The sequence below is a fragment of the Rhipicephalus microplus genome, unplaced genomic scaffold (assembly GCF_043290135.1).
Source record: "Rhipicephalus microplus isolate Deutch F79 unplaced genomic scaffold, USDA_Rmic scaffold_59, whole genome shotgun sequence".
Taxonomy (NCBI): Eukaryota; Metazoa; Arthropoda; class Arachnida; order Ixodida; family Ixodidae; genus Rhipicephalus; species Rhipicephalus microplus.
The window spans coordinates 1,040,266-1,108,748 of record NW_027464632.1 but is presented as its reverse complement, the minus strand read 5'-3'; the positions used below and the strand labels follow the sequence as shown (position 1 = coordinate 1,108,748).

The 68,483-nt window shown below is 52.0% G+C and overlaps 7 non-coding genes across 7 annotated transcripts; all 7 read left to right on the top strand.

Moving 5' to 3' along the window:
- The first annotated feature begins 35,022 nt into the window (after positions 1 to 35,022).
- TRNAT-GGU (transfer RNA threonine (anticodon GGU)) lies at positions 35,023 to 35,096 on the top strand. The gene has a single exon. It is a non-coding gene; the product is annotated as a tRNA-Thr (tRNA).
- Positions 35,097 to 47,932: 12,836 nt separating this feature from the next.
- On the top strand, positions 47,933 to 48,006 carry TRNAN-GUU (transfer RNA asparagine (anticodon GUU)). Its single transcript has one exon. It is a non-coding gene; the product is annotated as a tRNA-Asn (tRNA).
- A 4,031-nt stretch (positions 48,007 to 52,037) lies between these two features.
- TRNAN-GUU (transfer RNA asparagine (anticodon GUU)) lies at positions 52,038 to 52,111 on the top strand. Its single transcript has one exon. It is a non-coding gene; the product is annotated as a tRNA-Asn (tRNA).
- Positions 52,112 to 53,208: 1,097 nt separating this feature from the next.
- Positions 53,209 to 53,285, top strand: TRNAN-GUU (transfer RNA asparagine (anticodon GUU)). The gene has a single exon. It is a non-coding gene; the product is annotated as a tRNA-Asn (tRNA).
- Positions 53,286 to 53,802: 517 nt separating this feature from the next.
- On the top strand, positions 53,803 to 53,876 carry TRNAN-GUU (transfer RNA asparagine (anticodon GUU)). Its single transcript has one exon. It is a non-coding gene; the product is annotated as a tRNA-Asn (tRNA).
- A 1,096-nt stretch (positions 53,877 to 54,972) lies between these two features.
- Positions 54,973 to 55,049, top strand: TRNAN-GUU (transfer RNA asparagine (anticodon GUU)). The gene has a single exon. It is a non-coding gene; the product is annotated as a tRNA-Asn (tRNA).
- A 3,013-nt stretch (positions 55,050 to 58,062) lies between these two features.
- Positions 58,063 to 58,136, top strand: TRNAN-GUU (transfer RNA asparagine (anticodon GUU)). Its single transcript has one exon. It is a non-coding gene; the product is annotated as a tRNA-Asn (tRNA).
- The last annotated feature ends 10,347 nt before the right edge of the window (positions 58,137 to 68,483 follow it).

The window sequence follows — 68,483 nt, the reverse complement described above, 5'->3', positions numbered from 1 at the left end:
CGACGCTTCTTTTTCTTTGGGCTGATAGCTCTGAAGAAATGTCCTGGCGGTGGTGAGAGTGTAGCACGACTGTCTCCGTGGCGCAGTTGGCTCGCGCGATTTGCAGTTAACCGAAAAGTTGGAGGTTCGAGCCCACCCGGTGGTGGTGCGGCACTTTTTTTTCTTTGGGCTGATAGCTTTGAAGATATGTTCTGATGGGGGTGAGAGTATAGCAGGACTGCCTCCGTGGCGCAATTTGCTAGCGCGATCGGCTGTTAAGCGAAAGGTTGGAGGTTCGAGCCCTCCTGGGAGTGGTGTGTTGCTTTTTTCTTTGCGCTGATAACTTTAGAGACATGTTCTCACGGTGGTGAGATCTGAGCACGACTGTCTCCGTGGCGCAATTGGCCAGCACGTTCGGCTTTTAACCGAAAAATTGGAGGTTTGAGCCCTACCGGGAGTGGTGTGTTGCTTTTTTCTTTGCGCTGATAGCTTTGAAGATATGTTCTAATGGTGGTCAGAGTGGAGCACGACTGTCTCCGTGGCCCAATTGGCTAGGGCGATCCGCTGTTAACGTAAAGGTTGGAGGTTCGAGCCCACCAGGTGGTGGTGCGGCGCTTTTTTTTCTTTGGGCTGATAGCTGTGAAGAAATGTTCTGACGGTGATGAGCGTGGAGCACGACTGTCTCCGTGGCGCCATTGGCTAGCGCGATCGGCTGTTAACCGAAAGGTTGGAGGTTCGAGCCCACCCGGTGGTGGTGCGGCGCTTTTTTTTCTTTGGGCTTATAGCTCCGAAGAAATGTTCTGACGCTGGTGAGAGTGGAGCACGACTGTCTCCGTGGCGCAATTGGCTAGCGCTATCGGCTGTTAACCGAAAGGTTGGAGGTTTGAGCCCTCCCGGGAGTGGTGTGTTGCTTTTTTTTTCTTTGGGCTGATAGCTTTAAAGATATGTTCTGATGGTGGCTAGAGTGGAGCAGGACTGTCTCCGTGGCGCAATTGGCTAGCGCGTTCGGCCGTTAACCGAAAGGTTGGAGGTTCGAGCACACCTGGTGGTGGTGCTGGCTTTTTTCTATGGGCTGATAGCTTTGAAGATATGTTCTGATGGTGGTGAGAGTGAAGCAGGACTGTCTCCGTGGCGCAATTGGCTAGCGCGATCGACTGTTAACCGAAAGGTTGGAGGTTCGAGCCCACCAGGTGGTGGTGCGGCGCTTTTTTTTGGGCTGATAGCTTTGAAGATATGTTCTGATTGTGGTGAGAGTGGAGCAGGACTGTCTCCGTTGCGCAATTGGCTAGCGCGATCGGCTGTTAACTGAAAGCTTGGAGTTTCGAGCCCACCCGGTAGTGGTGCGGCGCTTTTTTTTCTTTGAGCTGATAGCTTTGAAGATATGTTCTGATGGTGGTGAGAGTAGAGCTGGACTGTCTCCGTGGCGCAATTGGCTAGCGCGATCGGCTGTTAACCGAAAAGTTGGAGTTTCGAGCCCACCCGGGGACGGTGTGTCGCTTTTTTTTCTTTGCGGTGATAGCTTTGAAGATATGTTCTGATGGTGGTGAAAGTGGAGCACGACTGTCTCCGTGGCGCAATTGGCTAGCGCGATCGGCTGTTAGCCGAAAGGTTGGAGGTTCGAGCCCACCCTGGGGTGGTGCGGCGCTTTTTTTCATTGGGCTGATAGCTTTGAAGATATGTTCTGATGGTGGTGAGAGTATAGCAGGACTGTCTCCGTGACGCAATTGGCTAGCGCAATCGGCTGTTAACCGAGAGGTATGAGGTTTGAGCCCACCCGGGGACGGTGTGTCGCTTTTTTTTCTTTTCGCTGACAGCTTTGAAAATATGTTCTGATGGTGGTGAGAGGGGAGCACGACTGTCTCCGTGGCGCAATTGGCTAGCGCGATCTGCTGTTGACCGAAAGGTTGCAGGTTCGAGCCCACCCGGTTGTGGTGGGGCGCTTCTTTTTCTTTGGGCTGATAGCTGTGAAGAAACGTTCGGACGGTGGTGAGAGTGGAGCACGACTGTCTCCGTGGCGCAGTTGGCTAGCGCGATTTGCAGTTAACCAAAAAGTTGGAGGTTCGAGCCCACCCGGTGGTGGGGCGGCACTTGTTTTTCTTTGGGCTGATAGCTTTGAAGATATTTTCTGATGGTATTGAGAGTATAGCAGGACTGTCTCCGTGGCGCAATTTGCTGGCGCGATCGGCTGTTAAGCGAAAGGTTGGAGGTTCGAGCCCTCCCGGGAGTGGTGTGTTGCTTTTTTTTGCACTGATAACTTTGGAGACACGTTCTCACGGTGGTGAGATCTGAGCACGGCTGTCTCCGTGGCGCAATTGGCTAGCCCGTTCGGCTGTTAACCGAAGAATTGGAGGTTTGAGCCCTCCCAGGAGTGGTGTGTTGCTTTTTTCTTTGCGCTGATAGCTTTGAAAATATGTTCGAATGGTGGTGAGAGTGGAGCACGACTCTCTCCGTGGCGTAATTGGCTAGCGCGATCGGCTGTTAACCAAAAGGTTGGAGGTTCGAGCCCACCCGGTGGTGGTGTGGGCTTATTTTTCTATGGGCTGATAGCTTTGAAGATATGTTCTGATGGTGGTGAGAGTGAAGCAGGACTGTATCTGTGGCGCAATTGGCTAGCGCGATCGACTGTTAACCAAAAGGTTTGAGGTTCGAGCCCACCAGGTGGTGGTGCGGCGCTTTTTTTTGGGCTGATAGCTTTGAAGATATGTTCTGATGGTGGTGAGAGTGGAGCAGGACTGTCTCCGTGGCGCAATTGGCTAGCGCGATCGGCTGTTAACTGAAAGCTTGGAGTTTCGAGCCCACCCGGTAGTGGTGCGGCGCTTTTTTTTCTTTGAGCTGATAGCTTTGAAGATATGTTCTGATGGTGGTGAGAGTAGAGCTGGACTGTCTCCGTGGCCCAATTGGCTAGCGCGATCCGCTGTTAACGTAAAGGTTGGAGGTTCGAGCCCACCAGGTGGTGGTGCGGCGCTTTTTTTTCTTTGGGCTGATAGCACTGAAGAAATGTTCTGACGGTGATGAGCGTGGAGCAGGACTGTCTCCGTGGCGCCATTGGCTAGCGCGATCGGCTGTTAACCGAAAGGTTGGAGGTTCGAGCCCTCCCGGGAGTGGTGTGTTGCTTTTTTTTCTTTGGGCTGATAGCTTTGAAGATATGTTCTGATGGTGGTGAGAGTAGAGCAGGACTGTCTCCGTGGCGCAATTGGCTAGCGCGATCGGCTGTTAACCGAAAGCTTGGAGTTTAGAGCCCACCCGGTAGTATCGCGGCGCTTTTTTTTCTTTGAGCTGATAGCTTTGAAGATATGTTCTGATGGTGGTGTGAGTGAAGCAGGACTGTCTCCGTGGCGCAATTGGCTAGCGCGATCGGCTGTTAACCGAAAGGTTGGAGTTTCGAGCCCACCCGGGGACGGTTTGTCGCTTTTTTTTCTTTGCGCTGATAGCTTTGAAGATATGTTCTGATGGTGCTGAGAGTGGAGCATGACTGTCTCCGTGGCGCAATTGTCTAGCGCGATCGGCTGTTAACAGAAAGGATGGAGGTTCGAGCCCACCCGGGGGTGGTGCGCCGCTTTTTTTTCTTTGGGCTGATAGCGTTGAAGATATGTTCTGATGTTAGTGAGAGTAGAGCACGACTGTCTCCATGGCGCAGTTGGCGAGCGCGATCGGCTGTTAACCGAAAGGTTGGAGGTTCGAGCCCCACCCAGTGGTAGTGCGGCGCTTTTTTTTTCTTTGGGCTGATAGCTTTGAAGATATGTTCTGATGGTGGTGAGAGTGGAGCAGGACTGTCTCCGTTGCGCAATTGGCTAGCGTGATCGGCTGTTAACCGAAAGCTTGGAGTTTCGAGCCCCCTGGGGACGGTGTGTCGCGTTTTTTTGCGCTGATAGCTTTGAAGATATGTTCTGATGGTGGTGAAAGGGGAGCACGACTGTCTCTGTGGCGCAATTGGCTAGCGCGATCTGCTGTTGACTGAATGGTTGGAGGTTCGAGCCCACCTGGTGGTGGTGCGACGCTTCTTTTTCTTTGGGCTGATAGCTCTGAAGAAATGTCCTGGCGGTGGTGAGAGTGTAGCACGACTGTCTCCGTGGCGCAGTTGGCTAGCGCGATTTGCAGTTAACGGAAAAGTTGAAGGTTCGAGCCCACCCGGTGGTGGTGCGGCACTTTTTTTTCTTTGGGCTGATAGCTTTGAAGATATGTTCTGATGGGGGTGAGAGTATAGCAGGACTGCCTCCGTGGCGCAATTGGCTAGCGCGATCGGCTGTTAAGCGAAAGGTTGGAGGTTCGAGCCCTCCTGGGAGTGGTGTGTTGCTTTTTTCTTTGCGCTGATAACTTTAGAGACATGTTCTCACGGTGGTGAGATCTGAGCACGACTGTCTCCGTGGCGCAATTGGCCAGCACGTTCGGCTGTTAACCGAAAAATTTGAGGTTTGAGCCCTCCCGGGAGTGGTGTGTTGCTTTTTTCTTTGCGCTGATAGCTTTGAAGATATGTTCTAATGGTGGTGAGAGTGGAGCACGACTGTCTCCGTGGCCCAATTGGCTAGCGCGATCCGCTGATAACGTAAAGGTTGGAGGTTCGAGCCCACCAGGTGGTGGTGCGGCGCTTTTTTTTCTTTGGGCTGATAGCTCCGAAGAAATGTTCTGATGGTGGTGAGAGTGGAGCACGACTGTCTCCGTGGCGCAATTGGCTAGCGCTATCGGCTGTTAACTGAAAGGTTGGAGGTTCGAGCCCTCCCGGTAGTGGTGTGTTGCTTTTTTTTCTTTGGGCTGATAGCTTTAAAGATATGTTCTGATGGTGGCTAGAGTGGAGCAGGACTGTCTCCGTGGCGCAATTGGCTAGCGCGTTCGGCCGTTAACCGAAAGGTTGGAGGTTCGAGCACACCCGGTGGTGGTGCTGGCTTTTTTCTATGGGCTGATAGCTTTGAAGATATGTTCTGATGGTGGTGAGAGTGAAGCAGGACTGTATCTGTGGCGCAATTGGCTAGCGCGATCGACTGTTAACCAAAAGGTTTGAGGTTCGAGCCCACCAGGTGGTGGTGCGGCGCTTTTTTTTGGACTGATAGCCTTGAAGATATGTTCTGATGGTGGTGAGAGTGGAGCAGGACTGTCTCCGTGGCGCAATTGGCTAGCGCGATCGGCTGTTAACCGAAAAGTTGGAGTTTCGAGCCCACCCGGGGACGGTGTGTCGCTTTTTTTTCTTTGCGGTGACAGCTTTGAAGATATGTTCTGATGGTGGTGAAAGTGGAGCACGACTGTCTCCGTGGCGCAATTGGCTAGCGCGATCGGCTGTTAGCCGAAAGGTTGGAGGTTCGAGCCCACCCTGGGGTGGTGCGGCGCTTTTTTTCATTGGGCTGATAGCTTTGAAGATATGTTCTGATGGTGGTGAGAGTATAGCAGGACTGTCTCCGTGACGCAATTGGCTAGCGCGATCGGCTGTTAACCGAGAGGTATGAGGTTTGAGCCCACCCGGGGACGGTGTGTCGCTTTTTTTTCTTTTCGCTGACAGCTTTGAAAATATGTTCTGATGGTGGTGAGAGGGGAGCACGACTGTCTCCGTGGCGCAATTGGCTAGCGCGATCTGCTGTTGACCGAAAGGTTGCAGGTTCGAGCCCACCCGGTTGTGGTGGGGCGCTTCTTTTTCTTTGGGCTGATAGCTTTGAAGATATTTTCTGATGGTATTGAGAGTATAGCAGGACTGTCTCCGTGGCGCAATTTGCTAGCGCGATCGGCTGTTAAGCGAAATATTGGAGGTTCGAGCCCTCCCGGGAGTGGTGTGTTGCTTTTTTTTTGCACTGATAACTTTGGAGACATGTTCTCACGGTGGTGAGATCTGAGCACGGCTGTCTCCGTGGCGCAATTGGCTAGCCCGTTCGGCTGTTAACCGAAGAATTGGAGGTTTGAGCCCTCCCAGGAGTGGTGTGTTGCTTTTTTCTTTGCGCTGATAGCTTTGAAAATATGTTCGAATGGTGGTGAGAGTGGAGCACGACTCTCTCCGTGGCGTAGTTGGCTAGCGCGATCGGCTGTTAACCAAAAGGTTGGAGGTTCGAGCCCACCCGGTGGTGGTGTGGGCTTATTTTTCTATGGGCTGATAGCTTTGAAGATATGTTCTGATGGTGGTGAGAGTGAAGCAGGACTGTATCTGTGGCGCAATTGGCTAGCGCGATCGACTGTTAACCAAAAGGTTTGAGGTTCGAGCCCACCAGGTGGTGGTGCGGCGCTTTTTTTTGGGCTGATAGCTTTGAAGATATGTTCTGATGGTGGTGAGAGTGGAGCAGGACTGTCTCCGTTGCGCAATTGGCTAGCGTGATCGGCTGTTAACCGAAAGCTTGGAGTTTCGAGCCCCCTGGGGACGGTGTGTCGCGTTTTTTTGCGCTGATAGCTTTGAAGATATGTTCTGATGGTGGTGAAAAGGGAGCACGACTGTCTCTGTGGCCCAATTGGCTAGCGCGATCCGCTGTTAACGTATAGGTTGGAGTTTCGAGCCCACCAGGTGGTGGTGCGGCGCTTTTTTTTCTTTGGGCTGATAGCTGTGAAGAAATGTTCTGACGGTGATGAGCGTGGAGCACGCCTGTCTCCGTGGCGCCATTGGCTAGCGCGATCGGCTGTTAACCGAAAGGTTGGAGGTTCGAGCCCACCCGGTGGTGGTGAGGCGCTTTTTTTTCTTTGGGCTGATAGCTCCGAAGAAATGTTCTGATGGTGGTGAGAGTGGAGCACGACTGTCTCCGTGGCGCAATTGGCTAGCGCTATCGGCTGTTAACCGAAAGGTTGGAGGTTCGAGCCCTCCCGGTAGTGGTGTGTTGCTTTTTTTTCTTTGGGCTGATAGCTTTAAAGATATGTTCTGATGGTGGCTAGAGTGGAGCAGGACTGTCTCCGTGGCGCAATTGGCTAGCGCGTTCGGCCGTTAACCGAAAGGTTGGAGGTTCGAGCACACCCGGTGGTGGTGCTGGCTTTTTTCTATGGGCTGATAGCTTTGAAGATATGTTCTGATGGTGGTGAGAGTGAAGCAGGACTGTCTCCGTGGCGCAATTGGCTAGCGCGATCGACTGTTAACCGAAAGGTTGGAGGTTCGAGCCCACCAGGTGGTGGTGCGGCGCTTTTTTTTTTGGGCTGATAGCTTTGAAGATATGTTCTAATGGTGGTGAGAGTGGAGCCCGACTGTCTCCGTGACGCAAGTGGCTATCGCGATCGGCTGTTAACAGAAAGGATAAAGGTTCGAGCCCGGCCGGGGGTGGTGCGGCGCTTTTTTTTCTTTGGGCTGATAGCTTGAAGATATGTTCTGATGTTGGTGAGAGTGGAGCACGACTGTCTCAATGGCGCAATTGGCGAGCGCGATCGGCTGTTAACCGAAAGGTTGGAGGTTAGAGCCCACCCGGTGGTAGTGCGGCGCTTTTTTTAGATGCGGAGCATCTTATACTCGCGCCTTGTAGTGCGCCGTCCGCGCCGTCCGCACCGCTTCTCGAACATTCGACAGCTGACGCGCGCGCATGCGCCGTCGCGCCGTCGCCCACTCTTCCACCATCTGTGCATCCCTTCCTCCTCTACACACCGCGCGCGCTTCACTCCTCCACCATCTGTGCACCCTTCCTCCTCTACACACCGCGTTCGACATCTACAATTCTCCTGATTCTCCAGTGGACGCGCATGTGGCGTCGCGCTTCGAGAACATTCAACAGCTGACAGTGCATGCGCCGTCGTGCTGTATATATACTCAAGGTCGGCGCTCGCTCGCTCAGTTGCCGCTCGTCGGTTGGTTTGTACGGCGCGTCGACGTCCAAGGTCGCGGTGAAATGAATTCCAACGAATCCACAAACACAATGATCGACGTCCCTTCGACCAGCGCCGCCCTTTCGCATACGTGCGTACGTGTTCACTCATTTAACACCCCCTCCTACAACCACGTTAACCAATTTAGCCATCGACACAAGTAAGTCGCAATTTAACACCCCATTTCACAACCACGTTAACCAATTTAGCCATCGACCCAAGTAAGTCGCACTTTAACACCCCGTTAACCAATTATATGGTCCGCATCCTCCTCAGTGTTCCCCCGAGGGAAGCTGCGGGCAATTTTTTTTCTTTGGGTTGATAGCTTTGAAGATATGTTCTGATGGTGGTGAGAGTGGAGCATGACTGTCTCCGTGGCGCAATTGGCTAGAGTGATCGGCTGTTAACCGAAAGCTTGGAGTTTCGAGCCCACCCGGGGACGGTGTGTCGCTTTTTTTTCTTTGCGGTGATAGCTTTGAAGATATGTTTTGATGGTGGTGAAAGTGGAGCACGACTGTCTCCGTGGCGCAATTGGCTAGCGCGATCGGCTGTTAGCCGAAAGGTTGGAGGTTCGAGCCCACCCTGGGGTGGTGCGGCGCTTTTTTTCTTTGGGCTGTTAGCTTTGAAGATATGTTCTGATGGTGGTGAGAGTATAGCAGGACTGTCTCCGTGACGCAATCGGCTAGCGCGATCGGCAGTTAACCGAGAGGTATTAGGTTTGAGCCCACCCGGGGACGGTGTGTCGCTTTTTTTTCTTTTCGCTGACAGCTTTGAAAATATGTTCTGATGGTGGTGAGAGGGGAGCACGACTGTCTCCGTGGCGCAATTGCCTAGCGCGATCTGCTGTTGACCGAAAGGTTGCAGGTTCGAGCCCACCCGGTTGTGGTGGGGCGCTTCTTTTTCTTTGGGCTGATAGCTGTGAAGAAACGTTCGGACGGTGGTGAGAGTGGAGCACGACTGTCTCCGTGGCGCAGTTGGCTAGCGTGATTTGCAGTTAACCAAAAAGTTGGAGGTTCGAGCCCACCCGGTGGTGGTGCGGCACTTGTTTTTCTTTGGGCTGATAGCTTTGAAGATATTTTCTAATGGTATTGAGAGTATAGCAGGACTGTCTCCGTGGCGCAATTTGCTAGCGCGATCGGCTGTTAAGCGAAAGGTTGGAGGTTCGAGCCCTCCCGGGAGTGGTGTGTTGCTTTTTTTTTGCACTGATAACTTTGGAGACATGTTCTCACGGTGGTGAGATCTGAGCACGGCTGTCTCCGTGGCGCAATTGGCTAGCCCGTTCGGCTGTTAACCGAAGAATTGGAGGTTCAAGCCCTCCCAGGAGTGGTGTGTTGCTTTTTTCTTTGCGCTGATAGCTTTGAAAATATGTTAGAATGGTGGTGAGAGTGGAGCACGACTCTCTCCGTGGCGTAATTGGCTAGCGCGATCGGCTGTTAACCAAAAGGTTGGAGGTTCGAGCCCACCCGGTGGTGGTGTGGGCTTATTTTTCTATGGGCTGATAGCTTTGAAGATATGTTCTGATGGTGGTGAGAGTGAAGCAGGACTGTCTCTGTGGCGCAAATGGCTAGCGCGATCGACTGTTAACCAAAAGGTTTGAGGTTCGAGCCCACCCGGTGGTGGTGCGGCGCTTTTTTTCTTTGGGCTGATAGATTTGAAGATATGTTGTGATGGTGGTGAGAGTAGAGCTGGACTGTCTCCGTGGCGCAATTGGCTAGCGCGATCGGCTGTTAACCGAAAGCTTGGAGTTTCGAGCCCACCCGGTAGTATCGCGGCGCTTTTTTTTCTTTGAGCTGATAGCTTTGAAGATATGTTCTGATGGTGGTGTGAGCGGAGCAGGACTGTCTCCGTGACGCAATTGGCTAGCGCGATCGGCTGTTAACCGAAAGGTTGGAGTTTCGAGCCCACCCGGGGACGGTTTGTCGCTTTTTTTTTCTTTGCGCTGATAGCATTGAAGATATGTTCTGATGGTGGTGAGAGTGGAGCACGACTGTCTCCGTGGCGCAATTGGCTAGCGCGATCGGCTGTTAACAGAAAGGATGGAGGTTTGAGCCCACCCGGGGGTGGTGCGCCGCTTTTTTTTCTTTGGGCTGATAGCGTTGAAGATATGTTCTGATGTTAGTGAGAATGGAGCACGACTGTCTCCATGGCGCAATTGGCTAGCGCGATCAGCTGTTAACCGAAAGGTTGGAGGTTCGAGCCCACCCGGTGGTGGTGCGGCGCTTTTTTTCTTTGGGCTGATAGCTCCGAAGAAATGTTCTGACGGTGGTGAGAGTGGAGCACGACTGTCTCCGTTGCGCAATTGGCTAGCGCTAACGGCTGTTAACCGAAAGGTTGGAGGTTCGAGCCCTCCCGGGAGTGGTGTGTTGCTTTTTTTTCTTTGGGCTGATAGCTTTAAAGATATGTTCTGATGATGCTGAGAGTGGAGCAGGACTGTCTCCGTGGCGCAATTGGCTAGCGCGATCGGCTGGTAACTGAAGGCTTGGAGTTTCGAGCCCACCCGGTAGTGGTGCGGCGCTTTTTTTTCTTTGAGCTGATAGCTTTGAAGATATGTTCTGATGGTGGTGAGAGTAGAGCAGGACTGTCTCCGTGGCGCAGTTGGCTAGCGCGATCGGCTGTTAACCGAAAGGTTGGAGGTTAGAGCCCACCCGGTGGTAGTGCGGCGCTTTTTTTTTCTTTGGGCTGATAGCTTTGAAGATATGTTTTCTGATTGTGGTGAGAGTGAAGCATGACTGTCTCCGTGGCGCAATTGGCTAGCGTGATCGGCTGTTAATCGAAAGCTTGGAGTTTCGAGCCCACCCGGGGACGGTGTGTCGCTTTTTTTTGTTTGCGGTGATAGCTTTGAAGATATGTTCTGATGGTGGTGAAAGTGGAGCACGACTGTCTCCGTGGCGCAATTGGCTAGCGCGATCGGCTGTTAGCCGAAAAGTTGGAGGCTCGAGCCCCCCCGGGGGTGGTGCGGCGCTTTTTTTCTTTGGGCTGATAGCTTTGAAGATATGTTCTGATGGTGGTGAGAGTATAGCAGGACTGTCTCCGTGACGCAATTGGCTAGCGCGATCAGCTGTTAACCGAGAGGTTGGAGGTTTGAGCCCACCCGGGGACGGTGTGTCGCTTTTTTTTCTTTTCGCTGACAGCTTTGAAAATATGTTCTGTTGGTGGTGAGAGTGGAGCACGACTGTCTCCGTGGCGCAATTGGCTAGCGCGATCTGCTGTTGACCGAAAGGTTGCAGGTTCGAGCCCACCCGGTGGTGGTGGGGCGCTTCTTTTTCTTTGGGCTGATAGCTGTGAAGAAATGTTCGGACGGTGGTGAGAGTGGAGCACGACTGTCTCCGTGGCGCAGTTGGCTAGCGCGATTTGCAGTTAACCAAAAAGTTGGAGGTTCGAGCCCACCCGGTGGTGGGGCGGCACTTGTTTTTCTTTGGGCTGATAGCTTTGAAGATATTTTCTGATGGTATTGAGAGTATAGCAGGACTGTCTCCGTGGCGCAATTTGCTAGCGCGATCGGCTGTTAAGCGAAAGGTTGGAGGTTCGAGCCCTCCCGGGAGTGGTGTGTTGCTTTTTTTTGCACTGATAACTTTGGAGACACGTTCTCACGGTGGTGAGATCTGAGCACGGCTGTCTCCGTGGCGCAATTGGCTAGCCCGTTCGGCTGTTAACCGAAGAATTGGAGGTTTGAGCCCACCCGGTGGTGGTGTGGGCTTATTTTTCTATGGGCTGATAGCTTTGAAGATATGTTCTGATGGTGGTGAGAGTGAAGCAGGACTGTATCTGTGGCGCAATTGGCTAGCGCGATCGACTGTTAACCAAAAGGTTTGAGGTTCGAGCCCACCAGGTGGTGGTGCGGCGCTTTTTTTTGGGCTGATAGCTTTGAAGATATGTTCTGATGGTGGTGAGAGTGGAGCAGGACTGTCTCCGTGGCGCAATTGGCTAGCGCGATCGGCTGTTAACTGAAAGCTTGGAGTTTCGAGCCCACCCGGTAGTGGTGCGGCGCTTTTTTTTCTTTGAGCTGATAGCTTTGAAGATATGTTCTGATGGTGGTGAGAGTAGAGCTGGACTGTCTCCGTGGCCCAATTGGCTAGCGTGATCCGCTGTTAACGTAAAGGTTGGAGGTTCGAGCCCACCAGGTGGTGGTGCGGCGCTTTTTTTTCTTTGGGCTGATAGCACTGAAGAAATGTTCTGACGGTGATGAGCGTAGAGCAGGACTGTCTCCGTGGCGCCATTGGCTAGCGCGATCGGCTGTTAACCGAAAGGTTGGAGGTTCGAGCCCTCCCGGGAGTGGTGTGTTGCTTTTTTTTCTTTGGGCTGATAGCTTTGAAGATATGTTCTGATGGTGGTGAGAGTAGAGCAGGACTGTCTCCGTGGCGCAATTGGCTAGCGCGATCGGCTGTTAACCGAAAGCTTGGAGTTTAGAGCCCACCCGGTAGTATCGCGGCGCTTTTTTTTCTTTGCGCTGATAGCTTTGAAGATATGTTCTGATGGTGGTGTGAGTGGAGCAGGACTGTCTCCGTGGCGCGATTGGCTAGCGCGATCGGCTGTTAACCGAAAGGTTGGAGTTTCGAGCCCACCCGGGGACGGTTTGTCGCTTTTTTTTCTTTGCGCTGATAGCTTTGAAGATATGTTCTGATGGTGGTGAGAGTGGAGCATGACTGTCTCCGTGGCGCAATTGGCTAGCGCGATCGGCTGTTAACAGAAAGGATGGAGGTTCGAGCCCACCCGGGGGTGGTGCGCCGCTTTTTTTTCTTTGGGCTGATAGCGTTGAAGATATGTTCTGATGTTAGTGACAGTGGAGCACGACTGTCTCCATGGCGCAGTTGGCGAGCGCGATCGGCTGTTAACCGAAAGGTTGGAGGTTCGAGCCCCACCCGGTGGTAGTGCGGCGCTTTTTTTTCTTTGGGCTGATAGCTTTGAAGATATGTTCTGATGGTGGTGAGAGTGGAGCAGGACTGTCTCCGTTGCGCAATTGGCTAGCGTGATCGGCTGTTAACCGAAAGCTTGGAGTTTCGAGCCCCCTGGGGACGGTGTGTCGCGTTTTTTTGCGCTGATAGCTTTGAAGATATGTTCTGATGGTGGTGAAAGGGGAGCACGACTGTCTCTGTGGCGCAATTGGCTAGCGCGATCTGCTGTTGACTGAATGGTTGGAGGTTCTAGCCCACCTGGTGGTGGTGCGACGCTTCTTTTTCTTTGGGCTGATAGCTCTGAAGAAATGTCCTGGCGGTGGTGAGAGTGTAGCACGACTGTCTCCGTGGCGCAGTTGGCTAGCGCGATTTGCAGTTAACCGAAAAGTTGAAGGTTCGAGCCCACCCGGTGGTGGTGCGGCACTTTTTTTTCTTTGGGCTGATAGCTTTGAAGATATGTTCTGATGGGGGTGAGAGTATAGCAGGACTGCCTCCGTGGCGCAATTTGCTAGCGCGATCGGCTGTTAAGCGAAAGGTTGGAGGTTCGAGCCCTCCTGGGAGTGGTGTGTTGCTTTTTTCTTTGCGCTGATAACTTTAGAGACATGTTCTCATGGTGGTGAGATCTGAGCACGACTGTCTCCGTGGCGCAATTGGCCAGCACGTTCGGCTGTTAACCGAAAAATTTGAGGTTTGAGCCCTCCCGGGAGTGGTGTGTTGCTTTTTTCTTTGCGCTGATAGCTTTGAAGATATGTTCTAATGGTGGTGAGAGTGGAGCACGACTGTCTCCGTGGCCCAATTGGCTAGCGCGATCCGCTGTTAACGTAAAGGTTGGAGGTTCGAGCCCACCAGGTGCTGGTGCGGCGCTTTTTTTTCTTTGGGCTGATAGCTGTGAAGAAATGTTCTGACGGTGATGAGCGTGGAGCACGACTGTCTCCGTGGCGCCATTGGCTAGCGCGATCGGCTGTTAACCGAAAAGTTGGAGGTTCGAGCCCACCCGGTGGTTGTGCGGCGCTTTTTTTTCTTTGGGCTGATAGCTCCGAAGAAATGTTCTGATGGTGGTGAGAGTGGAGCACGACTGTCTCCGTGGCGCAATTGGCTAGCGCTATCGGCTGTTAACCGAAAGGTTGGAGGTTCGAGCCCTCCCGGTAGTGGTGTGTTGCTTTTTTTTCTTTGGGCTGATAGCTTTAAAGATATGTTCTGATGGTGGCTAGAGTGGAGCAGGACTGTCTCCGTGGCGCAATTGGCTAGCGCGTTCGGCCGTTAACCGAAAGGTTGGAGGTTCGAGCACACCCGGTGGTGGTGCTGGCTTTTTTCTATGGGCTGATAGCTTTGAAGATATGTTCTGATGGTGGTGAGAGTGAAGCAGGACTGTATCTGTGGCGCAATGGGCTAGCGCGATCGACTGTTAACCAAAAGGTTTGAGGTTCGAGCCCACCAGGTGGTGGTGCGGCGCTTTTTTTTTGGACTGATAGCTTTGAAGATATGTTCTGATGGTGGTGAGAGTGGAGCAGGACTGTCTCCGTGGCGCAATTGGCTAGCGCGATCGGCTGTTAACCGAAAAGTTGGAGTTTCGAGCCCACCCGGGGACGGTGTGTCGCTTTTTTTTCTTTGCGGTGATAGCTTTGAAGATATGTTCTGATGGTGGTGAAAGTGGAGCACGACTGTCTCCGTGGCGCAATTGGCTAGCGCGATCGGCTGTTAGCCGAAAGGTTGGAGGTTCGAGCCCACCCTGGGGTGGTGCGGCGCTTTTTTTCATTGGGCTGATAGCTTTGAAGATATGTTCTGATGGTGGTGAGAGTATAGCAGGACTGTCTCCGTGACGCAATTGGCTAGCGCGATCGGCTGTTAACCGAGAGGTATGAGGTTTGAGCCCACCCGGGGACGGTGTGTCGCTTTTTTTTCTTTTCGCTGACAGCTTTGAAAATATGTTCTGATGGTGGTGAGAGGGGAGCACGACTGTCTCCGTGGCGCAATTGGCTAGCGCGATCTGCTGTTGACCGAAAGGTTGCAGGTTCGAGCCCACCCGGTTGTGGTGGGGCGCTTCTTTTTCTTTGGGCTGATAGCTGTGAAGAAACGTTCGGACGGTGGTGAGAGTGGAGCACGACTGTCTCCGTGGCGCAGTTGGCTAGCGCGATTTGCAGTTAACCAAAAAGTTGGAGGTTCGAGCCCACCCGGTGGTGGTGCGGCACTTGTTTTTTTTTGGGCTGATAGCTTTGAAGATATTTTCTGATGGTATTGAGAGTATAGCAGGACTGTCTCCGTGGCGCAATTTGCTAGCGCGATCGGCTGTTAAGCGAAATATTGGAGGTTCGAGCCCTCCCGGGAGTGGTGTGTTGCTTTTCTTTTGCACTGATAACTTTGGAGACATGTTCTCACGGTGGTGAGATCTGAGCACGGCTGTCTCCGTGGCGCAATTGGCTAGCCCGTTCGGCTGTTAACCGAAGAATTGGAAGTTTGAGCCCTCCTAGGAGTGGTGTGTTGCTTTTTTCTTTGCGCTGATAGCTTTGAAAATATGTTCGAATGGTGGTGAGAGTGGAGCACGACTCTCTCCGTGGCGTAATTGGCTAGCGCGATCGGCTGTTAACCAAAAGGTTGGAGGTTCGAGCCCACCCGGTGGTGGTGTGGGCTTATTTTTCTATGGGCTGATAGCTTTGAAGATATGTTCTGATGGTGGTGAGAGTGAAGCAGGACTGTATCTGTGGCGCAATTGGCTAGCGCGATCGACTGTTAACCAAAAGGTTTGAGGTTCGAGCCCACCAGGTGGTGGTGCGGCGCTTTTTTTTTTGGGCTGATAGCTTTGAAGATATGTTCTGATGGTGGTGAGAGTGGAGCAGGACTGTCTCCGTGGCGCAATTGGCTAGCGCGATCGGCTGTTAACTGAAAGCTTGGAGTTTCGAGCCCACCCGGTAGTGGTGCGGCGCTTTTTTTCTTTGAGCTGATAGCTTTGAAGATATGTTCTGATGGTGGTGAGAGTAGAGCTGGACTGTCTCCGTGGCCCAATTGGCTAGCGCGATCCGCTGTTAACGCAAAGGTTGGAGGTTCGAGCCCACCAGGTGGTGGTGCGGCGCTTTTTTTTCTTTGGGCTGATAGCACTGAAGAAATGTTCTGACGGTGATGAGCGTGGAGCAGGACTGTCTCCGTGGCGCCATTGGCTAGCGCGATCGGCTGTTAACCGAAAGGATGGAGGTTCGAGCCCACCCGGGGGTGGTGCGCCGCTTTTTTTTCTTTGGGCTGATAGCGTTGAAGATATGTTCTGATGTTAGTGAGAGTGGAGCACGACTGTCTCCATGGCGCAGTTGGCGAGCGCGATCGGCTGTTAACCGAAAGGTTGGAGGTTCGAGCCCCACCCGGTGGTAGTGCGGCGCTTTTTTTTCTTTGGGCTGATAGCTTTGAAGATATGTTCTGATGGTGGTGAGAGTGGAGCAGGACTGTCTCCGTTGCGCAATTGGCTAGCGTGATCGGCTGTTAACCGAAAGCTTGGAGTTTCGAGCCCCCTGGGGACGGTGTGTCGCGTTTTTTTGCGCTGATAGCTTTGAAGATATGTTCTGATGGTGGTGAAAGGGGAGCACGACTGTCTCTGTGGCCCAATTGGCTAGCGCGATCCGCTGTTAACGTAAAGGTTGGAGGTTCGAGCCCACCAGGTGGTGGTGTGGCGCTTTTTTTTCTTTGGGCTGATAGCTGTGAAGAAATGTTCTGACGGTGATGAGCGTGGAGCACGACTGTCTCCGTGGCGCCATTGGCTAGCGCGATCGGCTGTTAACCGAAAGGTTGGAGGTTCGAGCCCACCCGGTGGTGGTGCGGCGCTTTTTTTTTCTTTGGGCTGATAGCTCCGAAGAAATGTTCTGATGGTGGTGAGAGTGGAGCACGACTGTCTCCGTGGCGCAATTGGCTAGCGCTATCGGCTGTTAACCGAAAGGTTGGAGGTTCGAGCCCTCCCGGTAGTGGTGTGTTGCTTTTTTTTCTTTGGGCTGATAGCTTTAAAGATATGTTCTGATGGTGGCTAGAGTGGAGCAGGACTGTCTCCGTGGCGCAATTGGCTAGCGCGTTCGGCCGTTAACCGAAAGGTTGGAGGTTCGAGCACACCCGGTGGTGGTGCTGGCTTTTTTCTATGGGCTGATAGCTTTGAAGATATGTTCTGATGGTGGTGAGAGTGAAGCAGGACTGTCTCCGTGGCGCAATTGGCTAGCGCGATCGACTGTTAACCGAAAGGTTGGAGGTTCGAGCCCACCAGGTGGTGGTGCGGCGCTTTTTTTTTTGGGCTGATAGCTTTGAAGATATGTTCTTATGGTGGTGAGAGTGGAGCATGACTGTCTCCGTGGCGCAATTGGCTAGAGTGATCGGCTGTTAACCGAAAGCTTGGAGTTTCGAGCCCACCCGGGGACGGTGTGTCGCTTTTTTTTCTTTGCGGTGATAGCTTTGAAGATATGTTCTGATGGTGGTGAAAGTGGAGCACGACTGTCTCCGTGGCGCAATTGGCTAGCGCGATCGGCTGTTAGCCGAAAGGTTGGAGGTTCGAGCCCACCCTGGGGTGGTGCGGCGCTTTTTTTCTTTGGGCTGTTAGCTTTGAAGATATGTTCTGATGGTGGTGAGAGTATAGCAGGACTGTCTCCGTGACGCAATCGGCTAGCGCGATCGGCAGTTAACCGAGAGGTATGAGGTTTGAGCCCACCCGGGGACGGTGTGTCGCTTTTTTTTTCTTTTCGCTGACAGCTTTGAAAATATGTTCTGATGGTGGTGAGAGGGGAGCACGACTGTCTCCGTGGCGCAATTGCCTAGCGCGATCTGCTGTTGACCGAAAGGTTGCAGGTTCGAGCCCACCCGGTTGTGGTGGGGCGCTTCTTTTTCTTTGGGCTGATAGCTGTGAAGAAACGTTCGGACGGTGGTGAGAGTGGAGCACGACTGTCTCCGTGGCGCAGTTGGCTAGCGCGATTTGCAGTTAACCAAAAAGTTGGAGGTTCGAGCCCACCCGGTGTTGGTGCGACACTTGTTTTTCTTTGGGCTGATAGCTTTGAAGATATTTTCTAATGGTATTGAGAGTATAGCAGGACTGTCTCCGTGGCGCAATTTGCTAGCGCGATCGGCTGTTAAGCGAAAGGTTGGAGGTTCGAGCCCTCCCGGGAGTGGTGTGTTGCTTTTTTTTTGCACTGATAACTTTGGATACATGTTCTCACGGTGGTGAGATCTGAGCACGGCTGTCTCCGTGGCGCAATTGGCTAGCCCGTTCGGCTGTTAACCGAAGAATTGGAGGTTCGAGCCTTCCCAGGAGTGGTGTGTTGCTTTTTTCTTTGCGCTGATAGCTTTGAAAATATGTTCGAATGGTGGTGAGAGTGGAGCACGACTCTCTCCGTTGCGTAATTGGCTAGCGCGATCGGCTGTTAACCAAAAGGTTGGAGGTTCGAGCCCACCCGTTGGTGGTGTGGGCTTATTTTTCTATGGGCTGATAGCTTTGAAGATATGTTCTGATGGTGGTGAGAGTGAAGCAGGACTGTCTCTGTGGCGCAATTGGCTAGCGCGATCGACTGTTAACCAAAAGGTTTGAGGTTCGAGCCCACCCGGTGGTGGTGCGGCGCTTTTTTTCTTTGGGCTGATAGATTTGAAGATATGTTGTGATGGTGGTGAGAGTAGAGCAGGACTGTCTCCGTGGCGCAATTGGCTAGCGCGATCGGCTGTTAACCGAAAGCTTGGAGTTTCGAGCCCACCCGGTAGTATCGCGGCGCTTTTTTTTCTTTGAGCTGATAGCTTTGAAGATATGTTCTGATGGTGGTGTGAGTGGAGCAGGACTGTCTCCGTGACGCAATTGGCTAGCGCGATCGGCTGTTAACCGAAAGGTTGGAGTTTCGAGCCCACCCGGGGACGGTTTGTCGCTTTTTTTTTCTTTGCGCTGATAGCTTTGAAGATATGTTCTGATGGTGGTGAGAGTGGAGCACGACTGTCTCCGTGGCGCAATTGGCTAGCGCGATCGGCTGTTAACAGAAAGGATGGAGGTTCGAGCCCACCCGGGGGTGGTGCGCCGCTTTTTTTTCTTTGGGCTGATAGCGTTGAAGATATGTTCTGATGTTAGTGAGAATGGAGCACGACTGTCTCCATGGCGCAATTGGCTAGCGCGATCAGCTGTTAACCGAAAGGTTGGAGGTTCGAGCCCACCCGGTGGTGGTGCGGCGCTTTTTTTCTTTGGGCTGATAGCTCCGAAGAAATGTTCTGACGGTGGTGAGAGTGGAGCACGACTGTCTCCGTTGCGCAATTGGCTAGCGCTATCGGCTGTTAACCGAAAGGTTGGAGGTTCGAGCCCTCCCGGGAGTGGTGTGTTGCTTTTTTTTCTTTGGGCTGATAGCTTTAAAGATATGTTCTGATGATGCTGAGAGTGGAGCAGGACTGTCTCCGTGGCGCAATTGGCTAGCGCGATCGGCTGGTAACTGAAGGCTTGGAGTTTCGAGCCCACCCGGTAGTGGTGCGGCGCTTTTTTTTCTTTGAGCTGATAGCTTTGAAGATATGTTCTGATGGTGGTGAGAGTAGAGCAGGACTGTCTCCGTGGCGCAATTGGCTAGCGCGATCAGCTGTTAACCGAAAGGTTGGAGGTTAGAGCCCACCCGGTGGTAGTGCGGCGCTTTTTTTTCTTTGGGCTGATAGCTTTGAAGATATGTTTTCTGATTGTGGTGAGAGTGAAGCATGACTGTCTCCGTGGCGCAATTGGCTAGCGTGATCGGCTGTTAATCGAAAGCTTGGAGTTTCGAGCCCACCCGGGGACGGTGTGTCGCTTTTTTTTGTTTGCGGTGATAGCTTTGAAGATATGTTCTGATGGTGGTGAAAGTGGAGCACGACTGTCTCCGTGGCGCAATTGGCGAGCGCGATCGGCTGTTAGCCGAAAGGTTGGAGGCTCGAGCCCCCCCGGGGGTGGTGCGGCGCTTTTTTTCTTTGGGCTGATAGCTTTGAAGATATGTTCTGATGGTGGTGAGAGTATAGCAGGACTGTCTCCGTGACGCAATTGGCTAGCGCGATCAGCTGTTAACCGAGAGGTTGGAGGTTTGAGCCCACCCGGGGACGGTGTGTCGCTTTTTTTTCTTTTCGCTGACAGCTTTGAAAATATGTTCTGTTGGTGGTGAGAGTGGAGCACGACTGTCTCCGTGGCGCAATTGGCTAGCGCGATCTGCTGTTGACCGAAAGGTTGCAGGTTCGAGCCCACCCGGTGGTGGTGGGGCGCTTCTTTTTCTTTGGGCTGATAGCTGTGAAGAAATGTTCGGACGGTGGTGAGAGTGGAGCACGACTGTCTCCGTGGCACAGTTGGCTAGCGCGATTTGCAGTTAACCAAACAGTTGGAGGATCGAGCCCACCCGGTGGTGGTGCGGCACTTTTTTTCTTTGGGCTGATAGCTTTGAAGATAGGTTCTGATGGTATTGAGAGTATAGTAGGACTGTCTCCGTGGCGCAATTTGCTAGCGCGATCGGCTGTTAAGCGAAAGGTTGGAGGTTCGAGCCCTCCCGGGAGTGATGTGTTGCTTTTTTTGCGCTGATAACTTTGGAGACATGTTCTCACGGTGGTGAGATCTGAGCACGACTGTCTCCGTGGCGCAATTGGCTAGCCCGTTCGGCTGTTAACCGAAGAATTGGAGGCTTGAGCCCTCCCGGGATTGGTGTGTTGCTTTTTTCTTTGCGCTGATAGCTTTGAAAATATGTTCGAATGGTGGTGAGAGTGGAGCACGACTCTCTCCGTGGCGCAATTGGCTAGCGCGATCGGCTGTTAACCAAAAGGTTGGAGGTTCGAGCCCACCCGGTGGTGGTGAGGGCTTATTTTTCTATGGGCTGATAGCTTTGAAGATATGTTCTGATGGTGGTGAGAGTGGAACAGGACTGTCTCCGTGGCGCAATTGGCTAGCGCGATCGACTCTTAACGAAAAGGTTTGAGGTTCGAGCCCACCCGGTGGTGAGGCGGCGCTTTTTTTCTTTGGGCTGATAGCTTTGAAGATATGTTCTGATGGTGGTGAGAGTAGAACTGGACTGTCTCCGTGGCGCAATTGGCTAGCGCGATCGGCTGTTAACCGAAAAGTTGGAGTTTCGAGCCCACCCGGGGACGGTGTGTCGCTTTTTTTTCTTTGCGCTGATTGCTTTGAAGATATGTTCTAATGGTGGTGAGAGTGGAGCACGACTGTCTCCGTGACGCAATTGGCTATCGCGATCGGCTGTTAACAGAAAGGATAAAGGTTCGAGCCCAGCCGGGGGTGGTGCGGTGCTTTTTTTCTTTGGGCTGATAGCTTGAAGATATGTTCTGATGTTGGTGAGAGTAGAGCACGACTGTCTCTATGGCGCAATTGGCGAGCGCGATCGGCTGTTAACCGAAAGGTTGGAGGTTAGAGCCCACCCGGTGGTAGTGCGGCGCTTTTTTTTCTTTGGGCTGATAGCTTTGAAGATATGTTCTGATGGTGGTGAGAGTAGAGCATGACTGTCTCCGTGGCGCAATTGGCTAGAGTGATCGGCTGTTAACCGAAAGCTTGGAGTTTCGAGCCCACCCGGGGACGGTGTGTCGCTTTTTTTTCTTTGCGGTGATAGCTTTGAAGATATGTTCTGATGGTGGTGAAAGTGGAGCACGACTGTCTCCGTGGCGAAATTCGCTAGCGTGATCGGCTGTTAGCCGAAAGGTTGGAGGTTCGAGCCCACCCTGGGGTGGTGCGGCGCTTTTTTTTTCTTTTCGCTGACAGCTTTGAAAATATGTTCTGATGGTGGTGAGAGTGGAGCACGACTGTCTCCGTGGCGCAATTGGCTAGCGCAATCTGCTGTTGACCGAAAGGTTGCAGGTTCGAGACCACCCGGTTGTGGTGGGGCGCTTCTGTTTCTTTGGGCTGATAGCTGTGAAGAAATGTTCGGACGTGGGTGAGAGTGGAGCACGACTGTCTCCGTGGCGCAGTTGGCTAGCGCGATTTGCAGTTAACCAAAAAGTTGGAGGTTCGAGCCCACCCGGTGGTGGTGCGGCACTTTTTTTTTCTTTGGGCTGATAGCTTTGAAGATATTTTCTGATGGTATTGAGAGTATCGCAGGACTGTCTCCGTGGCGCAATTTGCTAGCGCGATCGGCTGTTAAGCGAAAGGTTGGAGGTTCGAGCCCTTCCGGGAGTGGTGTGTTGCTTTTTTTTTTGCACTGATAACTTTGGAGACATGTTCTCACGGTGGTGAGATCTGAGCACGGCTGTCTCCGTGGCGCAATTGGCTAGCCCGTTCGTCTGTTAACCGAAGAATTGGATGTTTGAGCCCTCTCAGGAGTGGTGTGTTGCTTTTTTCTTTGCGCTGATAGCTTTGAAAATACGTTCGAATGGTGGTGAGAGTGGAGCACGACTCTCTCCGTGGCGTAATTGGCTAGCGCGATCGGCTGTTAACCAAAAGGTTGGAGGTTCGAGCCCACCCGGTGGTGGTGTGGGCTTATTTTTCTATGGGCTGATAGCTTTGAAGATATGTTCTGATGGTGGTGAGAGTGAAGCAGGACTGTCTCTGTGGCGCAATTGGAAAGCGCGATCGACTGTTAACGAAAAGGTTTGAGGTTCGAGCCCACCCGGTGGAGGTGCGGCGCTTTTTTTCTTTGGGCTGATAGCTTTGAAGATATGTTCTGATGGTGGTGAGAGTAGAGCAGGACTGTCTCCGTGGCGCAATTGGCTAGCGCGATCGGCTGTTAACCGAAAGCTTGGAGTTTCGAGCCCACCCGGTAGTATCGCGGCGCTTTTTTTTCTTTGAGCTGATAGCTTTGAAGATATGTTCTGATGGTGGTATTAGTGGAGCAGGACTGTCTCCGTGGCGCAATTGGCTAGCGCGATCGGCTGTTAACCGAAAGGTTGGAGTTTCGAGCCCACCCGGGGACGGTTTGTCGCTTTTTTTTCTTTGCGCTGATAGCTTTGAAGATATGCTCTGATGGTGGTGAGAGTGGAGCACGACTGTCTCCGTGGCGCAATTGGCTAGCGCGATCGGCTGTTAACAGAAAGGATGGAGGTTCGAGCCCACCCGGGGGTGGTGCGCCACTTTTTTTTCTTTGGGCTGATAGCGTTGAAGATATGTTCTGATGTTAGTGAGAGTGGAGCACGACTGTCTCCATGGCGCAATTGGCGAGCGCGATCGGCTGTTAACCGAAAGGTTGGACGTTCGAGCCCACCCGGTGGTAGTGCGGCGCTTTTTTTTCTTTGGGCTGATAGCTTTGAAGATATATTCTGATGGTGGTGAGAGTGGAGCAGGACTGTCTTCGTTGCGCAATTGGCTAGCGCGATCGGCTGTTAACCGAAAGCTTGGAGTTTCGAGCCCACTGGGGACGGTGTGTCGCTTTTTTTTGCGCTGATAGCTTTGAAGATATGTTCTGATGGTGGTGAAAGTGGAGCCTCACTGTCTCCGTGGCGCAATTGGCTAGCGCGATCGGCTGTTAACCGAAATGTTGGAGTTTCGAGTCCACCCGGGGACGGTGTGTCGCTTTTTTTTTCTTTGCGCTGATTGCTTTGAAGATTTGTTCTAATGGTGGTGAGAGTGGAGCACGACTGTCTCCGTGACGCAATTGGCTATCGCGATCGGCTGTTAACAGAAAGGATGGAGGTTCGAGCCCGGCCGGGGGTGGTGCGGCGCTTTTTTTTCTTTGGGCTGATAGCTTGAAGATATGTTCTGATGTTGGTGAGAGTGGAGCACGACTGTCTCCATGGCGCAATTGGCGAGCGCGATCGGCTGTTAACCGAAAGGTTGGAGGTTAGAGCCCACCCGGTGGTAGTGCGGCGCTTTTTTTTTCTTTGGGCTGATAGCTTTGAAGATATGTTCTGATGGTGGTGAGAGTGAAGCATGACTGTCTCCGTGGCGCAATTGGCTAGCGTGATCGGCTGTTAACCGAAAGCTTGAAGTTTCGAGCCCACCCGGGGACGGTGTGTCGCTTTTTTTTCTTTGCGGTGATAGCTTTGAAGATATGTTCTGATGGTGGTGAAAGTGGAGCACGACTGTCTCCGTGGCGCAATTGGCTAGCGCGATCTGCTGTTGACCGAAAGGTTGCAGGTTCGAACCCACCCGGTGGTGGTGGGTCGCTTCTTTTTCTTTGGGCTGATAGCTGTGAAGAAATGTTCGGACGGTGGTGAGAGTGGAGCACGACTGTCTCCGTGGCGCAGTTGGCTAGCGCGATTTGCAGTTAACCAAAAAGTTTGAGGTTCGAGCCCACCTGGTGGTGGTGCGGCACTTTTTTTCTTTGAGCTGATAGCTTTGAAGATATGTTCTGATGGTATTGAGAGTATAGCAGGACTGTCTCCGTGGCGCAATTTGCTAGCGCGATCGGCTGTTAAGCGAAAGGTTGGAGGTTCGAGCCCTCCCGGGAGTGGTGTGTGGCTTTTTTTTTGCGCTGATAACTTTGGAGACATGTTCTCACGGTGGTGAGATGTGAGCACGACTGTCTCCGTGGCGCAATTGGCTAGCCCGTTCAGCTGTTAACCGAATAATTGGAGGTTTGAGCCCTCCCGGGAGTGGTGTGTTGCTTTTTTCTTTGCGCTGATAGCTTTGAAAATATGTTCAAATGGTGGTGAGAGTGGAGCATGACTCTCTCCGTGGCGCAATTGGCTAGCGCGATCGGCTGTTAACCAAAAGGTTGGAGGTTCGAGCCCACCCGGTGGTGGTGAGGGCTTATTTTTCTAAGGGCTGCAAGCTTTGAAGATATGTTCTTATGGTGGTGAGAGTAGAGCAGGACTGTCTCCGTGGCGCAATTGGCTAGCGCGATCGGCTGTTAACCGAAAAGTTGGAGTTTCGAGCCCACCCGGGGACGGTGTGTCGCTTTTTTTTCTTTGCGCTGATTGCTTTGAAGATATGTTCTAATGGTGGTGAGAGTGGAGCACGACTGTCTCCGTGACGCAATTGGCTATCGCGATCGGCTGTTAACAGAAAGGATAAAGGTTCGAGCCCAGCCGGGGGTGGTGCGGTGCTTTTTTTCTTTGGGCTGATAGCTTGAAGATATGTTCTGATGTTGGTGAGAGTAGAGCACGACTGTCTCTATGGCGCAATTGGCGAGCGCGATCGGCTGTTAACCGAAAGGTTGGAGGTTAGAGCCCACCCGGTGGTAGTGCGGCGCTTTTTTTTCTTTGGGCTGATAGCTTTGAAGATATGTTCTGATGGTGGTGAGAGTAGAGCATGACTGTCTCCGTGGCGCAATTGGCTAGAGTGATCGGCTGTTAACCGAAAGCTTGGAGTTTCGAGCCCACCCGAGGACGGTGTGTCGCTTTTTTTTTCTTTGCGGTGATAGCTTTGAAGATATGTTCTGATGGTGGTGAAAGTGGAGCACGACTGTCTCCGTGGCGCAATTCGCTAGCGCGATCGGCTGTTAGCCGAAAGGTTGGAGGTTCGAGCCCACCCTGGCGTGGTGCGGCGCTTTTTTTTTCTTTTCGCTGACAGCTTTGAAAATATGTTCTGATGGTGGTGAGAGTGGAGCACGACTGTCTCCGTGGCGCAATTGGCTAGCGCAATCTGCTGTTGACCGAAAGGTTGCAGGTTCGAGACCACCCGGTTGTGGTGGGGCGCTTCTGTTTCTTTGGGCTGATAGCTGTGAAGAAATGTTCGGACGGTGGTGAGAGTGGAGCAAGACTGTCTCCGTGGCGCAGTGAGCTAGCGCGATTTGCAGTTAACCAAAAAGTTGGAGGTTCGAGCCCACCCGGTGGTGGTGCGGCACTTTTTTTTTCTTTGGGCTGATAGCTTTGAAGATATTTTCTGATGGTATTGAGAGTATAGCAGGACTGTCTCCGTGGCGCAATTTGCTAGCGCGATCGGCTGTTAAGCGAAAGGTTGGAGGTTCGAGCCCTTCCGGGAGTGGTGTGTTGCTTTTTTTTTGCACTGATAACTTTGGAGACATGTTCTCACGGTGGTGAGATCTGAGCACGGCTGTCTCCGTGGCGCAATTGGCTAGCCCGTTCGTCTGTTAACCGAAGAATTGGATGTTTGAGCCCTCTCAGGAGTGGTGTGTTGCTTTTTTCTTTGCGCTGATAGCTTTGAAAATACGTTCGAATGGTGGTGAGAGTGGAGCACGACTCTCTCCGTGGCGTAATTGGCTAGCGCGATCGGCTGTTAACCAAAAGGTTGGAGGTTCGAGCCCACCCGGTGGTGGTGTGGGCTTATTTTTCTATGGGCTGATAGCTTTGAAGATATGTTCTGATGGTGGTGAGAGTGAAGCAGGACTGTCTCTGTGGCACAATTGGAAAGCGCGATCGACTGTTAACCAAAAGGTTTGAGGTTCGAGCCCACCCGGTGGTGGTGCGGCGCTTTTTTTCTTTGGGCTGATAGCTTTGAAGATATGTTCTGATGGTGGTGAGAGTAGAGCAGGACTGTCTCCGTGGCGCAATTGGCTAGCGCGATCGGCTGTTAACCGAAAGCTTGGAGTTTCGAGCCCACCCGGTAGTATCGCGGCGCTTTTTTTTCTTTGAGCTGATAGCTTTGAAGATATGTTCTGATGGTGGTATTAGTGGAGCAGGACTGTCTCCGTGGCGCAATTGGCTAGCGCGATCGGCTGTTAACCGAAAGGTTGGAGTTTCGAGCCCACCCGGGGACGGTTTGTCGCTTTTTTTTCTTTGCGCTGATAGCTTTGAAGATATGCTCTGATGGTGGTGAGAGTGGAGCACGACTGTCTCCGTGGCGCAATTGGCTAGCGCGATCGGCTGTTAACAGAAAGGATGGAGGTTCGAGCCCACCCGGGGGTGGTGCGCCACTTTTTTTTCTTTGGGCTGATAGCGTTGAAGATATGTTCTGATGTTAGTGAGAGTGGAGCACGACTGTCTCCATGGCGCAATTGGCGAGCGCGATCGGCTGTTAACCGAAAGGTTGGACGTTCGAGCCCACCCGGTGGTAGTGCGGCGCTTTTTTTTCTTTGGGCTGATAGCTTTGAAGATATGTTCTGATGGTGGTGAGAGTGGAGCAGGACTGTCTTCGTTGCGCAATTGGCTAGCGCGATCGGCTGTTAACCGAAAGCTTGGAGTTTCGAGCCCACTGGGGACGGTGTGTCGCTTTTTTTTGCGCTGATAGCTTTGAAGATATGTTCTGATGGTTGTGAAAGTGGAGCCTCACTGTCTCCGTGGCGCAATTGGCTAGCGCGATCGGCTGTTAACCGAAATGTTGGAGTTTCGAGTCCACCCGGGGACGGTGTGTCGCTTTTTTTTTCTTTGCGCTGATTGCTTTGAAGATTTGTTCTAATGGTGGTGAGAGTGGAGCACGACTGTCTCCGTGACGCAATTGGCTATCGCGATCGCCTGTTAACAGAAAGGATGGAGGTTCGAGCCCGGCCGGGGGTGGTGCGGCGCTTTTTTTTGGGCTGATAGCTTGAAGATATGTTCTGATGTTGGTGAGAGTGGAGCACGACTGTCTCCATGGCGCAATTGGCGAGCGCGATCGGCTGTTAACCGAAAGGTTGGAGGTTAGAGCCCACCCGGTGGTAGTGCGGCGCTTTTTTTTTCTTTGGGCTGATAGCTTTGAAGATATGTTCTGATGGTGGTGAGAGTGAAGCATGACTGTCTCCGTGGCGCAATTGGCTAGCGTGATCGGCTGTTAACCGAAAGCTTGAAGTTTCGAGCCAACCCGGGGACGGTGTGTCGCTTTTTTTTCTTTGCGGTGATAGCTTTGAAGATATGTTCTGATGGTGGTGAAAGTGGAGCACGACTGTCTCCGTGGCGCAATTGGCTAGCGCGATCTGCTGTTGACCGAAAGGTTGCAGGTTCGAGCCCACCCGGTGGTGGTGATCGCTTCTTTTTCTTTGGGCTGATAGCTGTGAAGAAATGTTCGGACGGTGGTGAGAGTGGAGCACGACTGTCTCCGTGGCGCAGTTGGCTAGCGTGATCGGCTGTTAACCGAAAGCTTGGAGTTTCGAGCCCACTGGGGACGGTGTGTCGCTTTTTTTTGCGCTGATAGCTTTGAAGATATGTTCTGATGGTGGTGAAAGTGGAACCTCACTGTGTCCGTGGCGCAATTGGCTAGCGCGATCGGCTGTTAACCGAAATGTTGGAGTTTCGAGCCCACCCGGGGACGGTGTGTCGCTTTTTTTTTCTTTGCGCTGATTGCTTTGAAGATTTGTTCTAATGGTGGTGAGAGTGGAGCACGACTGTCTCCGTGACGCAATTGGCTATCGCGATCGGCTGTTAACAGAAAGGATGGAGGTTCGAGCCCGGCCAGGGTTGGTGCGGCGCTTTTTTTTCTTTGGGCTGATAGCTTGAAGATATGTTCTGATGTTGGTGAGAGTGGAGCACGACTGTCTCCATGGCGCAATTGGCGAGCGCGATCGGCTGTTAACCGAAAGGTTGGAGGTTAGAGCCCACCCGGTGGTAGTGCGGCGCTTTTTTTTCTTTGGGCTGATAGCTTTGAAGATATGTTCTGATGGTGGTGAGAGTGAAGCATGACTGTCTCCGTGGCGCAATTGGCTAGCGTGATCGGCTGTTAACCGAAAGCTTGAAGTTTCGAGCCCACCCGGGGACGGTGTGTCGCTTTTTTTTCTTTGCGCTGATAGCTTTGAAAATATGTTCAAATGGTGGTGAGAGTGGAGCATGACTCTCTCCGTGGCGCAATTGGCTAGCGCGATCGGCTGTTAACCAAAAGGTTGGAGGTTCGAGCCCACCCGGTGGTGGTGAGGGCTTATTTTTCTAAGGGCTGAAAGCTTTGAAGATATGTTCTTATGGTGGTGAGAGTAGAGCAGGACTGTCTCCGTGGCACAATTGGCTAGCGCGATCGGCTGTTAACCGAAAGCTTGGAGTTTCGAGCCCACCCGGTAGTATCGCGGCGCTTTTTTTTCTTTGAGCTGATAGCTTTGAAGATATGTTCTGATGGTGGTGTGAGTGGAGCAGGACTGTCTCCGTGGCGCAATTGGCTAGCGCGATCGGCTGTTAACCGAAAGGTTGGAGTTTCGAGCCCACCCGGGGACGGTGTGTCGCTTTTTTTTTCTTTGCGCTGATAGCTTTGAAGATATGTTCTGATGGCGGTGAGAGTGGAGCACGACTCTCTCCATGGCGAAATTGGCTAGCGCGATCGGCTGTTAACAGAAAGGATGGAGGTTCGAGCCCTCCCGGGAGTGGTGTGTTGCTTTTTTTTCTTTGGGCTGATAGCTTTAAAGATATGTTCTGATGGTGGCTAGAGTGGAGCAGGACTGTCTCCGTGGCGCAATTGGCTAGCGCGTTCGGCCGTTAACCGAAAGGTTGGAGGTTCGAGCACACCCGGTGGTGGTGCTGGCTTTTTCTATGGGCTGATAGCTTTGAAGATATGTTCTGATGGTGGTGAGAGTGAAGCAGGACTGTCTCCGTGGCGCAATTGGCGATCGCAATCGGCTGTTAACCGAATGGTTGGAGTTTCTAGCCCACCCGGGGACGGTGTGTCGCTTTTTTTTCTTTGCGGTGCTAGCTTTGAAGATATGTTCTGATGGTGGTGAAAGTGGAGCACGACTGTCTCCGTGGCGCAATTGGCTAGCGCGGTCGGCTGTTAGCCGAAAGGTTGGAGGTTCGAGCCCACCCGGGGGTGGTGCGGCGCTTTTTTTCTTTGGGCTGATAGCTTTGAAGATATGTTCTGACGGTGGTGAGAGTGTAGCAGGACTGTCTCCGTGCCGCAACTGACTTGCGCGATCGGCTGGTAACCGAGAGGTTGGAGGTTTGAGCCCACCCGGGGACGGTGTGTCGCTTTTTTTTTCGCTGATAGCTTTGAAGATATGTTCTGATGGTGGTGAGAGTGGAGCACGACTGTGTCCGTGGCGCAATTGGCTAGCGCGATCTGCTGTTGACCGATTGGTTGGAGGTTCGAGCTCACCCGGTTGTTGTGTGGCGCTTCTTTTTCTTTGGGCTGATAGCTGTGAAGAAATGTTTTGACGGTGGTGAGAGTGGAGCACGACTGTCTCCGTGGCGCAGTTGGCTAGCGCGATTTGCAGTTAGCCGAAAAGTTGGAGGTTCAAGCCCACCCGGTGGTTCGGCAGTTTTTTTTCTTTGCGCTGATAGCTTTGAAGATATGTTCTGATGGTGGTGAGAGTATAGCAGGACTGCCTCCATGGCGCAATTTGCTAGCGCGATCGGCTGTTAAACGAAAGGTTGGAGGTTCGAGCCCTCCTGGGAGTGGTGTGTTGCTTTTTTCTTTGCGCTGATAACTTTAGAGACATGTTCTCATGGTGGTGAGATCTGAGCACGACTGTCTCCGTGGCGCAATTGGCCAGCACGTTCGGCTGTTAACCGAAAAATTGGAGGTTTGAGCCCTCCCGGGAGTGGTGTGTTGCTTTTTTCTTTGCGCTGATAGCTTTGAAGATATGTTCTAATGGTGGTGAGAGTGGAGCACGACTGTCTCCGTGGCCCAATTCGCTAGCGCGATCCGCTGTTAACGTAAAGGTTGGAGGTTCGAGCCCACCAGGTGGTGGTGCGGCGCTTTTTTTTCTTTGGGCTGATAGCTCTGAAGAAATGTTCTGACGGTGGTGAGCGTGGAGCACGACTGTCTCCGTGGCGCCATTGGCTAGCGCGATCGGCTTTTAACCGAAAGGTTGGAGGTTCGAGCCCACCCGGTGGTGGTTCGGCGCTTTTTTTTCTTTGGGCTGATAGCTCCGAAGAAATGTTCTTACGGTGGTGAGAGTGGAGCACGACTGTCTCCGTGGCGCAATCGGCGAGCGCTATGGCTGTTAACCGAAAGGTTGGAGGTTCGAGTCTTTTTGGGAGTGGCGTGTTGCTTTTTTTTTCTTTGGGCTGATAGCTTTAAAGATATGTTCTGATGGTGGCTAGAGTGGAGCAGGACTGTCTCCGTGGCGCAATGGGCTAGCGCGTTCGGCCGTTAACCGAAAGGTTGGAGGTTCGAGCACACCCGGTGGTGGTGCTGGCTTTTTTCTATGGGCTGATAGCTTTGAAGATATGTTCTGATGGTGGTGAGAGTGCAGCAGGACTTTCTCCGTGGCGCAATTGGCTAGCGCGATCGACTGTTAACCAAAAGGTTGGAGGTTCGAGCCCACCCGGTGGTGGTGCGGCGCTTTTTTTCTTTGGGCTGATAGCTTTGAAGATATGTTCTGATGGTGGTGAGAGTGGAGCAGGACTGTCTGCGTGGCGTAATTGGCTAGCGTGGTCGGCTGTTAACTGAAAGCTTGGAGTTTCGAGCCAACCCGGTAGTGGTGCGGCGCTTTTTTTTCTTTAAGCTGATAGCTTTAAAGATATGTTCTGATGGTGGTGAGAGTAGAGCAGGACTGTCTCCGTGGCGCAATTTGCTAGCGCGATCGGCTGTTAACCGAAAAGTTTGAGTTTCGAGCCCACCCGGGGACGGTGTGTCGCTTTTTTGCGCTGATTGCTTTGAAGATATTTTCTAATGGTGGTGAGAGTGGAGCACGACTGTCTCCGTGACGCAATTGGCTATCGCGATCGGCTGTAAACCGAAAGGTTGGAGGTTAGAGCCCACCCGGTGGTAGTGCAGCACTTTTTTTTTCTTTGGGCTGATAGCTTTGAAGATATATTCTGATGGTGGTGAGAGTAGAGCACGACTGTCTCCATGGCGCAATTGGCGAGCGCGATCGGCTGTTAACCGAAAGGTTGGAGTTTCTAGCCCACCCGGGGACGGTGTGTCGCTTTTTTTTCTTTGCGGTGCTAGCTTTGAAGATATGTTCTGATGGTGGTGAAAGTGGAGCACGACTGTCTCCGTGGCGCAATTGGCTAGCGCGGTCGGCTGTTAGCCGAAAGGTTGGATGTTTGAGCCCACCCGGGGGTGGTGCGGCGCTTTTTTTCTTTGGGCTGATAGCTTTGAAGATATGTTCTGACGGTGGTGAGAGTGTAGCAGGACTGTCTCCGTGCCGCAACTGACTTGCGCGATCGGCTGGTAACCGAGAGTTTGGAGGTTTGAGCCCACCCGGGGACGGTGTGTCGCTTTTTTTTCGCTGATAGCTTTGAAGATATGTTCTGATGGTGGTGAGAGTGGAGCACGACTGTGTCCGTGGCGCAATTGGCTAGCGCGATCTGCTGTTGACCGATTGGTTGGAGGTTCGAGCTCACCCGGTGGTTGTGTGGCGCTTCTTTTTCTTTGGGCTGATAGCTGTGAAGAAATGTTTTGACGGTGGTGAGAGTGGAGCACGACTGTCTCCGTGGCGCAGTTGGCTAGCGCGATTTGCAGTTAGCCGAAAAGTTGGAGGTTCAAGCCCACCCGGTGGTTCGGCAGTTTTTTTTCTTTGCGCTGATAGCTTTGAAGATATGTTCTGATGGTGGTGAGAGTGGAGCACGACTGTCTCTGTGGCGCAATTGGCTAGCGCGATCGGCTGTTAACAGAAAGGATGGAGGTTCGAGCCAACCCGGGGGTGGTGCGCCGCTTTTTTTTCTTTGGGCTGATAGCGTTGAAGATATGTTCTGATGTTAGTGAGAGTGGAGCACGGCTGTCTCCATGGCGCAATTGGCGAGCGCGATCGGCTGTTAACCGAAAGGTTGCAGGTTCGAGCCCACCCGGTGGTAGTGCGGCGCTTTTTTTTCTTTGGGCTGATAGCTTTGAAGATATGTTGTGATGGTGGTGAGAGTGGAGCAGGACTGTCTCCGTTGCGCAATTGGCTAGCGTGATCGGCTGTTAACCGAAAGCTTGGAGTTTCGAGCCCACTGGGGACGGTGTGTCGCTTTTTTTTCTTTGGGCTGATAGCTTTGAAGATATGTTCTGATGGTGGTGAGAGTATAGCAGGACTGCCTCCGTGGCGCAATTTGCTAGCGCGATCGGCTGTTAAACGAAAGGTTGGAGGTTCGAGCCCTCCTGGGAGTGGTGTGTTGCTTTTTTCTTTGCGCTGATAACTTTAGAGACATGTTCTCATGGTGGTGAGATCTGAGCACGACTGTCTCCGTGGCGCAATTTGCCAGCACGTTCGGCTGTTAACCGAAAAATTGGAGGTTTGAGCCCTCCCGGGAGTGGTGTGTTGCTTTTTTCTGTGGCTGATAGCTCTGAAGAAATGTTCTGACGGTGGTGAGCGTGGAGCACGACTGTCTCCGTGGCGCCATTGGCTAGCGCGATCGGCTTTTAACCGAAAGGTTTGAGGTTCGAGCCCACCCGGTGGTGGTTCGGCGCTTTTTTTTCTTTGGGCTGATAGCTCCGAAGAAATGTTCTTACGGTGGTGAGAGTGGAGCACGACTGTCTCCGTGGCGCAATCGGCGAGCGCTATGGCTGTTAACCGAAAGGTTGGAGGTTCGAGCCCTGCCGGGAGTGGCGTGTTGCTTTTTTTTCTTTGGGCTGATAGCTTTAAAGATATGTTCTGATGGTGGCTAGAGTGGAGCAGGACTGTCTCCGTGGCGCAATGGGCTAGCGCGTTCGGCCGTTAACCGAAAGGTTGGAGGTTCGAGCACACCCGGTGGTGGTGCTGGCTTTTTTCTAGAGGGCTGATAGCTTTGCAGATATGTTCTGATGGTGGTGAGAGTGCAGCAGGACTTTCTCCGTGGCGCAATTGGCTAGCGCGATCGACTGTTAACCAAAAGGTTGGAGGTTCGAGCCCACCCGGTGGTGGTGCGGCGCTTTTTTTCTTTGGGCTGATAGCTTTGAAGATATGTTGTGATGGTGGTGAGAGTGGAGCAGGACTGTCTCCGTTGCGCAATTGGCTAGCGTGATCGGCTGTTAACCGAAAGCTTGGAGTTTCGAGCCCACTGGGGACGGTGTGTCGCTTTTTTTTCTTTTCGCTGATAGCTCTGAAGAAATGTCCTGGTGGTGGTGAGAGTGGAGCACGACTGTCTCCGTGACGCAGTTGGCTAGCGCGATTTGCAGTTAACCGAAAAGTTGGAGGTTCGAGCCCACCCGGTGGTGGTGCGGCACTTTTTTTTCTTTGGGCTGATAGCTTTGAAGATATGTTCTGATGGTGGTGAGAGTATAGCAGGACTGCCTCCGTGGCGCAATTTGCTAGCGCGATCGGCTGTTAAACGAAAGGTTGGAGGTTCGAGCCCTCCTGGGAGTGGTGTGTTGCTTTTTTCTTTGCGCTGATAACTTTAGAGACATGTTCTCACGGTGGTGAGATCTGAGCACGACTGTCTCCGTGGCGCAATTGGCCAGCACGTTCGGCTGTTAACCGAAAAATTGGAGGTTTGAGCCCTCCCGGGAGTGGTGTGTTGCTTTTTTCTTTGCGCTGATAGCTTTGAAGATATGTTCTAATGGTGGTGAGAGTGGAGCATGACTGTCTCCGTGGCCCAATTGGCTAGCGCGATCCGCTGTTAACGTAAAGGTTGGAGGTTCGAGCCCACCAGGTGGTGGTGCGGCGCTTTTTTTTCTTTGGGCTGATAGCTCTGAAGAAATGTTCTGACGGTGGTGAGCGTGGAGCACGACTGTCTCCGTGGCGCCATTGGCTAGCGCGATCGGCTTTTAACCGAAAGGTTGGAGGTTCGAGCCCACCCGGTGGTGGTTCGGCGCTTTTTTTTCTTTGGGCTGATAGCTCCGAAGAAATGTTCTTACGGTGGTGAGAGTGGAGCACGACTGTCTCCGTGGCGCAATCGGCTAGCGCTATCGGTATGTTAACCGAAAGGTTGGAGGTTCGAGCCCTTCCGGGAGTGGCGTGTTGCTTTTTTTTCTTTGGGCTGATAGCTTTAAAGATATGTTCTGATGGTGGCTAGAGTGGAGCAGGACTGTCTCCGTGGCGCAATGGGCTAGCGCGTTCGGCCGTTAACCGAAAGGTTGGAGGTTCGAGCACACCCGGTGGTGGTACTGGCTTTTTTCTATGGGCTGATAGCTTTGAAGATATGTTCTGATGGTGGTGAGAGTGCAGCAGGACTTTCTCCGTGGCGCAATTGGCTAGCGCGATCGACTGTTAACCGAAAGGTTGGAGGTTCGAGCCCACCCGGTGGTGGTGCGGCGCTTTTTTTCTTTGGGCTGATAGCTTTGAAGATATGTTCTGATGGTGGTGAGAGTGGAGCAGGACTGTCTCCGTGGCGCAATTGGCTAGCGTGGTCGGCTGTTAACTGAAAGCTTGGAGTTTCGAGCCAACCCGGTAGTGGTGCGGCGCTTTTTTTTCTTTGAGCTGATAGCTTTCAAGATATGTTCTGATGGTGGTGAGAGTAGAGCAGGACTGTCTCCGTGGCGCAATTTGCTAGCGCGATCGGCTGTTAACCGAAAAGTTGGAGTTTCGAGCCCACCCGGGGACGGTGTGTCGCTTTTTTTGCGCTGATTGCTTTGAAGATATTTTCTAATGGTGGTGAGAGTGGAGCACGACTGTCTCCGTGACGCAATTGGCTATCGCGATCGGCTGTAAACCGAAAGGTTGGAGGTTAGAGCCCACCCGGTGGTAGTGCAGCACTTTTTTTTTCTTTGGGCTGATAGCTTTGAAGATATGTTCTGATGGTGGTGAGAGTGGAGCATGACTGTCTCCGTGGCGCAATTGGCTAGCGTGATCGGCTGTTAACCGAAAGCTTGGAGTTTCGAGCCCACCCGGGGATGGTGTGTCGCTTTTTTTTTCTTTACGGTGATAGCTTTGAAGATATGTTCTGATGGTGGTGAGAGTGTAGCAGGACTGTCTCCGTGGCGCAATTGGCTTGCGCGATCGGCTGGTAACCGAGAGGTTGGAGGTTTGAGCCCACCCGGGGACGGTGTGTCGCTTTTTTTTTCGCTGATAGCTTTGAAGATATATTCTGATGGTGGTGAGATTGGAGCACGACTGTGTCCGTGGCGCAATTGGCTAGCGCGATCTGCTGTTGACCGATTGGTTGGAGGTTCGAGCCCACCCGGTGGCGGTGTGGCGCTTCTTATTCTTTGGGCTGATAGCTGTGAAGAAATGTTTTGACGGTGGTGAGAGTGGAGCACGACTGTCTCCGTTGCGCAATTGGCTAGCGTGATCGGCTGTTAACCGAAAGCTTGGAGTTTCGAGCCCACTGGGGACGGTGTGTCGCTTTTTTTGCGCTGATAGCTTTGAAGATATGTTCTGATGGTGGTGAAAGTGGAGCCTCACTGTCTCCTTGGCGCAATTGGCTAGCGCGATCGGCTGTTAGCCGAAAGGTTGGAGGTTCGATCCCACCCAGGGGTGGTGTGGCGCTTTTTTTCTTTGGGCTGATAGCTTTGAAGATATGTTCTGATGGTGGTGAGAGTGTAGCAGGACTGTCTCCGTGGCGCAATTGGCTAGTGCGATCGGCTGTTAACAGAAAGGATGGAGGTTCGAGCCCACCCGGGGGTGGTGCGCCGCTTTTTTTTCTTTGGGCTGATAGCGTTGAAGATATGTTCTGATGTTAGTGAGAGTGGAGCACGACTGTCTCCATGGCGCAATTGGCGAGCACGATCGGCTGTTAACCGAAAGGTTGGAGGTTCGAGCCCACCCGGTGGTAGTGCGGCGCTTTTTTTTCTTTGGGCTGATAGCTTTGAAGATATGTTCTGATGGTGGTGAGAGTGGAGCAGGACTGTCTCCGTTGCGCAATTGGCTAGCGTGAGTGGCTGTTAACCGAAAGCTTGGAGTTTCGAGCCCACTGGGGACGGTGTGTCGCTTTTTTTGCGCTGATAGCTTTGAAGATATGTTCTGAAGGTGGTGAAAGTGGAGCCTCACTGTCTCCGTGGCGCAATTGGCTAGCGCGATCGGCTGTTAGACGAAAGGTTGGAGGTTCGAGCCCACCCGGAGTGGTGCGGCGCTTTTTTTCTTTGGACTGATAGCTTTGAAGATATGTTCTGATGGTGGTGAGAGTATAGCAGGACTGTCTCCATGGCGCAATTGGCTAGCGCGATCGGCTGTTAACCGAGAGGTTGGAGGTTTGAGCCCACCCGGGGACGGTGTGTCGCTTTTTTTTTCTTTTCGCTGATAGCTTTGAAGATATGTTCTGATGGTGGTGAGAGTGGAGCACGACTGTCTCTCTGGCGCAATTGGCTAGCGCGATCTGCTGTTGACTGAAAGGTTGGAGGTTCGAGCCCACCTGGTGGTGGTGCGGCGCTTCTTTTTCTTTGGGCTGATAGCTCTGAAGAAATGTTCTGACGGTGGTGAGCGTGGAGCACGACTGTCTCCGTGGCGCCATTGGGTAGCGCGATCGGCTGTTAACCGAAAGGTTGGAGGTTCGAGCCCACCCGGTGGTGGTTCGGCGCTTTTTTTTCTTTGGGCTGATACCTCCGAAGAAATGTTCTGACGGTGGTGAGAGTGGAGCACGACTGTCTCCGTGGCGCAATTGGCTAGCGATATCGGCTGTTAACCGAAAGGTTGGAGGTTCGAGCCCTCCCGGGAGTGGTGTGTTGCTTTTTCTTCTTTGGGCTGATAGCTTTAAAGATATGTTCTGATGGTGGCTAGAGTGGAGCAGGACTGTCTCCGTGGCGCAATTGGCTAGCGCGTTCGGCCGTTAACCGAAAGGTTGGAGGTTCGAGCACACCCGGTGGTGGTGCTGGCTTTTTTCTATGGGCTGATAGCTTTGAAGATATGTTCTGATGGTGGTGAGAGTGAAGCAGGACTGTCTCCGTGGCGCAATTGGCTAGCGCGAGCGACTGTTAACCGAAAGGTTGGATGTTCGAGCCCACCCGGTGGTGGTGCGGCGCTTATTTCTTTGGGCTGATAGCTTTGAAGATATGTTCTGATGGTGGTGAGAGTGGAGCAGGACTGTCTCCGTGGCGCAATTGGCTAGCGCGATCGGCTGTTAACTGAAAGCTTGGAGTTTCGAGCCCACCCGGTAGTGGTGCGGCGCTTTTTTTTGAGCTGAAAGCTTTGAAGATATGTTCTGATGGTGGTGAGAGTAGAGCAGGACTGTCTCCGTGGCGCAATTTGCTAGCGCGATCGGCTGTTAACCGAAAAGTTGGAGTTTCGAGCCCACCCGGGGACGGTGTGTCGCTTTTTTTTCTTTGCGCTGATTGCTTTGAAGATATGTTCTAATGGTGGTGAGAGTGGAGCACGACTGTCTCCGTGACGCAATTGGCTATCGCGATCGGCTGTTAACAGAAAGAATGGAGGTTCGAGTCCGGCCGGGGGTGGTGCGGCGCTTTTTTTCTTTGGGCTGATAGCTTTGAAGATATGTTCTTATGTTGGTGAGAGTGGAGCACGACTGTCTCCATGGCGCAATTGGCGAGCGCGATCGGCTGTTAACCGAAAAGTTGGAGGTTAGAGCCCACCCGGTGGTAGTGCGGCGCTTTTTTTTTCTTTGGGCTGATAGCTTTGAAGATATGTTCTGATGGTGGTGAGAGTGGAGCATGACTGTCTCCGTGGCGCAATTGGCTAGCGTGATCGGCTGTTAACCGAAAGCTTGGAGTTTCGAGCCCACCCGGGGATGGTGTGTCGCTTTTTTTTCTTTGCGGTGATAGCTTTGAAGATATGTTCTGACGGTGGTGAAAGTGGAGCACGACTGTCTCCGTGGCGCAATAGGCTAGCGCGATCGGCTGTTAGCCGAAAGGTTGGAGGTTCGAGCCCACCCGGGGGTGGTGCGGCGCTTTTTTTCTTTGGGCTGATAGCTTTGAAGATATGTTCTGATGGTGGTGAGAGTGTAGCAGGACTGTCTCCGTGGCGCAATTGGCTTGCGCGATCGGCTGGTAACCGAGAGGTTGGAGGTTTGAGCCCACCCGGGAACGGTGTGTCGCTTTTTTTTCGCTGATAGCTTTGAAGATATGTTCTGATGGTGGTGAGAGTGGAGCACGACTGTGTCCGTGGCGCAATTGGCTAGCGCGATCTGCTGTTGACCGATTGGTTGGAGGTTCGAGCCCACCCGGTGGTGGTGCGGCGCTTCTTTTCCTTGGGCTGATAGCTGTGAAGAAATGTTTTGACGGTGGTGAGAGTGGAGCACGACTGTCTCCGTGGCGCAGTTGGCTAGCACGATTTGCAGTTAACCGAAAAGTTGGAGGTTCGAGCCCACCCGGTGGTGGTGCGGCACTTTTTTTTCTTTGGGCTGATAGCTTCGAAGATATGTTCTGATGGTGGTGAGAGTATAGCAGGACTGTCTCCGTGGCGCAATTTGCTAGCGCGATCGGCTGTTAAGCGAAAGGTTGGAGGTTCGAGCCCTCCCGGGAGTGGTGTGTTGCTTTTATCTTTGCGTAGATAACTTTAGAGACATGTTCTCACGGTGGTGAGATCTGAGCACGACTGTCTCCGTGGCGCCATTGGCTGGCACGTTCGGCTGTTAACCGAACAATTGGAGGTTTCAGCCCTCCCGGGAGTGGTGTGTTGCTTTTTTCTTTGCGCTGAAAGCTTTGAAGATATGTTCTGATGGTGGTGACAGTGGAGCACGACTGTCTCTGTTGCCCAATTGGCTAGCGCGGTCAGCTGTTAACCGAAAGGATGGAGGTTCGAGCCCACCCGGTGGTCGTACGGCGCTTTTTTTTATTTGCACTGATAGCTTTGGAGAAATGTTCTGACGGTGGGGAGATTGGAGCACGACTGTCTCCTTGGCGCAATTGGCTAGCACATTGGGCTGTTAACCGAAAAAATTGGAGTTTCGAGCCCTCCCGGGAGTGGTGTGTCGCTTTTTTCTTTGCGCTGATAGCTTTGAAAATATGTTCTGATGGTGGTGAGACAGGAGCATGACTGTCTCCGTGGCGCAATTGGCTAGCGCGATCTGCTGTTGACCGAAAGGTTGGAGGTTCGAGCCCACCCGGTGGTGGTGCAGCGCTTTTTTTCCTTGGGCTGATAGCTTTGAAGATATGTTCTCATGGTAGTGAGAGCGGAGCAGGACTGTCTCCGTGGCGCAATTGGCTAGCGCGATCGGGTGTTAACCGAAAGGTTGGAGGTTCGAGCCCTCCCGGGAGTGGTGTGTTGCTTTTTTCATTGCACTGATAGCTTTGAAGATATGTTCTGTTGGTGGTGAGAGTGGAGCACGACTCTCTCCATAGCGCAATTAGCTAGCGCGATCGGCTGTTAAACAAAAGGTTGGAGGTTCGAGCCCACCTGGTGGTGCGGCGCTTTTTTTCCTTGGGCTCATAGCTTTGAAGATATGTTCTCATGGTGGTGAGAGCGGAGCAGGACTGTCTCCGTGGCGCAATAGGCTAGCGCGATCGGCTGTTAGCCGAAAGGTTGGAGGTTCGAGCCCACCCGGGAACGGTGTGTCGCTTTGTTTTCGCTGATAGCTTTGAAGATATGTTCTGATGGTGGTGAGAGTGGAGCACGACTCTCTCCGTAGCGCAATTAGCTAGCGCGATCGGCTGTTAACCAAAAGGTTGGAGGTTCGAGCCCACCCGGTGGTGGTGCGGCGCTTTTTTTCCTTTGAGCTGATAGCTCTGAAGAAATGTTCTGACGGGGGTGAGAGTGGAGCACGACTGTCTCCGTGGCGCAATTGGATAGCGCGATCTGCTGTTGACCGATTGGTTGGAGGTTCGAGCCCACCCGGTGGTGGTGTGGCGCTTCTTTTTCTTTGGGCTGATAGCTGTGAAGAAATGTTTTGACGGTGGTGAGAGTGGAGCAGGACTGTCTCCGTTGCGCAATCGGCTAGGGTGATCGGCTGTTAACCGAAAGCTTGGAGTTTCGAGCCCACTGGGGACGGTGTGTCGCTTTTTTTTGCGCTGATAGCTTTGAAGATATGTTCTGATGGTGGTGAAAGTGGAGCCTCACTGTCTTTGTGGCGCAATTGGCTAGCGCGATCGGCTGTTAGACGAAAGGTTGGAGGTTCGAGCCCACCCGGAGTGGTGCGGCACTTTTTTTCCTTTGAGCTGATAGCTCTGAAGAAATGTTCTGACGGGGGTGAGAGTGGAGCACGACTGTCTCCGTGGCGCAATTGGATAGCGCGATCTGCTGTTGACCGATTGGTTGGAGGTTCGAGCCCACCCGGTGGTGGTGTGGCGCTTCTTTTTCTTTGGACTGATAGCTTTGAAGATATGTTCTGATGGTGGTGAGAGTATAGCAGGACTGTCTCCATGGCGCAATTGGCTAGCGCGATCGGCTGTTAACCGAGAGGTTGGAGGTTTGAGCCCACCCGGGGACGGTGTGTCGCTTTTTTTTTCTTTACGCTGATAGCTTTGAAGATATGTTCTGATGGTGGTGAGAGTGGAGCACGACTGTCTCTGTGGCGCAATTGGCTAGCGCGATCTGCTGTTGACTGAAAGGTTGGAGGTTCGAGCCCACCTGGTGGTGGTGCGGCGCTTCTTTTTCTTTGGGCTGATAGCTCTGAAGAAATGTTCTGACGGTGGTGAGCGTGGAGCACGACTGTCTCCGTGGCGCCATTGGCTAGCGCGATCGGCTGTTAAGCGAAAGGTTGGAGGTTCGAGCCCACCCGGTGGTGGTTCGGCGCTTTTTTTTCTTTGGGCTGATAGCTCCGAAGAAATGTTCTGACGGTGGTGAGAGTGGAGCACGACTGTCTCCGTGGCGCAATTGACTAGCGCTAACGGCTGTTAACCGAAAGGTTGGAGGTTCGAGCCCTCCCGGGAGTGGTGTGTTGCTTTTTTTTCTTTGGGCTGATAGCTTTAAAGATATGTTCTGATGGTGGCTAGAGTGGAGCAGGACTGTCTGCGTGGCGCAATTGGCTAGCGCGTTCGGCCGTTAACCGAAAGGTTGGAGGTTCGAGCATACACGGTGGTGGTGCTGGCTTTTTTCTATGGGCTGATAGCTTTGAAGATATGTTTTGATGGTGGTGAGAGTGAAGCAGGACTGTCTCCGTGGCGCAATTGGCTAGCGCGATCGACTGTTAACCGAAAGGTTGGAGGTTCGAGCCCACCCGGTCGTGGTGCGGCGCTTATTTTCTTTGGGCTGATAGCTTTGAAGATATGTTCTGATGGTGGTGAGAGTGGAGCAGGACTGTCTCCGTGGCGCAATTGGCTAGCGCAATCGGCTGTTAACTGAAAGCTTGGAGTTTCGAGCCCACCCGGTAGTGGTGCGGCGCTTTTTTTTGAGCTGAAAGCTTTGAAGATATGTTCTGATGGTGGTGAGAGTAGAGCAGGACTGTCTCCGTGGCGCAATTTGATAGCGCGATCGGCTGTTAACCGAAAAGTTGGAGTTTCGAGCCCACCCGGGGACGGTGTGTCGCTTTTTTTTCTTTGCGCTGATTGCTTTGAAGATATGTTCTAATGGTGGTGAGAGTGGAGCACGACTGTCTCCGTGACGCAATTGGCTATCGCGATCGGCTGTTAACACAAAGAATGGAGGTTCGAGTCCGGCCGGGGGTGGTGCGGCGCTTTTTTTTCTTTGGGCTGATAGCTTTGAAGATACGTTCTGATGTTGGTGAGAGTGGAGCACGACTGTCTGCATGGCGCAATTGGCGAGCGCGATCGGCTGTTAACCGAAAGGTTGGAGGTTAGAGCCCACCCGGTGGTAGTGCGGCGCTTTTTTTTTCTTTGGGCTGATAGCTTTGAAGATATGTTCTGATGGTGGTGAGAGTGGAGCATGACTGTCTCCGTGGCGCAATTGGCTAGCGTGATCGGCTGTTAACCTAAAGCTTGGAGGTTCGAGCCCACCCGGTGGTGGTGCGGCGCTTCTTTTTCTTTGGGCTGATAGCTGTGAAGAAATGTTTTGACGGTGGTGAGAGTGGAGCACGACTGTCCCCGTGGCGCAGTTGGCTAGCGCGATTTGCAGTTAACCGAAAAGTTGGAGGTTCGAGCCCACCCGGTGGTGGTGCGGCACTTTTTTTTCTTTGGGCTGATAGCTTCGAAGATATGTTCTGATGGTGGTGAGAGTATAGCAGGACTGTCTCCGTGGCGCAATTCGCTAGCGCGATCGGCTGTTAAGCGAAAGGTTGGAGGTTCGAGCCCTCCCGGGAGTGGTGTGTTGCTTTTTTCTTTGCGCCGATAACTTCAGAGACATGTTCTCACGGTGGTGAGATCTGAGCACGACTGTCTCCGTGGCGCCATTGGCTGGCATGTTCGGCTAATAACCGAACAATTGGAGGTTTCATCCCTCCCGGGAGTGGTGTGTTGCTTTTTTCTTTGCACTGATAGCTTTGAAGATATGTTCTGATGGTGGTGAGAGTGGAGCACGACTGTCTCTGTGGCCCAATTGGCTAGCGCGGTCAGCTGTTAACCGAAAGGATGAAGGTTCGAGCCCACCCGGTGTTCGTACGGCGCTTTTTTTTCTTTGCACTGATAGCTTTGGAGAAATGTTCTGACGGTGGGGAGATGTGAGCACGACTGTCTCCTTGGCGCAATTGGCTAGCACATTGGGCTGTTAACCGAAAAATTGGAGTTTCGAGCCCTCCCGGGAGTGGTGTGTCGCTTTTTTCTTTGCGCTGATAGCTTTGAAAATATGTTCTGATGGTGGTGAGACAGGAGCACGACTGTCTCCGTGGCGCAATTGGCTAGCGCGATCTGCTGTTGACCGAAAGGTTGGAGGTTCGAGCCCACTCGGAGGTGGTGCGGCACTTCTTTTTCTTTGGGCTGATATCTCTGAAGAAATGTTCTGATGGTGGTGAGAGTGGAGCACGACTGTTTCCGTGGCGCGATTGGCTAGCGCAATCGGCTGTTAACCGAAAGGTTGGAGGTTCGAGCGCTCCCGGGAGTGGTGTGTTGTTTTTTTCTTTGCGCTGATAGCTTTGAAGATATGTTCTGATGGTGGGGAAAGTAGAGCACGACTGTATCCGTGGCGCAATTGGCTAGCGCGATCGGCAGTTTACCGAAAGGTTGGAGGTTCGAGCCCACCCGGTGGTGGTGCAGCGCTTTTTTTCCTTGGGCTGATAGCTTTGAAGATATGTTCTCATGGTGGTGAGAGCGGAGCAGGACTGTCTCCGTGGCGCAATTGGCTAGCGCGATCGGGTGTTAACCGAAAGGTTGGAGGTTCGAGCCCTCCCGGGAGTGGTGTGTTGCTTTTTTCATTGCACTGATAGCTTTGAAGATATGTTCTGTTGGTGGTGAGAGTGGAGCACGACACTCTCCGTAGCGCAATTAGCTAGCGCGATCGGCTGTTAACCAAAAGGTTGGAGGTTCGAGCCCACCCGGTGGTGGTGCGGCGCTTTTTTTCCTTTGAGCTGATAGCTCTGAAGAAATGTTCTGACGGGGGTGAGAGTGGAGCACGACTGTCTCCGTGGCGCAATTGGCTAGCGCGATCGGCTGTTAACCGAAAGGTTGGAGGTTCGAGCACTCCCGGGAGTGGTGTGTTGCTTTTTTTTTCTTTGGGTTGATAGCTTTAAAGATATGTTCTGATGGTGGCTAGAGTGGAGAAGGACTGTCTCCGTGTCGCAATTGGCTTGCGCGTTCGGCCGTTAACCGAAAGGGTTGAGGTTCGAGCCCACCCGGTGGTGGTGCGGGCTTTTTTTCTATGGGCTGATAGCTTTGAAGATATGTTCTGATGGTGGTGAGAGTGATGCACGACTGTTTCCGTGGCGCAATTGGCTAGTGCGATCGACTGTTAACCGAAAGGTTGGAGGTTCGAGCCCACCCGGTGGTGGTGCGGCGCTTTTTTTCTTTGGGCTGATAGCTTTGAAGATATGTTCTGATGGTGGTGAGAGTGGAGCAGGACTGTCTCCGTGGCGCAATTGGCTAGCGCGATCGGCTGTTAACCGAAAGCTTGGAGTTTTGAGCCCACCTGGTAGTGGTGCGGCGCTTTTTTTTTCTTTGAGCTGATAGCTTTTAAGATATGTTCTGATGGTGGTGAGAGTGGAGCAGGACTGTCTCCGTGGCGCAATTTGCTAGCGCGATCGGCTGTTAACCGAAGAGTTGGAGTTTCGAGCCCACCCGGGGACGGTGTGTCGCTTTTTTTCTTTGCGCTGATAGCTTTGAAGATATGTTCTGATGGTGGTGAGAGTGGAGCACGACTGTCTCCGTGGCGCAATTGGCTAGCGCGATCGGCTGTTAACAGAAAGAATGGAGGTTCGAGCCCACCCGGGGGTGGTGCGGCCCTTTTTTTTCTTTAGGCTGATAGCTTTGAAGATATGTTCTGATGTTGGTGAGAGTGGAGCACGACCGTCTCCATGGCGTAATTGGTGAGCGCGATCGGCTGCTAACCGAAAGGTTGGAGGTTCGAGCCCACCCGGCGGTGGTGCGGCGTTTTTTTTCTTTGGGCTGATAGCTTTGAAGATATGTTCTGATGGTGGTGAGAGTGTAGCAGGACTGTCTCCGTGGCGCAATTGGCTAGCGCGATCGGCTGTTAACCGAGAGGTATGAGGTTTGAGCCCACCCGGGGACGGTGTGTCGCTTTTTTTCTTTTCGCTGATAGCTTTGAAGATATGTTCTGATGTTGGTGAGAGTGGAGCACGACTGTCTCCGTGGCGCAATTGGCTAGCGTGATCGGCTGTTAACCGAAAGCTTGGAGTTTCGAGCCCACCCGGGGAAGGTGTGTCGCTTTTTTTTCTTTGCTCTGATAGCTTTGAAGATATGTTCTGATGGTGATGAATGTGGAGCACGATTGTCTCCGTGGCAGAATTGGCTAGTGCGATCGACTGTTAACCGAAAAGTTGGAGGTTCGAGCCCACCCGGTGGTGGTGCGGCACTTTTTTTTCTTTGGGCTGATAGCTTTAAAGATATGTTCTGATGGTGGTGAGAGTGGAGCACGACTGTCTCCGTGGCGCAATTGGCTAGCGCGATCGGCTGTTAACAGAAAGGATGGAGGTTCGAGCCCACCCGGGGGTGGTGCGCCGCTTTTTTTTCTTTGGGCTGATAGCGTTGAAGATATGTTCTGATGTTAGTGAGAGTGGAGCACGACTGTCTCCATGGCGCAATTGGCTAGCGTGATCGGCTGTTAACCGAAAGCTTGGAGTTTCGAGCCCACTGGGGACGGTGTGTCACTTTTTTTGCGCTGATAGCTTTGAAGATATGTTCTGATGGTGGTGAAAGTGGAGCTTCACTGTCTCTGTGGCGCAATTGGCTAGCGCGATCGGCTGTTAGACGAAAGGTTGGAGGTTCGAGCCCACCCGGAGTGGTGCGGCGCTTTTTTTCTTTGGACTGATAGCTTTGAAGATATGTTCTGATGGTGGTGAGAGTATAGCAGGACGGTCTCCGTGGCGCAATTGGCTAGCGCGATCGGCTGTTAACCGAGAGGTTTGAAGTTTGAGCCCACCCGGGGATGGTGTGTCGCTTTTTTTCTTTTAGCTGATAGCTTTGAAGATATGTTCTGATGGTGGTGAGAGTGGAGCATGACTGTCTCTGTGGCGCAATTGGCTAGCGCGATCTGCTGTTGACTGAAAGGTTGGAGGTTCGAGCCCACCCGGCGGTGGTTCGGCGCTTTTTTTTCTTTGGGCTGATAGCTCCGAAGAAATGTTCTGACGGTGGTGAGAGTGGAGCACGACTGTCTGTGTGGTGCAATTGGCTAGCGCTATCGGCTGTTAACCGAAAGGTTGGAGGTTCGAGCCCTCCCGGGAGTGGTGTGTTGCTTTTTTTTCTTTGGGCTGATAGCTTTAAAGATATGTTCTGATGGTGGCTAGAGTGGAGCAGGACTGTCTCCGTGGCGCAATTGGCTAGCGCGTTCGGCCGTTAACCGAAAGGTTGGAGGTTCGAGCACACCCGGTGGTGGTGCTGGCTTTTTTCTATGGGCTGATAGCTTTGAAGATATGTTCTGATGGTGGTGAGAGTGAAGCAGGACTGTCTCCGTGGCGCAATTGGCTAGCGCGATCGACTGTTAACCGAAAGGTTGGAGGTTCGAGCCCACCCGGTGGTGGTGCGGCGCTTTTTTTCTTTGGGCTGATAGCTTTGAAGATATGTTCTGATGGTGGTGAGAGTGGAGCAGGACTGTCTCCGTGGCGCAATTGGCTAGCGCGATCGGCTGTTAACTCAAAGCTTGGAGTTTCGAGCCCACCCGGTAGTGGTGCGGCGCTTTTTTTTTGAGCTGAAAGCTTTGAAGATATGTTCAGATGGTGGTGAGAGTAGAGCAGTACTGTCTCCGTGGCGCAATTTGCTAGCGCGATCGGCTGTTAACCGAAAAGTTGGAGTTTCGAGCCCACCCGGGGACGGTGTGTCGCTTTTTTTTGCGCTGATTGCTTTGAAGATATGTTCTAATGGTGGTGAGAGTGGAGCACGACTGTCTCCGTGACGCAATTGGCTTCGCGATCGGCACTTAACTGAAAAGTTGGAGGTTCGAGCCCACCTGGTGGTGGTGCGGCACTTTTTTTTGCGCTGATAGCTTTGAAGATATGTTCTGATGGTGGTGAGAGTGGAGCACGACTGTTTCCGTGGCGCGATTGGCTAGCGCAATCGGCTGTTAACCGAAAGGTTGGAGGTTCGAGCGCTCCCGGGAGTGGTGTGTTGTTTTTTTCTTTGCGCTGATAGCTTTGAAGATATGTTCTCATGGTGGTGAGAGCGGAGCAGGACTGTCTCCGTGGCGCAATTGGCTAGCGCGATCGGGTGTTAACCGAAAGGTTGGAGGTTCGAGCCCTCCCGGGAGTGGTGTGTTGCTTTTTTCATTGCACTGATAGCTTTGAAGATATGTTCTGTTGGTGGTGAGAATGGAGCACGACTGTTTCCGTGGCGCGATTGGCTAGCGCAATCGGCTGTTAACCGAAAGGTTGGAGGTTCGAGCGCTCCCGGGAGTGGTGTGTTGTTTTTTTCTTTGAGCTGATAGCTCTGAAGAAATGTTCTGACGGGGGTGAGAGTGGAGCACGACTGTCTCCGTGGCGCAATTGGCTAGCGCGATCGGCTGTTAACCGAAAGGTTGGAGGTTCGAGCACTCCCGGGAGTGGTGTGTTGCTTTTTTTTCTTTGGGTTGATAGCTTTAAAGATATGTTCTGATGGTGGCTAGAGTGGAGAAGGACTGTCTCCGTGGCGCAATTGGCTTGCGCGTTCGGCCGTTAACCGAAAGGGTTGAGGTTCGAGCCCACCCGGTGGTGGTGCAGGCTTTTTTTCTATGGGCTGATAGCTTTGAAGATATGTTCTGATGGTGGTGAGAGTGATGCACGACTGTTTCCGTGGCGCAACTGGCTAGTGCGATCGACTGTTAACCGAAAGGTTGGAGGTTCGAGCCCACCCGGTGGTGGTGCGGTGCTTTTTTTCTTTGGGCTGATAGCTTTGAAGATATGTTCTGATGGTGGTGAGAGTGGAGCAGGACTGTCTCCGTGGCGCAATTGGCTAGCGCGATCGGCTGTTAACCGAAAGCTTGGAGTTTCGAGCCCACCTGGTAGTGGTGCGGCGCTTTTTTTTCTTTGAGCTGATAGCTTCGAAGATATGTTCTGATTGTGGTGAGAGTGGAGCAGGACTGTCTCCGTGGCGCAATTTCCTAGCGCGATCGGCTGTTAACCGAAGAGTTGGAGTTTCCAGCCCACCCGGGGACAGTGTGTCGCTTTTTTTCTTTGCGCTGATAGCTTTGAAGATATGTTCTGATGGTGGTGAGAGTGGAGCACGACTGTCTCCGTGGCGCAATTGGCTAGCGCGATCGGCTGTTAGCAGAAAGAATGGAGGTTCGAGCCCACCCAGGGGTGGTGCGGCCCTTTTTTTTCTTTAGGCTGATAGCTTTGAAGATATGTTCTGATGTTGGTGAGAGTGGAGCACGACCGTCTCCATGGCGCAATTGGTGAGCGCGATCGGCTGTTAACCGAAAGGTTGGAGGTTCGAGCCCACCCGGCGGTGGTGCGGCGTTTTTTTTCTTTGGGCTGATAGCTTTGAAGATATGTTCTGATGGTGGTGAGAGTGTAGCAGGACTGTCTCCGTGGCGCAATTGGCTAGCGCGATCGGCTGTTAACCGAGAGGTTGGAGGTTTGAGCCCACCCGGGGACGGTGTGTCGCTTTTTTTTCTTTTCGCTGATAGCTTTGAAGATATGTTCTGATGGTGGTGAGAGTGGAGCACGACTGTCTCCGTGGCGCAATTGGCTAGCGTGATCGGCTGTTAACCGAAAGCTTGGAGTTTCGAGCCCACCCGGGGAAGGTGTGTCGCTTTTTTTTTCTTTGCTCTGATAGCTTTGAGATATGTTCTGATGGTGATGAATGTGGAGCACGATTGTCTCCGTGGCAGAATTGGCTAGTGCGAGCGACTGTTAACCGAAAAGTTGGAGGTTCGAGCCCACCCGGTGGTGGTGTGGCACTTTTTTTTCTTTGGGCTGATAGCTTTAAAGATATGTTCTGATGGTGGTGAGAGTGGAGCACGACTGTCTCCGTGGCGCAATTGGCTAGCGCGATCGGCTGTTAACAGAAAGGATGGAGGTTCGAGCCCACCCGGGGGTGGTGCGCCGCTTTTTTTTGGGCTGATAGCGTTGAAGATATGTTCTGATGTTAGTGAGAGTGGAGCACGACTGTCTCCATGGCGCAATTGGCTAGCGTGATCGGCTGTTAACCGAAAGCTTGGAGTTTCGAGCCCACTGGGGACGGTGTGTCACTTTTTTTGCGCTGATAGCTTTGAAGATATGTTCTGATGGTAGTGAAAGTGGAGCCTCACTGTCTCTGTGGCGCAATTGGCTAGCGCGATCGACTGTTAACCGAAAGGTTGGAGGTTCGAGCCCACCCGGTGGTGGTGCGGCGCTTTTTTTTTGAGCTGAAAGCTTTGAAGATATGTTCAGATGGTGGTGAGAGTAGAGCAGTACTGTCTCCGTGGCGCAATTTGCTAGCGCGATCGGCTGTTAACCGAAAAGTTGGAGTTTCGAGCCCACCCGGGGACGGTGTGTCGCTTTTTTTTGCGCTGGTTGCTTTGAAGATATGTTCTAATGGTGGTGAGAGTGGAGCACGACTGTCTCCGTGACGCAATTGGCTATCGCGATCGGCTGTTAACAGAAAGAATGGAGGTTCAAGCCCGGCCGGGGGTGGTGCGGCGCTTTTTTTTCTTTGGGCTGATAGCTTTGAAGATATGTTCTGATGGTGGTGAGAGTGGAGCATGACTGTCTCCGTGGCGCAATTGGCTAGCGTGATCGGCTGTTAACCGAAAGCTTGGAGTTTCGAGCCCACCCGGGGATGGTGTGTCGCTTTTTTTTTCTTTGGGCTGATAGCTCCGAAGAAATGTTCTGACGGTGGTGAGAGTGGAGCACGACTGTCTCCGTGGTGCAATTGGCTAGCGCTATCGGCTGTTAACCGAAAGGTTGGAGGTTCGAGCCCTCCCGGGAGTGGTGTGTTGCTTTTTTTTCTTTGGGCTGATAGCTTTAAAGATATGTTCTGATGGTGGCTAGAGTGGAGCAGGACTGTCTCCGTGGCGCAATTGGCTAGCGCGTTCGGCCGTTAACCGAAAGGTTGGAGGTTCGAGCACACCCGGTGGTGGTGCTGGCTTTTTTCTATGGGCTGATAGCTTTGAAGATATGTTCTGATGGTGGTGAGAGTGAAGCAGGACTGTCTCCGTGGCGCAATTGGCTAGCGCGATCGACTGTTAACCGAAAGGTTGGAGGTTCGAGCCCACCCGGTGGTGGTGCGGCGCTTTTTTTCTTTGGGCTGATAGCTTTGAAGATATGTTCTGATGGTGGTGAGAGTGGAGCAGGACTGTCTCCGTGGCGCAATTGGCTAGCGCGATCGGCTGTTAACTGAAAGCTTGGAGTTTCGAGCCCACCCGGTAGTGGTGCGGCGCTTTTTTTTTGAGCTGAAAGCTTTGAAGATATGTTCAGATGGTGGTGAGAGTAGAGCAGTACTGTCTCCGTGGCGCAATTTGCTAGCGAGATCGGCTGTTAACCGAAAAGTTGGAGTTTCGAGCCCACCCGGGTACGGTGTGTCGCTTTTTTTGCGCTGATTGCTTAGAAGATATGTTCTAATGGTGGTGAGAGTGGAGCACGACTGTCTCCGTGACGCAATTGGCTATCGCGATCGGCTGTTAACAGAAAGAATGGAGGTTCGAGCCCGGCCGGGGGTCGTGCGGCGCTTTTTTTTCTTTGGGCTGATAGCTTTGAAGATATGTTCTGATGGTGGTGAGAGTGGAGCATGACTGTCTCCGTGGCACAATTGGCTAGCGTGATCGGCTGTTAACCGAAAGCTTGGAGTTTCGAGCCCACCCGGGGATGGTGTGTCGTTTTTTTTTCTTTGCGGTGATAGCTTTGAAGATATGTTCTGATGGTGATGAAAGTGGAGCACGACTGTCTCCGTGGCGCAATTGGCTAGCGCGATCGGCTGTTAGCCGAAAAGTTGGAGGTTCGAGCCCACCCGGTGGTGGTGCGGCACTTTTTTTTCTTTGGGCTGATAGCTTCGAAGATATGTTCTGATGGTGGTGAGAGTATAGCAGGACTGTCTCCGTGGCGCAATTGGCTAGCGCTATCGGCTGTTAACCGAAAGGTTGGAGGTTCGAGCCCTCCCGAGAGTGGTGTGTTGCTTTTTTTTCTTTGGGCTGATAGCTTTAAAGATATGTTCTGATGGTGGCTAGAGAGGAGCAGGACTGTCTCCGTGGCGCAATTGGCTAGCGCGTTCGGCCGTTAACCGAAAGGTTGGAGGTTCGAGCACACCCGGTGGTGGTGCTGGCTTTTTTCTATGGGCTGATAGCTTTGAAGATATGTTCTGATGGTGGTGAGAGTGAAGCAGGACTGTCTCCGTTGCGCAATTGGCTAGCGCGATCGACTGTTAACCGAAAGGTTGGAGGTTCGAGCCCACCCGGTGGTGGTGCGGCGCTTTTTTTCTTTGGGCTGATAGCTTTGAAGATATGTTCTGATGGTGGTGAGAGTGGAGCAGGACTGTCTCCGTGGCGCAATTGGCTAGCGCGATCGGCTGTTAACTGAAAGCTTGGAGTTTCGAGCCCACCCGTTAGTGGTGCGGCGCTTTTTTTTGAGCTGAAAGCTTTGAAGATATGTTCAGATGGTGGTGAGAGTAGAGCAGTACTGTCTCCGGGGCGCAATTTGCTAGCGCGATCGGCTGTTAACCGAAAAGTTGGAGTTTCGAGCCCACCCGGGGACGGTGTGTCGCTTTTTTTTGCGCTGATTGCTTTGAAGATATGTTCTAATGGTGGTGAGAGTGGAGCACGACTGTCTCCGTGACGCAATTGGCTATCGCGATCGGCTGTTAACAGAAAGAATGGAGGTTCGAGCCCGGCCGGGGGTGGTGCGGCGCTTTTTTTTCTTTGGGCTGATAGCTTTGAAGATATGTTCTGTTGGTGGTGAGAGTGGAGCATGACTGTCTCCGTGGCGCAATTGGCTAGCGTGATCGGCTGTTAACCGAAAGCTTGGAGTTTCGAGCCCACCCGGGGATGGTGTGTCGCTTTTTTTTTCTTTGCGGTGATAGCTTTGAAGATATGTTCTGATGGTGGTGAAAGTGGAGCACGACTGTCTCCGTGGCGCAATTGGCTAGCGCGATCGGCTGTTAGCCAAAAAGTTGGAGGTTCGAGACCACCCGGTGGTGGTGCGCCACTTTTTTTTCTTTGGGCTGATAGCTTTGAAGATATGTTCTGATGGAGGTGAGAGTGGAGCAGGACTGTCTCCATGGCGCGATTGACTAGCGCGATCGGCTGTTAATCGAAAAGTTGGAGGTGCGAGCCCTCCCGGTAGTGGTGTGTTGCTTTTTTTTCTTTGGGCTGATAGCTTTGAAGATATGTTCTGATGGTGGTGAGTGTGGAGCAGGACTGTCTCCGTGGCGCAATTGGCTAATGCGATCGGCTGTTAACCGAAAGGTTAGAGGTTCGAGCTCACCCGGTGGTGGTTCGGCGCTTTTTTTTCTTTGGGCTGATAGCTTTGAAGAAATGTTCTTATGGTGGTGAGAGTGGAGCACGACCGTCTCCATGGCGCAATTGGTGAGCGCGATCGGCTGTTAACCGAAAGGTTGGAGGTTCGAGCCCACCCGGCGGTGGTGCGGCGTTTTTTTTTCTTTTGGCTGATAGCTTTGAAGATATGTTCTGATGGTGGTGAGAGTGTAGCAGGACTGTCTCCGTGGCGCAATTGGCTAGCGCGATCGGCTGTTAACCGAGAGGTTGGAGGTTTGAGCCCACCCGGGGACGGTGTGTCGCTTTTTTTTTCTTTTCGCTGATAGCTTTGAAGATATGTTCTGATGGTGGTGAGAGTGGAGCACGACTGTCTCCGTGGCGCAATTGGCTAGCGTGATCGGCTGTTAACCGAAAGCTTGGAGGTTCGAGCCCACCCGGTGGTGGTGTGGCACTTTTTTTTCTTTGGGCTGATAGCTCTGAAGATATGTTCTGATGGTGGTGAGAGTGGAGCACGACTGTCTCCGTGGCGCAATTGGCTAGCGCGATCGGCTGTTAACAGAAAGGATGGAGGTTCGAGCCCACCCGGGGGTGGTGCGCCGCTTTTTTTTCTTTGGGCTGATAGCGTTGAAGATATGTTCTGATGTTAGTGAGAGTGGAGCACGACTGTCTCCATGGCACAATTGGCTAGCGTGATCGGCTGTTAACCGAAAGCTTGGAGTTTCGAGCCCACTGGGGACGGCGTGTCGCTTTTTTTGCGCTGATAGCTTTGAAGATATGTTCTGATGGTGGTGAAAGTGGAGCCTCACTGTCTCTGTGGCGCAATTGGCTAGCGCGATCGGCTGTTAGACGAAAGGTTGGAGGTTCGAGCCCACCCGGAGTGGTGCGGCGCTTTTTTTTTGGACTGATAGCTTTGAACATATGTTCTGATGGTGGTGAGAGTATAGCAGGACTGTCTCCGTGGCGCAATTGGCTAGCGCGATCGGCTGTTAACCGAGAGGTTGGAGGGTTGAGCCCACCCGAGGACGGTGTGTCGCTTTTTTTTCTTTTCGCTGATAGCTTTGAAGATATATTCTGATGGTGGTGAGTGTGGAGCACGACTGTCTCTGTGGCGCAATTGGCTAGCGCGATCTGCTGTTGACTGAAAGGTTGGAGGTTCGAGCCCACCTGGTGGTGGTGCGGCGCTTCTTTTTCTTTGGGCTGATAGCTCTGAAGAAATGTTCTGACGGTGGTGAGCGTGGAGCACGACTGTCTCCGTGGCGCCATTCGCTAGCGCGATCAGCTGTTAACCGAAAGGTTGGAGGTTCGAGCCCACCCGGTGGTGGTTCGGCGCTTTTTTTCTTTGGGCTGATAGCTCCGAAGAAATGTTCTGACGGTGGTGAGAGTGGAGCACGACTGTCTCCGTGGCGCAATTGGCTAGCGCTTTCGGCTGTTAACCGAAAGGTTGGAGGTTCGAGCCCTCCCGGGAGTGGTGTGTTGCTTTTTTTTCTTTGGGCTGATAGCTTTAAAGATATGTTCTGATGGAGGTGAGAGTGGAGCAGGACTGTCTCCATGGCGCGATTGACTAGCGCGATCGGCTGTTAATCGAAAAGTTGGAGGTGCGAGCCCTCCCGGTAGTGGTGTGTTGCTTTTTTTTCTTTGGGCTGATAGCTTTGAAGATATGTTCTGATGGTGGTGAGTGTGGAGCAGGACTGTCTCCGTGGCGCAATTGGCTAATGCGATCGGCTGTTAACCGAAAGGTTAGAGGTTCGAGCTCACCCGGTGGTGGTTCGGCGCTTTTTTTTCTTTGGGCTGATAGCTTTGAAGAAATGTTCTTATGGTGGTGAGAGTGGAGCACGACCGTCTCCATGGCGCAATTGGTGAGCGCGATCGGCTGTTAACCGAAAGGTTGGAGGTTCGAGCCCACCCGGCGGTGGTGCGGCGTTTTTTTTCTTTTGGCTGATAGCTTTGAAGATATGTTCTGATGGTGGTGAGAGTGTAGCAGGACTGTCTCCGTGGCGCAATTGGCTAGCGCGATCGGCTGTTAACCGAGAGGTTGGAGGTTTGAGCCCACCCGGGGACGGTGTGTCGCTTTTTTTTTCTTTTCGCTGATAGCTTTGAAGATATGTTCTGATGGTGGTGAGAGTGGAGCACGACTGTCTCCGTGGCGCAATTGGCTAGCGTGATCGGCTGTTAACCGAAAGCTTGGAGGTTCGAGCCCACCCGGTGGTGGTGTGGCACTTTTTTTTCTTTGGGCTGATAGCTCTGAAGATATGTTCTGATGGTGGTGAGAGTGGAGCACGACTGTCTCCGTGGCGCAATTGGCTAGCGCGATCGGCTGTTAACAGAAAGGATGGAGGTTCGAGCCCACCCGGGGGTGGTGCGCCGCTTTTTTTTCTTTGGGCTGATAGCGTTGAAGATATGTTCTGATGTTAGTGAGAGTGGAGCACGACTGTCTCCATGGCACAATTGGCTAGCGTGATCGGCTGTTAACCGAAAGCTTGGAGTTTCGAGCCCACTGGGGACGGCGTGTCGCTTTTTTTGCGCTGATAGCTTTGAAGATATGTTCTGATGGTGGTGAAAGTGGAGCCTCACTGTCTCTGTGGCGCAATTGGCTAGCGCGATCGGCTGTTAGACGAAAGGTTGGAGGTTCGAGCCCACCCGGAGTGGTGCGGCGCTTTTTTTTGGACTGATAGCTTTGAACATATGTTCTGATGGTGGTGAGAGTATAGCAGGACTGTCTCCGTGGCGCAATTGGCTAGCGCGATCGGCTGTTAACCGAGAGGTTGGAGGGTTGAGCCCACCCGAGGACGGTGTGTCGCTTTTTTTTCTTTTCGCTGATAGCTTTGAAGATATGTTCTGATGGTGGTGAGTGTGGAGCACGACTGTCTCTGTGGCTTAATTGGCTAGCGCGATCTGCTGTTGACTGAAAGGTTGGAGGTTCGAGCCCACCTGGTGGTGGTGCGGCGCTTCTTTTTCTTTGGGCTGATAGCTCTGAAGAAATGTTCTGCCGGTGGTGAGCGTGGAGCACGACTGTCTCCGTGGCGCCATTCGCTAGCGCGATCAGCTGTTAACCGAAAGGTTGGAGGTTCGAGCCCACCCGGTGGTGGTTCGGCGCTTTTTTTCTTTGGGCTGATAGCTCCGAAGAAATGTTCTGACGGTGGTGAGAGTGGAGCACGACTGTCTCCGTGGCGCAATTGGCTAGCGCTTTCGGCTGTTAACCGAAAGGTTGGAGGTTCGAGCCCTCCCGGGAGTGGTGTGTTGCTTTTTTTTCTTTGGGCTGATAGCTTTAAAGATATGTTCTGATGGTGGCTAGAGTGGAGCAGGACTGTCTCCGTGGCGCAATTGGCTAGCGCGTTCGGCCGTTAACCGAAAGGTTGGAGGTTCGAGCACACCCGGTGGTGGTGCTGGCTTTTTTCTATGGGCTGATAGCTTTTAAGATATGTTCTGATGGTGGTGAGAGTGAAGCAGGACTGTCTCCGTGGCGCAATTAGCTAGAGCGATCGACTGTTAACCGAAAGGTTGGAGGTTCGAGCCCACCCGGTGGTGGTGCGGCGCTTTTTTTTCTTTGGGCTGATAGCTTTGAAGATATGTTCTGATGGTGGTGAGAGTGGAGCAGGACTGTCTCCGTGCCGCAATTGGCTATCGCGATCGGCTGTTAACAGAAAGAATGGAGGTTCGAGCCCGCCTGGGGGTGGTGTGTCGCTTTTTTTTCTTTGCGGTGATAGCTTTGAAGATATGTTCTGATGGTGGTGAAAGCGGAGCACGACTGTCTCCGTGGCGCAATTGGCTAGCGCAATCGGCTGTTAGCCGAAAGGTTGGAGGTTCGAGCCCACCCGGGGGTGGTGCGGCGCTTTTTTTCTTTGGGCTGATAGCTTTGAAGATATGTTCTGATGGTGGTGAGAGTGTAGCTGGACTGTCTCCGTGGCGCATGTGGCTTGCGCGATCGGCTCGTAACCGAGAGGTTGGAGGTTTGAGCCCACCCGGAAGTGGTGTGTTGCTTTTTTCTTTGCGCTGATAACTTTAGAGACATGTTCTCACGGTGGTGAGATCTGAGCACGACTGTCTTTGTGACGCCATTGGCTGGCACGTTCGGCTGTTAACCGAACAATTAAAGGTTTCAGCCATCCCGGGAGTGGTGTGTTGCTTTTTTCTTTGCGCTGATAGCTTTGAAGATATGTTCTGATGGTGGTGAAAGTGGAGCACGACTGTCTCTGTGGCGCAATTGGCTAGCGCGATCGGCTGTTAGCCGAAAAGTTGGAGGTTCGAGCCCACCCGGTGGTGGTGCGGCACTTTTTTTTCTTTGGGCTGATAGCTTCGAAGATATGTTCTGATGGTGGTGAGAGTATAATAGCAGGACTGTCTCCGTGGCGCAATTTGCTAGCGCGATCGGCTGTTAAGCGAACTGTTGGAGGTTCGAGCCCTCCCGGGAGTGGTGTGTTGCTTTTTTCTTTGCGCTGATAACTTTAGAGACATGTTCTCACGGTGGTGAGATCTGAGCACGACTGTCTCTGTGGCGCCATTGGCTGGCACGTTCGGCTGTTAACCGAACAATTGGAGGTTTCAGCCCTCCCGGGAGTGGTGTGTTGCTTTTTTCTTTGCGCTGATAGCTTTGAAGATATGTTCTGATGGTGGTGAGAGTGGAGCATGACTGTCTCTGTGGCCCAATTGGCTAGCGCGGTCAGCTGTTAACCGAAAGGATGGAGGTTCGAGCCCACCCGGTGGTCGTACGGCGCTTTTTTTTCTTTGCACTGATAGCTTTGGAGAAATGTTCTGACGGTGGGGAGATTGGAGCACGACTGTCTCCTTGGCGCAATTGGCTAGCACATTGGGCTGTTAACCGAAAAATTGGAGTTTCGAGCCCTCCCGGGAGTGGTGTGTCGCTTTTTTCTTTGCGCTGATAGCTTTGAAAATATGTTCTGATGGTGGTGAGACAGGAGCACGACTGTCTCCGTGGCGCAATTGGCTAGCGCGATCTGCTGTTGACCGAAAGGTTGGAGGTTCGAGCCCACCCGGTGGTGGTGCAGCGCTTTTCTTCCTTGGGCTGATAGCTTTGAAGATATGTTCTCATGGTGGTGAGAGCGGAGCAGGACTGTCTTCGTGGCGCAATTGGTTAGCGCGATCGGGTGTTAACCGAAAGGTTGGAGGCTCGAGCCCTCCCGGGAGTGGTGTGTTGCTTTTTTCATTGCACTGATAGCTTTGAAGATATGTTCTGTTGGTGGTGAGAGTGGAGCACGACTCTCTCCTTGGCGCAATTAGCTAGCGCGATTGGCTGTTAACCAAAAGGTTGGAGGTTCGAGCCCACCCGGCGGTAGTGCTGCGCTTTTTTTACTTTGGGCTGATAGCTTTGAAGATATGTTCTGATGGTGGTGAGAGTTGAGCAGGACTGTCTCCGTGGCGCAATTAGCTAGCGTGATCGGCTGTTAACCGAGAGGTTGGAGGTTTGAGCCCACCCGGGGACGGTGTGTCGCTTTTTTTCCTTTTCGCTGATAGCTTTGAAGATATGTTCTGATGGTGGTGAGAGTGGAGCACGACTGTCTCCGTGGCGCAATTGGCTAGCGTGATCGGCTGTTAACCGAAAGCTTGGAGTTTCGAGCCCACCCGGTGAAGGTGTGTCGCTTTTTTTTTCTTTGCTCTTATAGCTTTGAAGATATGTTCTGATGGTGACGAATGTGGAGCACGATTGTCTCCGTGGCAGAATTGGCTAGTGCGATCGACTGTTAACCGAAAAGTTGGAGGTTCGAGCCCACCCGGTGGTGGTGTGGCACTTTTTTTTCTTTGGGCTGATGGCTTTAAAGATATGTTCTGATGGTGGTGAGAGTGGAGCACGACTGTCTCCGTGGCGCAATTGGCTAGCGCGATCGGCTGTTAACAGAAAGGATGGAGGTTCGAGCCCACCCGGGGGTGGTGCGCCGCTTTTTTTTCTTTGGGCTGATAGCGTTGAAGATATGTTCTGATGTTAGTGAGAGTGGAGCACGACTGTCTCCATGGCGCAATTGGCTAGCGTGATCGGCTGTTAACCGAAAGCTTGGAGTTTCGAGCCCACTGGGGACGGTGTGTCGCTTTTTTAGCGCTGATAGCTTTGAAGATATGTTCTGATGGTGGTGAAAGTGGAGCCTCACTGTCTCTGTGGCGCAATTGGCTAGCGCGATCGGCTGTTAGACGAAAGGTTGGAGGTTCGAGCCCACCCGGAGTGGTGCGGCGCTTTTTTTCTTTGGACTGATAGCTTTGAAGATATGTTGTGATGGTGGTGAGAGTATAGCAGGACGGTCTCCGTGGCGCAATTGGCTAGCGCGATCGGCTGTTAACCGAGAGGTTGGAGGTTTGAGCCCACCCGGGGACGGTGTGTCGCTTTTTTTCTTTTAGCTGATAGCTTTGAAGATATGTTCTGATGGTGGTGAGAGTGGAGCACGACTGTCTCTGTGGCGCAATTGGCTAGCGCGATCTGCTGTTGACTGAAAGGTTGGAGGTTCGAGCCCACCCGGCGGTGGTTCGGCGCTTTTTTTTCTTTGGGCTGATAGCTCCGAAGAAATGTTCTGACGGTGGTGAGAGTGGAGCACGACTGTCTCCGTGGTGCAATTGGCTAGCGCTATCGGCTGTTAACCGAAAGGTTGGAGGTTCGAGCCCTCCCGGGAGTGGTGTGTTGCTTTTTTTTCTTTGGGCTGATAGGTTTAAAGATATGTTCTGATGGTGGCTAGAGTGGAGCAGGACTGTCTCCGTGGCGCAATTGGCTAGCGCGTTCGGCCGTTAACCGAAAGGTTGGAGGTTCGAGCACACCCGGTGGTGGTTCTGGCTTTTTTCTATGGGCTGATAGCTTTGAAGATATGTTCTGATGGTGGTGAGAGCGAAGCAGGACTGTCTCCGTGGCGCAATTGGCTAGCGCGATCGACTGTTAACCGAAAGGTTGGAGGTTCGAGCCCACCCGGTGGTGGTGCGGCGCTTTTTTTCTTTGGGCTGATAGCTTTGAAGATATGTTCTGATGGTGGTGAGAGTGGAGCAGGACTGTCTCTGTGGCGCAATTGGCTAGCGCGATCGGCTGTTAACTGAAAGCTTGGAGTTTCGAGCCCACCCGGTAGTGGTGCGGCGCTTTTTTTTGAGCTGAAAGCTTTGAAGATATGTTCTGATGGTGGTGAGAGTAGAGCAGTACTGTCTCCGTGGCGCAATTTGCTAGCGCGATCGGCTGTTAACCGAAAAGTTGGAGTTTCGAGCCCACCCGGGGACGGTGTGTCGCTTTTTTTTGCGCTGATTGCTTTGAAGATATGTTTTAATGGTGGTGAGAGTGGAGCACGACTGTCTCCGTGACGCAATTGGCTATCGCGATCGGCTGTTAACAGAAAGAATGGAGGTTCGAGCCCGGCCGGGGGTGGTGCGGCGCTTTTTTTTCTTTGGGCTGATAGCTTTGAAGATATGTTCTGATGGTGGTGAGAGTGGAGCATGACTGTCTCCGTGGCGCAATTGGCTAGCGTGATCGGCTGTTAACCGAAAGCTTGGAGTTTCGAGCCCACCCGGGGATGGTGTGTCGCTTTTTTTTTCTTTGCGGTGATAGCTTTGAAGATATGTTCTGATGGTGGTGAAAGTGGAGCACGACTGTCTCCGTGGCGCAATTGGCTAGCGCGATCGGCTGTTAGCCGAAAAGTTGGAGTTTCGAGCCCACCCGGTGGTGGTGCGGCACTTTTTTTTCTTTGGGCTGATAGCTTCGAAGATATGTTCTGTTGGTGGTGAGAGTATAGCAGGACTGTCTCCGTGGCGCAATTTGCTAGCGCGATCGGCTGTTAGGCGAAAGGTTGGAGGTTCGAGCCCTCCCGGGAGTGGTGTGTTGCTTTTTTCTTTGCGCTGATAACTTTAGAGACATGTTCTCACGGTGGTGAGATCTGAGCACGACTGTCTCTGTGGCGCCATTCGCTGGCACGTTCGGCTGTTAACCGAACAATTGGAGGTTTCAGTCCTCCCGAGAGTGGTGTGTTGCTTTTTTCTTTGCGCTGATAGCTTTGAAGATATGTTCTGATGGTGGTGAGAGTGGAGCATGACTGTCTCTGTGGCCCAATTGGCTAGCGCGGTCAGCTGTTAACCGAAAGGATGGAGGTTCGAGCCCACCCGGTGGTCGTACGGCGCTTTTTTTTCTTTGCACTGATAGCTTTGGAGAAATGTTCTGACGGTGGGGAGATTGGAGCACGACTGTCTCCTTGGCGCAATTGGCTAGCACATTGGGCTGTTAACCGAAAAATTGGAGTTTCGAGCCCTCCCGGGAGTGGTGTGTCGCTTTTTTCTTTGCGCTGATAGCTTTGAAAATATGTTCTGATGGTGGTGAAACAGGAGCACGACTGTCTCCGTGGCGCAATTGGCTAGCGCGATCTGCTGTTGACCGAAAGGTTGGAGGTTCGAGCCCACCCGGTGGTGGTGCAGCGCTTTTTTTCCTTGGGCTGATAGCTTTGAAGATATCTATTTATTTATTTATTTATTTATTGTACCCTCAGGGTCAGAGGCATTGAAGAGGGGAGTGGGTTTACAAAAAATGGATTCAGAAGGTGAGTAAAGGGGAGCACAGGATTCAACGTTTACTGAACAATCAATTTTAGCTGATAACAAAGTTAGGACACAAAAGTAGAACAAAAGAGATCTGGTGTACATATCTTAAATAATCCTAGTATACAATTCTAGCTACAAAACACATCAGAACACGCAAGAACATAAAAAAACGAAAAAGGCACACGTAATAAGTAACCTCAGTTTACAATGTTTGTTAGTGCAGCGCGAAACAGCTGATAATCAGTAATCGCAGCAGTCGCTCCAGGAAGCTGGTTCCAGTCTTTGCTGGTGCGTGGGACAAAAGATTCTGAACACGTAATTGTTTGGCATATAGGTATACCAACTTTGTGCGCATGATCGATGCGAGAGGACACGTAGGACGGTGAAAGAAAAAGATTAGCACGAAGGTTGGGGCTATTATGGAAGATTTTATGAAAAAGGCACAGGCGAAAAAACTTACGACGAGAAGAAAGGGAAGTCAGCTGCAACGAGTTTTTCATAGCTGTAACGCTTGCTGTTCGATCGTAATCGTGTAGGATAAACCGGGCAGAGTTATTTTGGACCAGTTCGAGGGCTTTGATCAGATAAACCATGCTGGGATCCCAAACTGAAGCAGCATATTCTAATTTACTTCTAACCAAGTTCTTATACATCAGTAGTTTTAGAGAGGCAGGTGAAGAAGAAAAATTGCGACGAAGGTAGCCTAACATACGGTTTGCATTGTTAATAATGTTGCTTATGTGAACGGACCATGTCAGGCAAGAAGTAATGTGCACACCTAAATACCGGTAGGATGAAACACCATCGAGTAGAACATTAATAAGATGGTACGAGGCGGGAGTGGTTGAAGTTCGACATACGCGTAAAACTTTACACTTTTTAATATTGAGGTTCATTAGCCAAAGACTGCACCAGTTTGAAATAGCGTTAAGGTCGTTTTGTATAATACTAACATCGCTTGTGTCGTTAATTTCACGAAATATCACACAATCGTCAGCGAACAGGTGTATGTTTGATGAAACGCAATCAGTGAGGTCATTGATGTAAATTAAAAATAAGAGGGGGCCCAGGACTGAGCCTTGGGGTACGCCCGAATTAACAGAACATTCTGGGGAATTATATGAGTTGGCTGCAACAAACTGTGTACGGCCACACAAAAAGTGTTCAAGCCATTTGAACACATCACGATCAAGGTTAAGTTTGCTAAGCTTCAGGAGCAGGAGATTATGGGACACTTTCTCAAAGGCTTTTGCAAAATCTAAAAAAATACAGTCCGCTTTGGAACGACGGTCAAGAATGCGGTGAAGCTGGTGTGTAAAAGACAGTAATTGGGTTTCACATGAAAATCCCTTTCGAAAACCATGTTGTGCATCCGTGAAAAATGAATTGGATTCGAGAAACGTTACGATGCTTGTGTACAAGACATGCTCCAAGACTTTACAAGGAATGCTCGTAAGGGATATAGGGCGGTAATTTAAAGGAGATTCTTTGCTACCTGATTTGTGAACGGCGACCACCTTACCGATTTTCCACTGAATGGGTAGGGACCCGCTGTCAATGGATTGTTGAAAAAGTTTGGTAAGAAGAATTGAAGAATACGAGGCCGTACCCTGAAGAAATTTAGAAGTTATAAGATCGACACCTGGGCTTGAAGAGGGCTTAAGTGACTGTATTATTTTAGAAATTCCCCGAGTGTCAATAATAATTGAATTCATGAGTGGATAATCGTGCAGCTTTGGGGAAGGAATAGATGTACTGGAAGAAACCACAAAATTACTACAAAAAAACCTGTTCAGGACAACCGGACACTCATTGTCGGGAATGGATTCGCCATTATGGTCCAGCAGATTAATTGACTCAGTCGTGCTTGGATTAATTACACGCCAAAAGCTTTGAGGATTGTTTAGAAGCAGGCTAGGTAAGGTACTCTGGAAAAAGTTGGATTTTGCATTTTTGACAGCGGATACTTAGGAATTGTTGGCTACTTTGTATGCAACCCACCGAGCGTTCGTGGGCAGCAGTTTCGCTTTACGGTAAAGGCGCTTCTTGCGGTTTGATAGACGTTTTAAGTAGGCATTGTACCATGGAGCTCTGGCATGCGAAGAGATTTTGCGAAGCGGGATGTATTTGTTGGTTAGCTTGTCGACTTTTCGCAGGAATAAGTTCCAGTTAGCTTCAACTGTACGATTGTCGAAATTGTCTAGAAAAATGTCAAGAAAAGTGGACAGTTCAGTGTTAATGGCATCGAAATTTGCTTTCTTATAATCACGAATTTGCTTAGTTGTCTTACGTGTTTCTAGAGCTGGTACTGAGATGTCGAAAGAAAGGATTAAATGATCAGATAAACCGGGTAAATATGTCATGCACGAGACAGAGTCGGGGCGTGAGGTAAGTACGAGGTCTAGTACCGTTGCTGTGCTGTCTGTTATTCTCGTCGGCTGGGTAACTAGTTGGGTAAGGGTGAAGGTTGAGCAAAGGTTCAGAAAATCGCTAACTTGTGAGGAACTTGAATTAAACATCGGCGATTCGGAGGACCACATAATTTGAGGAAAATTAAAGTCACCTAATAAAAAAATCGGGGCGCTTGGCAGGCGAGTTACTACGGTATTAAGAACATCGTGTAAGGAGGCAGTAAAAGTTGGCGGGGCGTTAGGGGGGCGATAACATGCCGCAAAAATGAATTTCTGGTGCGCCACCTCAACACACGATAAGATAATTTCAATATCGGTTTCAACAGCAACCTGGTAAGAATCGTGTGCATTCAAAACAGCAAGCATAACGCCACCGCCATGGCGAACGGTACGGTCACAACGGTAAATTGTGTAGCGGGACGCATCGTAAAAAATTTCCGTGTTCCGAATGTTATTATTCAGACAAGTTTCGGTTAACGCGATAACATTAGGTCTGCACGTGTCTACAATAGAGTTAAAAGAGTCAAGTTTATTAAGCACACTCCTGACGTTCGCAAGAAGTACAGATAAGCGTGACGGGGGCAGCAATCGCCCACATCCCCTCGCGTTTTCCTATCGTGTCTCTAGGTTTGCTGTTTGCGTAGCGTCTAGGCCGTTGTTTTGCGATGCTTTGCGTTGATGCGTTTCGGGGTGGGGAAAGTTACTCGTTTCTGTTACAGTATCGGTTAAAGAGTCATATACGTAGCATTGTTGGTTGACATACAGTTTTGTGTAGCGCAGTTTGAATTTCGGGGATCCAGGTAGACCCTTAGCGAATGCAGACAGTTTCTTTCGTGCCTCACGAGTCGCAGGCGAAAAGTCTTCGGATACCGAAATACCGGATTCTTTAAGTTTAGCGCGCGCTGATAATACCTTATCTCGGGTTTTAAAGGAACAAAATTTCATTATAATGGGGCGGGGTTTGGATGCAGATAGCGTCCCTATACGGTGAGCTCTTTCGACGTCTGAGGGGGGTATTTCGACGCCAAGTGCCGAGTGTAACGCGGCAAGTGCTTTCTCCTCCGTATCGTTCCACGTTTCTTTCGAATCTGATATACCATGAATAACGACGTTATTTCGTCTGGAGCGATCCTCTAAGTCATCCAATCGCGTCTGTAACATCTCTTGTTGGGACGTCAGATGGGCGGTGGAGCTCTTAATTGACACGATATCTTCCTGAAGTGCATTTAGGGCTTTCGATTCATGCTCCAAGGTTTCAAGGCGGGTGAATATATCTGAGAGACTAGTTTTTATAGTCTCCTGGTTATCTTTTATTGCTTTAACATCCGTGGTTAGATTGGCTTGGCTCTCAGTTAGATGAATTGTTCGTTCGTTGATACCTTTGAGTATTTCAAGTATGGCGGCACTATGTACAGAAGTTTGTTCTTCACCTATGTCTGCGCTTGAACTGCGAAGAGTAGGGGGCCAGGGTTAGTTTCTACGTCGCCAGAACAAAGCAACAGCAAACTCGCATCTAAGCATTCTTTCAAGATAATACACAGCTCACTCACACAGCTCATATGTTCTCATGGTGGTGAGAGCGGAGCAGGACTGTCTCCGTGGCGCAATTGGCTAGCGCGATCGGGTGTTAACCAAAAGGTTGGAGGTTCGAGCCCTCCCGGGAGTGGTGTGTTGCTTTTTTCATTGCACTGATAGCTTTGAAGATATGTACTGTTGGTGGTGAGAGTGGAGCACGACTCTCTCCGTAGCGCAATTAGCTAGCGCGATCGGCTGTTAACCAAAAGGTTGGAGGTTCAAGCCCACCCGGTGGTGGTGCGGCGCTTTTTTTCCTTTGAGCTGATAGCTCTGAAGAAATGTTCTGACGGGGGTGAGAGTGGAGCACGACTGTCTCCGTGGCGCAATTGGCTAGCGCGATCGGCTGTTAACCGAAAGGTTGGAGGTTCGAGCCCTCCCGGGAGTGGTGTGTTGCTTTTTTTTCTTTGGGTTGATAGCTTTAAAGATATGTTCTGATGGTGGCTAGAGTGGAGAAGGACTGTCTACGTGGCGCAATTGGCTAGCGCGTTCGGCCGTTAACTGAAAGGGTTGAGGTTCGAGCCCACCCGGTGGTGGTGCGGGCTTTTTTTCTATGGGCTGATAGCTTTGAAGATATGTTCTGATGGTGGTGAGAGTGATGCACGACTGTTTCCGTGGCGCAATTGGCTAGTGCGATCGACTGTTAACCGAAAGGTTGGAGGTTCGAGCCCACCCGGTGGTGGTGCGGCGCTTTTTTTCTTTGGGCTGATAGCTTTGAAGATATGTTCTGATGGTGGTGAGAGTGGAGCAGGAATGTCTCCGTGGCGCAATTGGCTAGCGCGATCGGCTGTTAACCGAAAGCTTGGAGTTTCGAGCCCACCCGATAGTGGTGCGGCGCTTTTTTCTCTTTGAGCTGATAGCTTTGAAGATATGTTCTGATGGTGGTGAGAGTGGAGCAGGACTGTCTCCGTGGCGCACTTTGCTAGCGCGATCGGCTGTTAACCGAAGAGTGGGAGTTTCGAGTCCACCCGGGGATGGTGTGTCGCTTTTTTTTCTTTGCGCTGATAGCTTTGAAGATATGTTCTGATGGTGGTGAGAGTGGAGCACGACTGTCTCCGTGGCGCAATTGGCTAGCGCGATCGGCTGTTAACAGAAAGAATGGAGATTCGAGCCCACCCGGGGGTGGTGCGGCCCTTTTTTTTCTTTAGGCTGATAGCTTTGAAGATATGTTCTGATGTTGGTGAGAGTGGAGCACGACCGTCTCCATGGCGCAATTGGTGAGCGCGATCGGCTGTTAACCGAAAGGTTGGAGGTTCGAGCCCACCCGGCGGTAGTGCGGCGCTTTTTTTACTTTGGGCTGATAGCTTTGAAGATATGTTCTGATGGTGGTGAGAGTGGAGCACGACTGTCTCCGTGGCGCAATTGGCTAGCGTGATCGGCTGTTAACCGAAAGCTTGAAGTTTCGAGCCCACCCGGGGAAGGTGTGTCGCTTTTTTTTTCTTTGCTCTGATAGCTTTGAAAATATGTTCTGATGGTGATGAATGTGGAGCACGACTGTCTCCGTGGCGCAATTGGCTAGCGCGATCGGCTGTTAGCCGAAAGGTTGGAGGTTCGAGCCCACCCGGCGGTGGTGCGGCGTTTTTTTTCTTTGGGCTGATAGCTCTGAAGATATGTTCTGATGGTGGTGAGAGTGGAGCACGACTGTCTCCGTGGCGCAATTGGCTAGCGCGATCGGCTGTTAACAGAAAGGATGGAGGTTCGAGCCCACCCGGGGGTGTTGCGCCGCTTTTTTTTCTTTGGGCTGATAGCGTTGAAGATATGTTCTGATGTTAGTGAGAGTGGAGCACGACTGTCTCCATGGCGCAATTGGCTAGCGTGATCGGCTGTTAACCGAAAGCTTGGAGTTTCGAGCCCACTGGGGACGGCGTGTCGCTTTTTTTGCGCTGATAGCTTTGAAGATATGTTCTGATGGTGGTGAAAGTGGAGCCTCACTGTCTCTGTGGCGCAATTGGCTAGCGCAATCGGCTGTTAGACGAAAGGTTGGAGGTTCGAGCCCACCCGGAGTGGTGCGGCGCTTTTTTTTTGGACTGATAGCTTTGAACATATGTTCTGATGGTATGAGAGTATAGCAGGACTGTCTCCGTGGCGCAATTGGCTAGCGCGATCGGCTGTTAACCGAGAGGTTGGAGGGTTGAGCCCACCCGGGGACGGTGTGTCGCTTTTTTTTCTTTTCGCTGATAGCTTTGAAGATATGTTCTGATGGTGGTGAGAGTGGAGCACGACTGTCTCTGTGGCGCAATTGGCTAGCGCGATCTGCTGTTGACTGAAAGGTTGGAGGTTCGAGCCCACCTGGTGGTGGTGCGGCGCTTCTTTTTCTTTGGGCTGATAGCTCTGAAGAAATGTTCTGACGGTGGTGAGCGTGGAGCACGACTGTCTCCGTGGCGCCATTGGCTAGCGCGATCGGCTGTTAACCGAAAGGTTGGAGGTTCGAGCCCACCCGGTGGTGGTTCGGCGCTATTTTCTTTGGGCTGATAGCTCCGAAGAAATGTTCTGACGGTGGTGAGAGTGGAGCACGACTGTCTCCGTGGCGCAATTGGCTAGCGCTATCGGCTGTTAACCGAAAGGTTGGAGGTTCGAGATCTCCCGGGAGTGGTGTGTTGCTTTTTTTTCTTTGGGCTGATAGCTTTAAAGATATGTTCTGATGGTGGCTAGAGTGGAGCAGGACTGTCTCCGTGGCGCAATTGGCTAGCGCGTTCGGCCGTTAACCGAAAGGTTGGAGGTTCGAGCACACCCGGTGGTGGTGCTGGCTTTTTTCTATGGGCTGATAGCTTTTAAGATATGTTCTGATGGTGGTGAGAGTGAAGCAGGACTGTCTACGTGGCGCAATTGGCTAGCGCGATCGACTGTTAACCGAAAGGTTGGAGGTTCGAGCCCACCCGGTGGTGGTGCGGCGCTTTTTTTTCTTTGGGCTGATAGCTTTGAAGATATGTTCTGATGGTGGTGAGAGTGGAGCAGGACTGTCTCCGTGGCACAATTGGCTAGCGCGATCGGCTGTTACCTGAAAGCTTGGAGTTTCGAGCCCACCCGGTAGTGGTGCGGCGCTTTTTTTTTTGAGCTGAAAGCTTTGAAGATATGTTCTGATGGTGGTGAGAGTAGAGCAGGACTGTCTCCGTGGCGCAATTTGCTAGCGCGATCGGCTGTTAACCGAAAAGTTGGAGTTTCGAGCCCACCCGGGGACGGTGTATCGCTTTTTTTTCTTTGCGCTGATTGCTTTGAAGATATGTTCTAATGGTGGTGAGAGTGGAGCACGACTGTCTCCGTGACGCAATTGGCTATCGCGATCGGCTGTTAACAGAAAGAATGGAGGTTCGAGCCCGCCTGGGGGTGGTGCGGCGCTTTTTTTTCTTTGGGCTGATAGCTTTGAAGATATGTTCTGATGGTGGTGAGAGTGGAGCATGACTGTCTCCGTGGCGCAATCGGCTAGCGTGATCGGCTGTTAACCGAACAATTGGAGGTTTCAGCCCTCCCGGGAGTGGTGTGTTGCTTTTTTCTTTGCGCTGATAGCTTTGAAGATATGTTCTGATGGTGGTGAAAGTGGAGCACGACTGTCTCCGTGGCGCAATTGGCTAGCGCGATCGGCTGTTAGCCGAAAAGTTGGAGGTTCGAGCCCACCCGGTGATGGTGCGGCACTTTTTTTTCTTTGGGCTGATAGCTTCGAAGATATGTTCTGATGGTGGATAGAGTATAGCAGGACTGTCTCCGTGGCGCAATTTGCTAGCGCGATCGGCTGTTAAGCGAAAGGTTGGAGGTTCGAGCCCTCCCGGGAGTGGTGTGTTGCTTTTTTCTTTGCGCTGATAACTTTAGAGACATGTTCTCACGGTGGTGAGATCTGAGCACGACTGTCTCTGTGGCGCCATTGGCTGGCACGTTCGGCTGTTAACCGAACAATTGGAGGTTTCAGCCCTCCCGGGAGTGGTGTGTTGCTTTTTTCTTTCCGCTGATAGCTTTGAAGATATGTTCTGATGGTGGTGAGAGTGGAGCATGACTGTCTCTGTGGCCCAATTGGCTAGCGCGGTCAGCTGTTAACCGAAAGGATGGAGGTTCGAGCCCACCCGGTGGTCGTACGGCGCTTTTTTTTCTTTGCACAGATGGCTTTGGAGAAATGTTCTGACGGTGGGGAGATTGGAGCACGACTGTCTCCTTGGCGCAATTGGCTAGCACATTGGGCTGTTAACCGAAAA